This window comes from Phaseolus vulgaris, chromosome 9, assembly GCF_000499845.2.
Source record: "Phaseolus vulgaris cultivar G19833 chromosome 9, P. vulgaris v2.0, whole genome shotgun sequence".
In the NCBI taxonomy this organism is placed as follows: domain Eukaryota; kingdom Viridiplantae; phylum Streptophyta; class Magnoliopsida; order Fabales; family Fabaceae; genus Phaseolus; species Phaseolus vulgaris.
Window position 1 is genome coordinate 35013068 of NC_023751.2, and position 59216 is coordinate 35072283.

Consider the following 59216-nt stretch of genomic DNA (forward strand, 5'->3'; position numbering starts at 1 on the left):
TCCATTCATATTTTTTGCCCAATGTCTAAAGCCAGTCTGTGAGGTTGAAATTGAACCACAAAAAGATTGGTTTCCTCCCCCAGAATGACTCTCCGAGTACTCCAAGGTTTTGTTTTCTCAATTTGTTTCTGCACCATTGTCACTGTGATATATACCAGTGGCTCAAACTTGTTTTTGTTATAGCAATTGCAAATTCATGCATACATTTTGATCACCCATCAAAGCTACAATGCTTCAGGGTTATTTAGTAGCATTTAATTGGTTCAATGTTAAAACCACATTCAGTCACATGGCACAGTAAACAGCTTATCTAATGAGCTTATGATGATAAGTTTCATACCCAAAAGAAAAGAAATTGTTAAAGGGTCATCAACTAGTTTCAAACATTGTAACTACTTCAAACAAGTGTTTGGTAGAACCTCTTAGATGTATCATCTTTCATTTTACCTAGTCTAGAACATGGATCATGAATCATATGATATTTGACAAAGTTTGTGATTGATTGCAACAGAAGCTTCACCCTCTAATAGGACAACACAACACAAATCTGAAGCATTGTTTTACATCCTCGGAGGAATTATTGTGCTGGCCATCGTGTTGATTTTTTTATATGTATTTCGGAAGCGTATAAAACGGCAACCACAGAATATGACAGTTACAACTACAGAGAAGCAAGGTAGTTTGAGAAATGAGAAAAAACATCATAAGTGAAACCACAACACTCAAAATCTTTACGACCTTGTAGTTCGTTTAATATTTGTGCGTGTCATATGAATATATGTTTGTGTTTGTGCTTAATTAGGGATTATGAAACACAATGAATCAGCAGATATGATGAAGATGATATTTTCATCTAATCCACAGTCAGGTAACTCTTAAGAAATAATTGCATGGTCAATCAAATATCTTATACATATTGAAGTTAATTAATTTCAATATGTACACACAGGGTCCATGGAGTTCTTTAGTGGGAACCTTAGAACAATTAACTGCTTTGACTACCAGACACTGAAAAATGCAACCACGAATTTCCATGCTGATAATTTTCTTGGAAGTGGTGGATTTGGACCTGTTTACAAGGTATAATAAACATTATATTTAATAACTAGCTTGGTTTAATAGAGAATATATTTGTTAATAACTTGATCTATGTACTGTGTAAAATCACCCGTTTTTTCAGTCTTATCTTATTATGGAATTGGTCACATAGATCACAGGGTACTATTGGATTTGGTTAAAAATCAAATTTGTAAGATGTCATTAACTAAGCAGTGCCTTTTGATCATAACACCCTATAAAGAAAAACATTTCAAAGTAAGAGCATGTCAAGTGAAATTTTACATTGATTAGTAATAGGAAAGTTGAACAACATTTTAAGTCATAAGAATCTCCATAACTAATATATCGTCCTTGTACTAACATGAACTACTTCAGAAAGTAAATTTTAAGTTTTAACTCATCTCACAATCAACCGATAAAGTGAAGTTTTTACTTACTTATATGTTATAATTAGACCATATTTCTAATTGTGAGATAATCAGCAAATGTTTAGGTTCATTTATATGCAGTTTAATGTCTCCTAACTATAGTTATGTTTTGACAGGGAAAGTTGGTAGATGGAAGGCTAATTGCGGTTAAGAAATTGTCTCTCAACAAATCCCAGCAGGGAGAAAAAGAGTTTCTGGTAGAGGTGAGAACAATCACTAGTATCCAACACAAAAATCTGGTTCGCCTTCTTGGATGCTGCATAGATGGGCCACAAAGGATAATTGTCTATGAATACATGAAAAACAGAAGTTTGGACCTCTTTATACATGGTATCCTTTCTTTTCTAATCCTCTTTGGCCCTTTTTAATTATGAACAATACAAGGACTAAAGTTCCAAAACTTATACAAATTCACCAATGACAATACTATTTATTTGAACTCTTGGCTCTATTAAAAAGAGTTCTAGAATAAATTAGCAGTATTATCAACTTTGCACCAGAGATTCATTACCTAAATTGATGAATAAGCAACCAAAATTTTAATTAAAGTCAAATACTCAAACTCTCATCAAACTAGGGTGTTTTAATCAACATTTAGTTAGAGAAACTTTGGTTTAATCATGATTATCAACTATCACTTTCATTTACTTTAGTCTAGGATCATTCTAGTTATTATAGCACTATTTCTGTAGTGGAATGTTCATATAGTGGACACCTAGGCCACTGTTTGATGAATGTTTGAAGGAGCTTAGGATTGTTTTGATGGAACAACTCTTTCTTTGACTGCTTCTTGAATGCAGAAAACAGTGATCAATTTCTGAAATGGGGAACTAGATTCCAAATTATTCTGGGAGTAGCGCGAGGACTACAATACCTTCACGAGGATTCACACCAAAGAATTGTTCACCGAGACATCAAAGCAAGCAACATTCTTCTTGATGACAAGCTTCAGCCAAGGATTGGGGACTTTGGGCTAGCTAGATTTTTCCCCGAAGACCAAGCTTACCTTAGCACACAGTTCGCTGGAACACTGTACGCCATTTATTGGAACAAATTAAAATGACATTTCTTAGTATTCCCTGAATGAAAATTGCCATATAGCATTATTAGTTCATCATATGGTTCAGAGCAATTTCATCCTCATTATGATTTTAGTGCTGCCAACTACCCAGACTGCAAAAGCAGTGCCCTTCTGCTCAGAACTTTTAATGTTTGCACACATTTCAACACCATCATATCCAGCAGCAGCATATCATTAAAGTCACCATCTTTGATACTATTTTATGTGATTGGGTGAAGTACATGAGTATTAAATCATCTTTCTTATGACATCAATTTTGTTATACTTTATGTGTAAAATGATTTAGTTTATACATGAAATGATCAGTGAAAGAAAATAAGATGTTTGACAATTTATTGTTTCTTAAACCATTTTGTCACTTCTTTATTAAAATGTGAAGCATTTTCAGTTGCCAAACAACTTAACTATCTACAGATAAGAGGTTTCATTTGATAAATGCCATTTTTCTTTTGGTTTTTATTTTTTGGACAGAGGTTATACTGCTCCTGAATATGCCATTAGAGGGGAATTATCAGAAAAGGTAGATATCTATAGTTTTGGAGTACTCTTGCTTGAAATAATCTGTTGCAGGAAAAACACAGACCAAACTTTGCCATCAGAAATGCAGTACCTCCCTGAATATGTAAGTTCTCACATTTCCACATACATAGTTTTTTTCTCAATTATTGCCAGATAAAAGCTAGCACCATGATCTCTTTCTGTCCAGTTTCCTGTACACTATTTTCTATTTCTTCAAATTCATACAGAAATTTTTAGTTTGAGAATAAGACAACATATTTTCTATTCCCATATACACATTTTATGTTTTTTTCTATAAATTGTTGGATTCCAATAAGTAATATACAAACATATTGGTTGAGAAAAAAAATTATTGTAGCTTATATCAGTTGTCCCATTAAGAGAATTTAGATGTGTGATATCATAATCAAATCAAATCATATCATGGTATAGGCATGGAAACTGTACGAGAATGCAAGGATATTGGACATAGTAGATCCTAAGCTGCGACAAGATGGATTCGTAGAAAAGGATGTTATGCAAGCAATCCACGTGGCTTTCTTATGTCTTCAACCTGATCCACAATTGAGGCCTCCCATGTCAGAAATTGTGGCATTGTTGACTTTCAAAATTGAAATGGTGACAACACCAATGAGGCCAGCCTTTCTGGATCGAAGACCAGGAAAGGATGATGAAAACCATTGTTTGAGAGGATTATCTGAGGGTTTAACATCTCCCATATGATCACAAATCTGTGTTCCCTACCCATAAGGCTATAGTCACCAATCTAAACAAAAAAAAAGTTATTGAATTTGTTGGATAATTAGGGGCCATGATCTTAAAGAAAGGAAAGGAGGGAGGAATTTAAACAATACTTCAGAGTGTTTTGTTTTTTCTCAGAGAAGAATAAATAAAATTAGCAAAAACATCTCCACCCTTATACGAATTCAACTCAACAAAATCAATTTACAAAATATATTTAGCTAGTCTGCTGCAGAATTATGCAGGAGAGATTGCACATATTAATTTTGCACTTCAGAGTGTAGATTTCCTTTTCTTCAAGTTTCTATATATATATGGTTTACTACTTTCATTACTGCCATGAATTTGAGTAGTTGAGTTACAAATTATATCTGGCTTAATAATTCGTGCCTTCGGACATGCACTTGTAATCTATAACTATTTAGACTTTTTTTAAGTACTTTAACTTTTTTATAAGTTATTTTAAAATTATTTCAAAATATCCTATAATACTATATCAACAAATTTGAAATCAAGAAATAGTCTCACGTTATTTAAGATTAATATAATTTAAATACACATTTTAGGATAAAGTTTCAAGTTTTAGATAAATGATTAATCTAAGATATTATCTTCTTATCAAAACAATATTTAAATATTTTCATATTATACTATTATTTTCTAAAACATTGTTGTTTTGTTATGAATTACATTAATAATAATAATAATAAAAATATATTTTGGTAACTACCTTAAATAGCATGACCATGATACAAATTTAAATAAAACTAAGTGAAAGATTTTGGCAAATGATTTAATTAGATACCTGATCCAATTATATAAATATTTTTGTCAACTAAGTCAGTTTAACCTATAATTCTCAATTAGTAAAAAAAAACTAAAATCATCTATAAAAACAAAAATATTCATTGAATTTTCGATTCATTATTCTTCGCCCAAAGTTTTAAATGTTTTACATTCAAATAAAAAAAAACAATTTCATATCAATAGCAATTAATCATTTATCTGAAAAACTAATTATTAGAATTTTTTAGACAGAACAAATACTTTTAATGGATAAACTCTGTTATATATCAAGCAGAGGGTTAACTTGATAGCCTTCCTCTTTGTACAACTTGTGAATGGTGACTCATTAACTTTCTTAATTAACTTTCTTAATTGCATAGTAATTACTTGACCTTACCCATTTCTCAGTTTTATAATTAATGACACATGTAATCATAGAGGAGCAATGTTAAAGAGTCAAAGTTTAAATTTTTCAACGTAATTTAAGGAGACTTAATCTACCATCCAATGTCATCAAGTGGTTCGAATAACATGTGATGTTTACATGTAAAGTTAAAGAAAATACTAAAAACTATAAACTAATACTAAAAATACACTTATTTAAAACTTAATTAGTAACTAATCCTAAGTGTTTGAAGAGATTGGAATTAGTGACACTAACTCGTGTGACTCTTTCTTGCATCTAAGTTGAAGTTTATTTATTGAATGAGCCTATGTTTAGATAGTTTCTTTATTAAACATTAATAAGAGAGAAATATATGATAAATAACCAAGACCAATCAGATGAACAATTTGTAATTTGTTCTAAACATCCCTTCTTAAATAAAAAAAAAGATAAAAAATAAATACAAATTTATTATCTAGTTAAAAATAAAAGTTGTGGAACAGATTTTTTTTAAATTTAATAAATCAATTTATTTAAATAACAATAATAATTTTTATCTGTAAAATAAATAAATAAATATAAAAGTGGTTATAGTACTTCCATTCATACACAAAAGTGTTCAAAATTGTGCATACAAAAAATAAAAAGTTCAGTCCATATAATCCATATACAAAACCTTTAAAAATGTGCAAGCCAAAAAATAGAAACTATATGCATAGAGATTCTTTGGCGAACTTCTCATATTTAGATTGGTGTTTGGATCTCATGTGTTGTATAAAGTATTTGAAAAAAATGATGTAGTGTAAAATGTTAATTTCTATATGTTCACGACCGTTGGATTTTGGTGCAGGTTCTTGTAGTAGATAGCTATTGATACTATGAAGTAGGCAAATCTTTATTTTACTGTTGGTGTGGTTATGAAAAGATAATGTGGTTCTCGGTCAGGTTTGTTGGATTTTTATATAGGGTCTTGTGGTGTATAGTTGTTGAAGCTATGAACAAGTATTGTGTCTTTCGGACAGGTTAGTAGGCACGTAAAGTTTTATTAGGTTTTGAAGAAAGAGGGTTCAATTTTGAGTGGTTTTTGTGGGTGAGGGAATTTGATTTGTAGATGTGTTTGTGGGCTTTTGGTTGTATTAGAGGATGTTTTGTGTGTATTGTTTTGACTAAAGATTGGTTATAAGGACCTTGATAGAATAAATGTTGATTTCTTTTGATGTGGCTTACCATTCCTTTCAATTGAGGATTAATTTGGTGGTCTATAGAGTTTGAAGAATGTTTGTAAGTCAGGTGTTGAGCAAGTTGACCTTGATCATTTTCTGTACAAGGATTGGAACACCCCTAAAGTGTCTGTATAAGGGTTGAGACATTCATGAAGTATCTAATTTTATTTTATTTATTCTTTACTTATAAAAAATATAAATAAATATACATAGAGATCATAGTAGGAGTGAGTGTATTCATTTTCCAAATTTGGGTTGGATAGCAGAAGTAGGACCTCCCAAACTACATAATACTCAAACTATAAATCAAGGTCCTAATAGAAAAATTGTTGTTTGCTCTATAAACAAATACCTTCCTTTCTTTTCTCAACAAATTTCTCAGGTATTACTACTGTTCTTACAGGTTGTATTCTAGTATCAAACTATTGTAGACAAGGGACATTTCTGATAAGTAGAAATCTCTATAAAGTGTTGTGTTGGATCTATATAGTTTGAAGATATATTCTAGTTTTCAGTTTTTCCAGATCAGTTGTATACAATTTTCTACAGCTATATGACTCTTACACACATATCCCGGATGACTAGTAGTGGAATCTGCATAACCCTAAATCAGAATCAATTAAATGTATGTATATATATATATGACAGACAGTCTCTGTTTGACCATGTTTTAGCTACCAAATTTAGAATCTAAATAATTGGTAGTTAAAACTTTGATAGCTAATTAGATACCAATTTAAAAACTATTTAACAATAATATAAATTAGTTTAGAAACCAAATTTTTTTTTAGTTTCTAAAATGTTCTCTAATTTAGTCACTAAATCAGAATCAATTAAATGTATGTATATATATGATAGACAGTCTGTGTTTGGCCATGTTTTAGCTACCAAATTTAGAATCTAAATAATTGGTAGTTAAAACTTTGGTAGCTAATTAGATACTAATTTAAAAACTATTTAACAATAATAGAAATTAGTTTAGAAACCAATTTTTTTTTAGTTTCTAAAATGGTCTCTAATTTAGTCATTATAGCAACTAATTATTCCTGGTTTCTAAAATGGTTTTTATTTCATGATTTTCTTGTAGTGATATAACCAGTGACAAATCTTTTGAGGATACCAAATTTTTTTTATAAGTGTACTAAATTTTTGGATAGCTCAATATATAAAATATACTAAAAATTTAAAATAAATTATTTATATATTAATTTTTATATATGTAAAAAAAACTATTCCTTTTCAAATCCAATGACTTTTTAAAAAAAGATTATTTTCCAATAAAACTTTATGTTAGGCATCCTGCCATTACATGAAAAAGTATTATTTAAAAAAAGAAGAAACAAATATGGAAAACTAGCTCCAAACACATGCATAAAAAAGAACTTCAAATCTAAACCAATCAGAATATAGGTTTTTACCACCTTTTAACAAAGAACTCCAAAGAGAAACAATGGAGCAAACAATAGAACCAAAACAAGACCTATAGATAAAGATTCCAGAAAAGCAAAAACTCTCATTTCTTATTAGCAGACATCTTAAAACCTTTTCTAGGACATTTAGGCCTCCTAGTAGATTTAACAACATCATCTCCATTATCACTAAGAGGTTTTCCCATGTCAGTCTCACCCTTCAAATACTTAGTAACAATTTCACATTCTTTCAAGAACAAAGCAGTACCTTTATATTAGGTTCCAGAACAACATTGGCATCAGACAAGTAGTAAAAAAAGTAGACTTTTGAGTGACAGTATCAAACACCAAAGCAACATCTAAAGAAACATTTGTTAGATAATGAGATGCAACATTTTGAATTTTTATTTTAAACCTTATAATATTTTATGAAAAAAATAAAAGTAAGTAATGCAATATGAGAATCTTATTGAAAACAAACTGCAAAGTTAGGTTTTCCTTTATTTTTTTTCACATAAAAATTATATATATTATTTCAATAGTCATTTCAGACGTTGCTTTGAAGATACTAATAAAATATATGGAAGGACAAATATACAATGCTACTTCAGATATTTATAATTCTTTTTCAGAATTTGAGATAATTAAAAAAAATACTTAATTTATCATGTATTTAATTTGGTTTTATCTGATATTGCCTAAATATCTACTTACATTGTTCATATTCATTTTCTAATATATATATATATATATATATATATTCTAAATTCTTTTCACTTTTTTAATTGAGCAGATTTCCCGGGAAAAACATCTAGTCAAAGACTCAATTAAGAACTATAAATTGTGAACTAAATCCTAGTCAAATTTTAATTACTATTGCATTTAAGGAAAGGTCAAAATGAAAAGGCATTGCTTCAGTTCCTCAAGTATAACAGTTAAACAAATTAGAAGCATTTTTTTATCAATTAATGTTCCTTTTCATAACTTCAACTAATATAATGTTATATCTCTTAATGTAATTTCCATTAAAATATTCTTATTATCGTTTTTCTACAAGCCCTATAAAAGATAAGAGTCTCTTATTAGTTACTTGTTCAGTCACTCATTAATATTTAATTAACTTGTTAAACCAACAATAACAAATGAATAATAACATAACAATAACATAGCAATAACATATAATTATTTTCTTTACCTATAAGTTATAGAATCATTAGTGTAATCACTCCATTCAAACCTTATTTTTTTTAATCTCTTACATTAACTAAATAAAAATAAAAAATAAAATATATTTTAAAGAATTATTTTTTGTAAATTATTAATTGTAAAATTTAACATGACTCAATTTTTTTTTTTAAATTCAAAAATGTGGATATAGAGGTGACAAAGTTGTTTTTTTTTTTGACATTTCCTTTTTCATATATATAATGAAAAATAAATAAGAATGTGGAACTTAGAGTAGTTGACTTCTCACAAATATTTATGTTTTATACTATAATATAACACAATCACACTCTATATTAACATATTTGGATTTATTATTTGTCTTACTAAGAATGTGTTTTAAAAAATAGTCTTAATCATATGTAAAGATTAAATGGGAAAGTTCACACTTATTAGTAGTTTCTAGGAAGATGGTGAAGTCTGTGTCTTCTTGGTGTGGCTTATGAAAGACCTTAGCATTTTCCACCAATGGCCATTGAGCTATTGTGATTAATTTGAGACACTTTGTTTTGTGGATTGCTCCATTGACCATAAAATTAATTAAAGCACACCAAGAAAGAGACAAAGATAAATCAAAATTGATGTTGTTGGTTCACACACTAAACTTCCCAAGACAATTGACTAGTTCGAACTAATATTCTAAGATATAGGTTAGGATCATTAGATATTATAATTAACACTCAATCATAATCTATCAAACATTCTTAATTTTTTCTTTTTTTTTAATTCTCATTTTGGTTTACTATAACACGTTTTCTAAACGCCCAAGATTTTTGTTGCTTTTTTTAAAAAAAAAGCATACTAATTACTATAAAAAGAAGTGTGTATCTTAAGTTACGTTAAGTATGTGACATTATGGATTAATAACCCAAGAAGAAAGAAGATTTCCATGCTAAAATATCAATAAAAAGTGATTAAGAAAATAAGTGTTTTTTTCTATTGGTTGAACACGTGCATTGTTCTTTATCAACTTGTTTTCTTGGAGAAGGGTTTAAATTGAAGTTGTTAATGATTCATTCAACGAAAGAATTTGAACGTCCACACCCATCTTTCACGTCATGGAGAAAACAAGTTTAATTTTCTTCTTTGGAAAATCAACTAACTACAAATTAATCATTTTATAAATTTTAATAATTATTATCATCAATCATATCAAAGTATTCTAATTTTAAATTCATGATGGAATTATCGCACTTTAATGGTTATTTTTAAGTTCTTTCAAAATTATTGACAATTTTTTTTCAAAATAAACCATAAAAAATTAAAAAAATACTATACATATATCCTAACTTTTTATTTTTAATTTATTATTAAAGTACTATCTAAAATAATTTTCTGTCTTTACATACAGCACCCTCTAAAAACAAATAAAAATCTTTAAAATCCTAAAACTGAAATTAAAAAAAAAAAACATATTCATTCCTTTGTTTTTGTTTCTTTTTCTAAGTTTAAACACATAATAAGACTTACCAAAGAAACTAAAGAAAAGAATTATCTGGGCAACCATACAAAATATTAACATTTTTTCATATTCACAACATTTTTACATGTTGTTTTAAAGAGATTAAATTCAGGATTACTAGTGATTTGTTACTGCAAAACAATAAGCTTTTGATTAATGAAACCAGTTTATGATTGTGCTTGAAAATAAAAAGAAGTAACAATTCTTCATTTAGAAATGAAGCATTTTGGAATAAAGGAAATAGTTGGTTAATTTTGATGAATTTGAATGACTAGAAAGAGAGGGCAAGTTAACTTAACTGTGGAGCTAGCTGGCCTATACCACAAGCAGTCCTACACGACTATGCATATTATTCGATGTGGGGACTGGGGATGTGTACTTTCCTTTTTTCCTGATTAATCATCAATATTTGACTCTGACATTCCAATTATCTTCCATCAAATTATGAGTTCCTTATTCCCTCTAAATGCCCTTTACACCTACACTGTTCTGCAATTTGTGGCTGCTGTTTCGGACCACATCGGTAATGCCCCCTTTCTTCCCTTCTTTAGGCTTCAACTCTTTCTCACACGATGAACAAATGCTCAGAGTTGTGGCCTTGGAGAGTTGAATGTACAATGGTTTTGGTCCAACCTTTTGTGCACGCAGCTCTTGCAATTCCTTCTTCAGTCTCAGATTCTCATCGGTTAGTTTCTCACAGCATTTCTTCAGGAACTCGCAATCCACCTCTGTTTGCTTCAGCTTGGTCCTGAAAAGTCAATATAACACGGGTTAATGCATAGTCAAGTCAACAGGAAAAGGTTAAAAAAATTGCATCCCTTTGTCCTTGCTAAACATGACAGAGAAGAGAAGATAAGAGAGAAATTTTAAAGGCTACAATGAGATAGAATCATAGAATCATAGAACCAAAACTGAACACCCCCAGAAATTGAAACTCGTTAAAGGATCATAAAGTTTAAGAAACCTTGCTCTTCTGTTCTGAAACCAAACTTCAACCTGTCTATGCTTTAAATTCAATTTCTCAGCAAGTGCCTGCTTCTGTGCCTGCATGTGAAACCAAAACCAACCCTTTGATTATCCACCTCCTGTGAACAAACCCTTGAAAGATTCTAATAAAAAAGCATCATAATTGAACATGCAGTTTAATTAGCTTCTATGAAATTAAAAATCAGAAAGGATAATGAAAGGGAGAGAAATGAATACAGGGTTAAGAGTGGTATGCAGCTTGAAAATATCCTCAAGGGTGGCTGATTGCTCCTTTGTAAGCTTCAGTTTCTTTCTGGTGCCGTTGTTGCTGTTGTTGCTGCTCTCAGGGCTGTTATTTTCATTGGGGTGTTTCAAACATAACAACCCTTTTGCCTTATCATCATGAAGTTGTTGTTGATGATCCACGTGAATCATTTGCTCTCTCCTTGGACAAATATCAAACGTCAGGTCCAAGGAAGGGAGCTTCTGCTTCTGCTTGTCCTTCTTAGGCACATGACCTCCCATTCCTAGTCCAAGGCTTAGAGTGGTGATGCATGGCTCATCATCTTCCATGGCTGAGGAGAAAAGGAGAGAGAGGGTGAGAGAGAAATGGTGAAGTATTGGGAAAGTTAGTAGGGAGATGTGAAAGAGGTGATATTAACAAATTTATTATTGGGGTTTGGTCTTGGTATTGAATTGTGTAGAATGAGTTATTGTTAGCAACACTTTTGTTTTGGAATAAAAGAAAAAAGAAATGGTGCATGGAGAGTAATTTTGGTGGTAGAAAGGAGAGAAGTTGTGCATTAATAGCAATAATAAAATGGGGGCAATAGGAGTAAAAGCATGCGTTAGAATTCTGACTCCTTTGAGGAAACCAAAACTTTCTTAATGACAAAAAATGTTTGACTTTTCCATTTTTTAATTCCAATCCTGTTTGAGTCAGTCACCAGGTCCTATCTTTCCCAACACTTTCCTATCATACTTCTCTCTCTACACAGATCCTATCCTTCCATAAATCTTCAACATAATTTAACAAGATCAAAGTTTATGAATGCTTAATTTACTGCATAATTTTAACTGCATAATTTTTACTGCATAATTATGCAGCAAAGTAAGACAGTGCTTCCTGCTATATGATTTTGTTTATGGGTTTTAAATAATAAGAATATTAAAATTATTTTAGTCAATAAAATGAATATTTAAGAGAAATAAATGTGGTGTAATTCAACATTATAAGCTTTTACTAGTATTTCATTGTTTGTTCAAAAAATTGTATTTTGAGATGTTAAAAATTATAATAATGATGTTTTCAGTTCCAGTGGTTATAGAATGAGCAAAGACTTGAAAAATTATAATAATTAGACATCATTGTTCTTCACAGAAACTTGTCACCAAATGCTAAACCGAAAGTAATAAAGATTAAAAACTTACAGCATTATTACTATTTATAGCTAGGGTTTTCAAAATTTTCATTTCAAGTAATTATAAGAATAAGTCAAAATATATGTAAAGTTAAATAAATGAAACTTTAATCTTTGATAATTATAGTTTGTACATAACTGAAAATGGTCAATTAGATCCGGAAATAACACTGTAACCTTACTAATTAATTATATTATATCTCTTTAACTTAATTATTTAATTATAATATATACCATGCAATATTCTTTTCTTATCATTTAACATTAATAAAATATGACAAGATTATTAATTTTTATCATAATCATTTTAAGCATTGAAAAAAATATCTACAGTAACTTTTATTCGGTTGATGAGATGATATATAAATTTTAAATAATAATTTGCTAACGTAAAAAGCTTAACTAAAATTATATACTATTAAATGCATTTTTTTGATATCTTAAAATGTCTTTTTTTATTAAACTGTTTTATTTGTTATTCTTTTTCATTATAATATTGTTCATTTTGTTGATATGATGACAATGACTCATTCATAAGACATCTTTTGTAATTTGTTTGATCTTACCACATTAATCAAGTTAATGTAATAAATTAACAAAAAGCCAACTAAGTCTATTAAAAAACTTAAAAAGAAAATAAATTGAAACTTTTTAAGGCTTAAGAAACTAGACTTAAACTAAACAATATAAGAGAAACTAAAAGTGCATTTTAGTCTTTGAAAAAGTATTAGTAACACACTGGTAACTTTAACACACATTAAATTGTTAACTAATAATTATCAAAACTTCAAAAGTAGAAAAATAGGTCATTAAGCAAATGAAACTCACAAGAGTTTGTGATTCTAAATAGAAACTCACAAGAATTACAAAGAGTTATGAGGTTGTAATTGCCATTCACATATTTTTCTGAATAACAGACTTTTCCTCTTAAATATTTTTTCTCACCTTTTATAAATGTCATTTTTTTATTAACAAATTTTTATTTTTATCTTTATTTCTTAAATTTTAAGATAATATTTTTTCTTCAAATATATCTTATTTTTTATTTTTTTATTAAAAATTTAAAGTTAAATGAAGAGAATAAATTAAAATAAGTATAATAGATTATTTATTTAAAATTTAATGAAAATATAAGCATTAAATATTGTCTTTATTTTGATAAAAAAATCTTAAACAAATATTATATAAAAACAGACGGACTATTAAAATCTAAGTAAAATAAATAATCAAATTCTTTTAGTCAAAATTCACCGATCAATAGATCAAATTTCATCTAACAATACTCATTTTTTTCCTTCTTCAAATCTGTGCATCCCAAATCTTATAAGTTCTTCTAAATTTTACCAAAACTTTACCAAGAAACTTCAAACTTTTTAACATTTAAAATTATTTTATATTTACAACTAATCATAAAATTGAACAAAAAAGTAATATTTTCAAAAAAAAAATAAACTGAAAAAATTAATAACAAATCTAATTTTTATTTTATTTTTATTTTAAAAAAATCTTAATTCACTCAAACAAACCCTAAAATCTAAAGAAAAAAAAGAAAAAAGAAAACAAAAACTCCACAAATGGTCCCATTCTCAATGATAAAATTCTCAACATGTGATGGAATAGTTTATCTGTGTAATTTGATGGAAAATTGGGGTTATTTTAGTGAAATATAATAAATTGTCATTAATTTTAAGTTATTGGAGTAGCAAACTGATTAGTTGACATAAACCCCATCAATTAATATGATTGTACTTAAGGTAAGCACTGTTTCAGTATTAATGTTCTTTGACTTTAGGGAGTCAATTATTTATTCCCTCTCATGTCCCTCTTATTGCCTTTCAAAAATCACTAATAATTTTTTTCTGATTGGAGTTACATTTTTTAGTATCTTACCTAAATACTTAAACAAATTCACAAGTGTATTCTATTTTTTAATATAATATTTTTTTGTTAAAACTTCCTTTGTCATAATAATTTATGCATCTAATAATTATCTTAAATATATACATATATATATATATGTTTGATTAAAAGATAAATAATATGATATTAATTTATTTTATGGATTGTAAATGAGATTGGACCATACTGTGACTTAGCTTTTGCCTATTGAATTGATGAATAATGAACAACGGCTAAAGAGTGATGATAGGATTACCCAGGGCAAAGGCAACTGCTGTCATTGGAAGATGTGTACTTGTTTTTTGTTCCTTTCTATTTATTAACTTTAAAGAAAGAATTTTTATTTTTCATCTTTTATATCTTTTTAAGTTTAAGATGATAATTAAGGGAAATTTTTTCTAACATCCTTATGCTCTTCTTAAATGATCACTCACTAACACTCCCTTTGGTTTGTAAAGAAACAGTCATTTGTGTTACTCGTCTCTAAAAAAATGAGAAAAACACAAAAACAAAGAAAATAAAATAACATGTACAAATCTCAATAAAAGAAAATACATATTAAAATATTGGCTAGTGATTAATTCATTTGTAAGGAAGATTCTAGACATTTACACTACTTTGGATAAGAAAACACATGTATTTTATTTAAATTTGTAATTAATGTTTAACATTTTAATTGTGTTAATCCAAAAAAAAATCTCAATTTTTTAATACTATTTTATTTCTCTGGTCCCATATCTCTCTCATCATGACAGTTATCTACGTAGTTTTCCATAACATATTCTGCTTGTTATTCAGGTCTGCACAGTGAAAGTGGTAAAAATGATTGAACACAGAGTTATGTGATACATTTAATATTTCTATTAACTTAAAACACCTATTCCAGACAGAATTAGCTACACTGTATCCCAGAAACAGGTGTTGTATAGTTTTAGGTTGCAACTGAGACAGGGAATGATTGAACACAGAGTTATGTGATACATTTAATATTCCTATTCACTTAAAACACTTATTCCAGACAGAATTAGCTACACTATATCCCAAAAACAGGTGTTGTATAGTTTTAGGTTGCAACTGACACAGGGAATGATTGAACACAGAGTTATGTGATACATTTAATATTTCTATTAACTTAAAACACCTATTCCAGACAGAATTAGCTACACTGTATCCCAGAAACAGGTGTTGTATAGTTTTAGGTTGCAACTGACACTGGGAATGATTGAACACAAAGTTATGTGATACATTTAATATTCCTATTCACTTAAAACACTTATTCCAGACAGAATTAGCTACACTATATCCCAGAAACAGGTGTTGTATAGTTTTAGGTTGCAACTGAGACAGGGAATGATTGAACACAGAGTTATGTGATACATTTAATATTCTTATTCACTTAAAACACTTATTCCAGACAGAATTAGCTACACTATATTCCAGAAACAAGTGTTGTATAGTTTTAGGTTGCAACTGGCACAGCGAATGATAAAACACAGAGTTATGTGATACATTTAATATTCCTATCCATTTAAAACATTTATTCCATACATAATTAGCTACACTATATCCCAGAAATAGGTGTTGTATAGTTTTAGGTTGTAGCTGACACATGAGACATAGATTTATATCCAAGATTACACCTCTTTTTTTATAAATTATCATTAGTTTGGATTCTATTCAGACCAACCCTCCATGCAAAGAATTTTGCATTTGGTATAACACTTGTTTTTTAAATTAAATTGAAAAAATCATCATCCTCATCCCTAGAATATTATATGTCGATTTCACATAATATCTTGTCTCTTGTATTTTTGGCTTAACATCTATTATATTCATCAGTAGTGTATGTATTTAGGATTTTTCCCATTCAAACCACTCTCTTCTCCATCTCAGATCTCATTCCCAATTATTATTGTTCCAAAATCGTAATAAGAAAATTAAAATTATCAAATTATATTGTATACAATATTGTACGATATTGTACGCAATTAATTTAATAGCATCGGTAACTTTTTCTTAAATTGACTTTGCTTTTTTCATTGTAGAAATCATGGTTCAAGATGCTCATCTGGCGAAAGAATTGTTAGATGCCTTCAAGGAGAGGGCCGCTCAGCGTAAGGGCTGACCGAGCATTGAATCCCTTGTAGCCGGGAGAGGATCAATCGATGATGGCCCCTCGGGAAAGAGTAAGAAGAGGATGAGGGAGGGGGCAGTAAAGCCATGATGACCCGCTCGTCTGGGGTGATGTCGACACCACCCCTTCCCTGTCTATCGCTAATTGACGTTGACTCGTTGCCGATTGATGACTTTAACCGACCGATCCACCTTCCTGCTCTCAAGCGTTGATGAACATATATTTATTCACACTTAATAACTTTAATTATAGATTATTGGACTATAATAATAAATAAATCTGTTGTTTTAATTAATATTGATATAATTAGGTTTATTTGGACCTCTTAACTATTATTTTTTGTAATTTTGTGTTTTTAGGGTAAATGATCTGAAGTTGTCTACCTTTATGAATGGACCAAATATGCAAAAGTCCAAGTTGCTTCTTTTAATTGAAACAGAAAACAAATCTGAGGAAAAGAAAGAGAAAATAAAAGCTATAAGATCCCAGAAACATAATTGGAAGTAAATCTTCTGCAAAATAAAAATAATTATGGAAAATTGGAAACTGTTTACAAAATTTAAACTACAATATTTTCCCAAATATCATTGGAAAAGAAAAGCCTATAAAAAGACACAAGTCTCAAGGAGAAAAGAGGAGAGCTTTATAGGGTTTTCTTAGTTTCTTTTCTTCTTTGTAATTCTTTTGCCTTCGCATGAAAAACTAAACTTTTTGGTTGATTCCTTTGTGATTCCCCATTGAGTTCTGAGGTTTTGATCAATAAAAGTTTTCATTTTTTAATTCTTTAAAGCAATTGTTTTAATTTTCTAATATCCTAGAAAACTAGTTTTTGTAAGAGTTTGTACTTGAACGCATGATTGAGAGTCTTCCTTATCTTAAACTTTGGTTTCTTAGTTAGTTCGTATTGTTCTAATTAATTTCTTGGGCGCATGATTCAAGAGAGAGGAGATAAGCATTCCCTTGGAGTATACACATGGAACAAAGTGGGTATTGATTAAACCGGTAGACGCATGTTTTACTGGTGAGCTTCAGTTGAATTAGGTTTGGCGCATGTTCAATCTAGTTTAGCTCTGTTGAGGATTGAGAAATGAATAATCTTTAGAGAACCTGTGAGGAATTCATGGGTGGAAGAACTTGGGAGTAAATCTGCATTCTTTACTGATTTAAATCATCATTTATATTTTCCTGCTTAACGATCACAACCCCTTTTACTTTACCATTATTGCTAATTTTCATTGTTTGCAGATAGGTTTTGAATTCTATTCACTGAAATCACTATTGGATTCGTTGGGAAACGACTTTGGGTCATCTGACAACTTTTATACTATAATCTCTCTAGCGTTAGGCAAATCTACGCTAAAATCATCTTAATTTGATAGCAAAATGACAACTATCAAGCGTACCATGAAGGTTCGCATGTCACCTCTATCGATGTTGGGGGTGACTCAAAATTCTCCAGGAGGGTCAAGATTAGCCTTCTGAAGCCAACCCAAGAACTCATCCGGAGGGTTCCCTTGGAGGACCTGCTGTAGAGTAGCATCGAGAGATGATGTGTTGTGCGCTTGCCCTAACTAGCCTGGGTTCTGAAGACCTGGGCCACCATGCTGAGGAAATATCTCGATTGAAGCATGAGCTCTCGAAGGCTTCGGGAAACTTGAACCAGTCTCTCGCGGTTAACAATAAGTACGTGGGGAGGCTTGATCGGACTGACGTCGAGCGAGAGATTGTAGAGGGTCAAGCGACCGAGCTTGAGCGGCTCGCGAAGATGACAACCGAGATGGCCCGCATGAAGAAGGTTGTGGAGGAGGCCGACAACAAGAACTCGGTGTTGTATGTCGAGAATTCAGAGTTGAAGGCCGAGAAGGGAGCGATCGAGGCAAATCTAGACAGGAACATTGATGAGACTTTGGAGCTACTCAACCAAAGTTTCTTCCAGGTCATTCGACAGGCCCACGTCCTCTACAACGGTCCACATCGTCTAGTGAGTTCGACCTTAAAGGTGAAGTGTTTGAGGGTCGAATTTTATCGAGGGTCGAGGTGAGGGCCCTGGAGAGCGCAACTCAACCTGTGGCGACCGAAAGTGCTAAAGGCGAAGATCAATATGTCTTAGGCTTTTAGTATTTTGTTTCCTTCGAGCGGGATGTCGCCTTTTATTGCTTTTCCTCCGAGGTTGGGGTGTGGCCTCCTTCCCTTCTTCATGAATACAACGATCATTTTGTTTGCTTATTGATTAAGTTTGAGTAGTCGTTCGGACAATTTGATTGAAGAAAGAAAATTAAACAAGTTAATAAGCGCTCGAGTATCTTAATTGATTAAAGAAAATTGAACAAGTTAAGTAAGCGGCCGAATTGCACTCGTAGATCGTTTTAATGTTTAGGCTTGGTTCTGACCTAACCAAATCTGCGAGGTGTCGGCTGGGTATGCCAATTAATGCTACGTCCAGACCGAACCGTGTTGTGTGTGTTGTCGGCATGGTATGCCGGTTAAGGCTACGTTCAGATCAAACCGCGTTTGTAAGGTATCAGCAAGGTATGTCGGTTAAGGCTACATCCAGACCGAACCGCATTGTGTGTGGTGTCGGCAGGGTATGTCGGTTAATGTTACATTCAGACCGAACCACATATGTAAGGTATCGACAGGGTATGCCGAATAAGGCTACATCTAGATCGAACTGCGTTATGTATGGTATCGGCAGGGTACGCCGGTTAAGACTACATCCAAACTGAAGGGCATTGTGTGTGGTGTCAGCAGGGTATGTCGGTTAAGGCTACGTTCAGATTGAATCGAGGTTTTGACATGCGAACTTAGATTACCAACAATTTGGAGAGAAACGCCTCGTTAAAATCTTCCCAATCGAAAACTCTCATTAGGGAAAAACAGTTGGATGAAGAAAAAGTGCGTAAATTTTATTAATCAACTGTAATAAAATTTGAGGTACGTGGCATTCACATCCTCGGTACAATTTTGTCCGACAACCACTCTAGGTTATATGTCCCGCAACTGTAATTTCTCGAATTCGAGAGGGTTTTTCCCAATTGGATGTACACTTTCCTTCATTCTTCCTTGCGTCACTCCTCATTGACCAAATCCAGGTTGATTGCGAGACTTTCTTCGTTTAGGGTCAGATTGAACATCTGCCTTCGGACGATAGGCTCACCTACCTTGATCGAGATCATTGCTTCGGTGTCATATGTTAGGTTGTACGGCATCTTTTGGATAGACGACTTGGAGGTGCAACGGTATGCCCGCAGGACCTCTAACAGCTTTTCAGTCCATCAGCCTTTTGCTTTCCCGACTCGCTTCTTTAGGTTGTTTAAGATGACCTTGTTAGCAGCCTCAACTTGCCCATTGGTCTGGGATGCTCAACCGAGACTGTTATGGATTTGATGTCGAGGTCATCATAAAAGGATTGGAGTCCTCGGTCGATGAACTGTCAGTCGTTGTCGGTTATTATCGTATTATGCGCAGTCTCCCTGAATGGTCGACCAGTAATAATCAACCCTGAGAACTTTGGCAGCTATTGTCCGGGTGCTCGAATTACTGCCACATATCCCTTCGTGGATTTCCTTGAGGACGTACTCAGTATAGTTTTTAGTGATGCATTTCGGCAGCGGCGTTGAGTAGCCCCTTCTATACAGGTTTTGGTACATCATGGTGTACTTTGAACATTACTGTTTCATGGTTTTCTTCTCTTTTAGCCTACATGTACCGTGTTCAAGGTATTGGATGATCGAGGTCTTTCAAGTTTTGGTCTCGGCGTTAGTTCCCACTAGGCATTCGACCTTTTCCCACTAGGGGGTCTCAACCAAATCTGCTTGACCGACCTGTGGTGGCTCTTTTTCTTTATTGTTGACAATCGAGAAAATGCATCAGCACGCTTGTTCTCCTGTCGATGAATGTGTTTTAGCGTTGCCCTCTGGAACCGAGCCATACCATTGCGGACCATGTGATAATACCTTTGGAGCAACGACTCTTTAACTTCAAATTCACCCTTGACCTGCCCGATCATGACTTGGGAGTCGCTCTTGCAAATTACCTCGCCGGCCCCTATGTCGTATGCCAGGTTCAGCCCACCAAGGAGAGCTTCGTACTCAGCCTGATTGTTGGTGGCCTTGAACCTAAACTGGAGGGTTTGCTCCAAGAGTAGGTAATTGGGTTCTTCCAAGATGACCCTTGCACCGCATGCGATCCTGTTTGAAGAGTCGTCCACATACAACGTCCAACCAATTGAGAGGTCGAGGAGAGGTGAAAGCTTGGCGGAGAAGTTGACCAGGCATTGAGATTTTATAGCGCCTCTCGGCTCGTACCAGATGTCAAACTCTGAAAGTTTTATCGCCCAACCTATCATTCGTCCTACAAGGTCGGACTTAGATAAAACTTTAAAAATGGGATAGTTGGTTCTTACCATGATGGAGTGGTTTAGGAAGTATGGGCACATCCACCTGGACGAAAGGACTAGGGCGAGGGCCACCTTTTCAATCATCTGGTACCTCATTTTGGCCACCTGGAGTGTCTGGCTGACGAAGTATAGCGGTCGCTCTTCATTCTCCACCACTTGGACAAGCGCTGCACTGATCGTTTCCTCAAAGACCGTTAGGTATACCATAATGGGCTAGTAAGGTCTCGACTTCTAAATGATCGCTGGAGACGACAAGAATTTCGTCAATTGTTGAAAGATCTCTTGCACTTCTCATCCCAACTGAATTTGGATTCCTTACGGAGCAATTGCACCATTGACTTAGTTTTCTTAACCAGTCGAGGGACGAACCTAAATAAGGCAATGAGGTGCCCCATCAGCTGTTAAACCTCTTTTATATTCTGGGGGCTACACATTTCAACGATAATCTGGGACTTGTCTGGATTAACATTAATCCCCTGGTGGGTTAGCATGAAATCCAAGAATTTTCCTCTTTCAACTCCGAACGTGCATTTCTAGGGGTTGAGCCTCATGTTCGTACGCCTGAGAGCTTTGAAGACCTCTTCAAGGTCTTTAATGTGCTGCTTGAAAGAGTCAGACTTCACCACAATATCGTCCACATACACTTCCACGAATCGGCCAATGAGACCTTTGAAGATCTTATCCATGAGTCACTCATAGGTCACCCCAACGTTCTTTAGTCCAAACTGCATTACCTACTGGAGACGACAAAAATTTCTTCAACTGCTGAAAGATCTCTTCGCACTTCTCATCCCAACTGAATTTGGACGCCATACAGAGCAATTGCACCATTGACTTGGTTTTCACAGCCAGCTGAGGGACGAACCTGAATAGGGCGGTGAGGCGCCTCATCAGCTGCTGAACCTCTTTTATGTTCTGGGGGTGACACATTTCGACGATCGTCCGGGACTTGTCTGGGTTGGTTTTAATCCCTCGATGGGTTAGCATTAAACCCTGGAATTTTCCTCCTTCAACCCCAAACGTGCATTTCTAAGGGTTGAGCCTCATGTTCGTACGCTTGAGGGCTTTGAAGACCTTTTTCAAGTCTTTGACGTGCTGCTCGAAAGAGTCGAACTTCACCACGATATTGTCCACGTACACCTCCATGCATCAGCCGATGAGACCTTTGAAGATCTTATCCATGAGCCGCTCATTGGTCGTCTTAGTGTTCTTTAGTCCAAACAACATTACCTGCTGGAGAAGACAAGAATTTATTCAACTACTGAAAAATCTCTTCACATTTCTCATCCCAACTGAATTTGGACGCCTTACGGAGCAATTGCACCATTAACTTGATTTTCTCAGCCAGCCGAGGGACGAACCTGAATAGGGCGGTGAGGCGCCTCATCAGCTGCTGAACCTCTTTTATGTTCTGGGGGTGACACATTTCGACGATCGTTCGGGACTTGTCTGGGTTGGTTTTAATCCCCCAATGGGTTAGCATGAAACCCAAGAATTTTCCTCCTTCAATCCCAAACGTGCATTTCTAAGGGTTGAACCTCATGTTTGTATGTCTGAGGGCTTTGAAGACCTCTTCCAAGTCTTTGATGTCATGCTCAAAAGAGTCGGACTTCACCATGATATTGTCTACGTACACCTCCACGCATCGACCGATGAGACCTTTGAAGATCTTATCCATGAGCCGCTCATAGGTCGCTCCAGCGTTCTTTAGTCCAAACGGCATTACCCTGTAATAGTAATTAGCATTGTTTGTTACAAAGGTCGTTTTCTCCTTGCTCCAAGGGTGAATGCTTATATGGTTGTATCCAAAGTAAGCGTCCAAAAAATTGAGGATTTTGTGGTCGGCCTCCCCATCTACCAATCGATCAATATTCAAGAGTGGATACGAATCTTTAGGATAGACCTTGTTCAAGTTTGTGTAATCAACACACATTCTCCATTTGCCATTTGGTATGGTGACCACCACTTCGTTGACCAACCATGTCGTGTATCAGGCTTCACGAATGAAGTCGGTTGCGAACCTTTACTCGTCACCATGGTTTCTCTTCTCCTGCACAATCGGGGGCGCTTCCTTGAATATCGAAAGCTTGTGGGCCATGATATCTGGACTCACACCTGGCATATCGGATGTCATCCACACGAAAAGGTCTATTTTCTTCTTCAGCGTGACATTCATCAACTCGGTCTCGACAACTGTTATGGTTATGCCGACACAACTACTGTGCTCTTTGTAAAAAAGGGCACTCGACGCAGCTCCTTCCTGACTTCCAGCATGTCTTCAATTGTTCAAGGATCAAGGTCCACCATGGCGACCGTATGCTTCATTGGTGCGGGCTGGTCTTCCATGCGAGGAGATTTTTGTCCTCAAGAGGTTTTGCGCTTGGGGATCGTTCTTTGCGTAAAGGTTCCACTATGAGACTTTTGACATAACATTCTTGAGAAACCTTCTGATCGACATGCACTGTGAGAATGTCTCCTGACACTGAAGTGAATTTCATTGCCAGGTGGGGTGTCGAGATGATCGTCATCAGCCAATTGATGGACGACCGTCCGAACATAATGTTGTACGAGGTGTTAGCGTAAATCACCAAGTATCTAATCCTGATGGTCTTACAGTTCTTCCCCTTCCCAAAGGTGGTATAAAGCTCGATGTAGCCTTTAGTACCGATCTTCTCACCCGTAAAGCCGACAACGTGGACATCGTATGGTACAATCCCCTCCTCAGGTATCCTCATGGCTTTGAAGGTTTTCTAGTAGAGGATGTCTATTGAACTTTCTTGGTCCACTAACGTTTTCATAATAGTGAACTTGTTGATATCGACCGATATTACCATCAGATTGTCCTACCGATAATCAACACCCTTAAAATCATCATCGATGAAGGTGATGGGCAGCATTCTCGATCAGAATGACACCGCATTCACCTGGTGTACGTCTTTGAGTTGCCTCTTCTGGGCACTGTTGGAGTTTCTGCTACCGACGAACCCTCAACGATAGTGTTGATGACCTCCTTGCGGTCTCTTCTTTTGTTTTCTCGAGGAGGGTTGTTCCTCCTTGGCCGACGCTCTAGTCGTTGATTGTCCCTGGCCCTTTGAGGAGAGTAGTTTCTCCGCTTTGTGGGCTCGTCCCGCCTGGGGGACCATCTCGTGCTTCGGACACCTTGGACGAAATGCAAAATATCCAGCGATCAATATTATCCTTGAGTGCTTGACATTCTTTGATGGAATACCCACTGTTTTTGTGGTACCGACATTGTTTCCTACGTTTGGCATTTTTAGGACTTGATATCTTCCTCGGTGGAAGGATTAGCTCGGCGCTGAGAGCCTCAATCCAGAATCCTCACCCTCTCGGTTGTTAAAGGTATATCTTGAGAATCGACAGCCCCGGTTGTCCCTTCTCCTATCTCCCCGGTTGATCAACGATCTTGGTGCTCCTTCTTGTCCTTCCCCTTCTCCCCACTAGCCTCTGTACGGGCCTGGTTGCGGAATTCCCTCAGTTCCTCAAACTGCATGTACGTGGCAACCCTCTTCTAAAGCTCATCCAAGCTTTCGGCCAGTTGCATGCAAAGGCTATCAACAAAAGGCCCCGGACGTAGAGTTGTCAACATATGGTTCATGGCTACATCCGGGATAAGGTTCTGAATGCGCATCGCTACCTTGCTAAATCTGTCAACGAAGGTTCTTAAAGACTCCCCTTCTCCTAGAGAAGATCAAGCAAAGCGATGGAGGTGAGATGATGCGAGCGACTCGTGGCGAATTGCATCTCAAACTTAGACGTCAGTGTCACGAAGTTGTCGACCGAGTTGGGAGGGAGCTTTGTGAACCAGCTTAGAGCCGCTCCCTTCAGTGATGTGGGGGAACTGATGCAAACCAAGCCAACAAAGAGATGACCAAGGATGCACACTATGAGAAGTCATCTCAACAATCAAGTGAAGACCTTGCCATGGATTTAGCATACCTCACAAGAGGAAGAAATTGACACAAACCAGAGCATCTAATGTTCTTCTTACTGGTCTTCTTAAAGAATAAAAGAAGTTGTAAATAATTTGGGCTCACTTTAGGGGTCTAAATAATAAAGATAGGTTAGAATAAGGTGTCTTTGGCATAATAAGGGGTGCATGTATCATTTTAGTTTGTTCCAAACCCTTTAGGAAGACAATTTGACTTAGTTTCTAGAAGGACAAGCCTAGGATGCGAGTTTGACTTAGTCAAATCCTAAGGCTCCTTCACCTATAAATAGGAGGCCTACCCATTGTATTTGATAAGCTAAAATTGAATGAAGTAAAGAAACTTTGTACAAATTGTGTGAGCTCTTAGTGGGGCTTATGTCCTCTTAGATTTGAGGTCTTATCTTGAGTGATTTGGGAAGCTCCCAAGTGGCGGCCAACACACTCATCTTGGAGCACATCACCCACCAAGTGGTGTGACATTTCTCACCCACCATCATAAGTTTTCTTATTCCATTTTTCTTCCATTTCTCCAATCCATTTTATGTGTTTGTCTCTTAGTTTCTCTTCTTTGTTGCTCTTGGGTTTCACTCATAATCATGAGTATGGTGCATCATTTGGGAAGCCATGACCACCATTGATGTTTACCTTGTACCCATTTCAATTTCACAAATTGCATCTCATCCTTACTATATCTTATTTTTCATCTTTGCCTCTGTTAAGTGAACATTCACACTTACTTAACCACTTGGTTAAGTTCGTGTTCAGTAGGAATCTTCCTTAGGTCATCACCTTTAATTGCTAAAATCCCACCTTAAGTAAAAATGTCACCATAAATTAAATCAACTCACATCAGGAACACTCGGCACATGACCGCATCGTCAACGGTGTACAAGCTCATGTGCTTGGTGTACGCATCCATATGCTTGTATGGATCGGTTGTGCCATTATAGCAGTCCATGTTGAAGCCTTTCCACTTGTCTGCAGCGGAACTTCGATGATAGAATCAGTAAACGGGTGTTGGCACACAAAATCCCCTGTACCGGTCGTGCGAACCAACTTGTTAGGACAGAACTCGCCATCCATCTCCTGAGTGGGGCCTTGTCCTTAATCTCTTCAACTGCTTTCGGGTTGGGGGGAAGTGACCGACTTACCGACGAGATTAGTCGGCACGATGGACGGTCCCCCCTCGATCAGCTTCCTCTTCATGTCTTCGTTGTCTCTCCGGAGAGCCTGAATCTCTTTTTCGTTCTTCCTACTCACTTCTTTATTCCTTCTTCTTAGCTTAGCCATCTCTCTTTGCAGAGACAACAACAACGTGGCCTGGTCAGCTTCAGGCATTGATAAGTGTCTAATTTCAGTAATATTTCATATTAAAATATAGGCACTTATGAGGATTTATTGCTAATTTACATATAAAATAATCCCTAATTTATACCTTTTTACATTTTTTATGATCTTTATTTGAATAAGAGTATTTTATTCTCAAATTTGGTGTTAATTGCAGATTTCTAAGGAAGATTGGAGATTTGGATTAAAGATGAATGATTTGAGCTAAAAAGATAAAGATAGAAGGTCCCAGAATGGAAAAAGATGCAAAGAAAGATTGAGCCTTTTTTATGTTTTATCATTTAGCCCATTAGCGCGACATAGGAAACAACCTAACCCTAGAAAACTAGGATAAATAGAGGGCTGGAGGCTCAACCTTAGTGTGCCAGATTGAGAGGAAAACACCATAGAGTGAATTGTAACCAATTGGGAGAATGGAAGGTGCTAGAAGTATGCGTGGCTAATTCTACCCTTTGGGATTATGAGTAATCTGCTCAAACTCTTATGTATTGAGGTGATATTTTATATATTAATATTCAGTTCTTGATTGATTATTGGTATTGTTGTTTTACTTTTAATTTTCCGTGACAAATTGAGAATCTTAAATCTGACCGGGAGGTATTTTTAGGGTTCGGACCTAAACAACAATACTTAACATATTTGAGTGCTAGGAATAGACTTGAAATGTTAATTGCTATTAAACGTCTGAGCTTCGTTCTAAGTTTTTCTTATAATTATGCGAGGGATCGATAGTTAGGGGACATTCTTAAGGATTTTATATGCGAGGAATCGATATAAATGATTTTTATACGGGCATCAATTTCAATCAAAGAACTTAATATTGACATGCTAATCAAAATACTTGAGAGTGAGAGAGATGAAACTAATCCTTATTTTTCCAATTGAAACAACTAATTCTTTGTTTGTTTTCTTATTCATCAGTGCCAACACAATTAATTCAAAACTCGTTATATTTAGCGATTATTGTACTCGATAATTCACTGTTCCTTGTGGGATCGATATCCGTCCTTAGGGACAATTATTACTTTTGACAAACGCGATGCACTTGCCGTAAAAAATCATCAGGCATCCTCTCACTTGTCATGCTTCGAGTTGATACCATCTACTAGCGTCCAAAACTCAATTTTCTCTCGATCCCACGGTGAGCGCCAATTATTCTTGAACGGGGTTGGGGTTTGTAGAACTATAGAGAGGATTCGCCTCATTCCTTCCTATTGGTCGGTTGTACTGCTCTTCAATTCCCTTGGTTGTTCCTTACATGTCCTTCCTAGCCTCGTCTCTCAGTCCTCTAGTGATTCCCGAATGGGGGGTACCTGTAGAAGGCACTCAAACACTCAAGTCAGCAAAATGGTTCGACACTCGATTGTCAGAGTACTGTAAATAATGACGTATCTGTTTCTTGGAATATGTGCTATTTATATTACCTATGATGGATTTTTCTTATTGGGCCAGGTTAAGGGATTGGACCGTGTTTAGGGCTAAATTACCTAGCTCCTAATCGTGAATTAGCTTTGCGAACTTTGATTGAGCATAATTGAAGTTGAGCTATCGGTCAGTCCGAGAGACGCATGTGTTGACTACATTCATCATACTCAGTATGAAGCTTAGAGAATGATTTTAATGATTTGATCAATTTGTTGTCTAAAATCATTTTGATGTAGTATTAAATATTGTTGAATTAATTGAAATAACATTAAAAAAAAGCATTTACATTCTTTTATGTTTTTTCCAAGATATATATATATATATGTCATATTTTATTTCAGTTGATTTTAATAACAAAAGAAAAATTATAATATTATTGATTAAAAAAATATTTACCTATACACAAACTTTCTTTCTATTTCCTTTCACTTTCTATTATTTTTTTCCTATATCCAAACAATCACGATTATTTTTAAAAGGTATGGTGAAAACACAACTTTTAAAAGATGTCAACCTTCAAATCCAAACAAACATCGTTGTTGAAGGTAGGGTGAAAACAAACACTTTTTAGAAACTGAGTATAAATTTCCTCCCATTACCATTCCCAAGTACACCTAAGTACTTGACACCCAAGTCCCATTAATTCTTTGGATGTTTCTTCATATATTCTTACATTTTCTTCCTGCACCCCTATATTTTTTTAAATACTCTAATTACCTTTAATAGTTTAAGAAGTTTCTGAAATGGAGTGTTAAATCGAAAAGTATATTCCAAAAAATTCCAGAAAAATTAATTTGGAATTCAAAAATATATTCCAGAAAATATGTTCCGAAAACATTTCAGAAAAAATAATCCAGAAATCATTTTTAAATGGAATAAAACAGTTTTTTTTCTGAAAAGGATGGGTGCAGAGAGAAATTTGTCAGGGTGCAGTTGCCCATGACTTATCTATAAGACCAATTTAATTTTTCGATCAGTGATGAAGTATACAACAAAAAAAAAAACATCCATCAATGATGAGGACAATGACGAGGATTTAAACTTTGTATACAGATTTTTTTTTTAAGGATTTCATTGTCTTTTTTCATAAACTTCGAGTGTCAAATGTTGATAACTCTTAACTATGTAAAGAACTAACTCCATCTGAATAGTCAACATCTCCAACTAGTTCCTCTTACCGATGATATCATTAATTTTCTCATTTGAAACACGGTCTTAAGATTAGATGGAATCCCCTTAATGGTGCTTAATACAGTGGTATTTATTCAATTTATACCACCTTTTTCAAAACCTTCAAAAACATAATTTTGAAGTCAAATGTCCAAATACCGATGTAACTAAAACTTTTTTTCCACTCAAATCATACTCCTCAGTTTACTCTTTATCGACAAAAATCTTAAAAATTTCAAATCTTGTATTGAGAATTTCAACCAGAAAAGACTTCGTCCCAAGGATCAAGCAGGTAAGTTCGAGGGTTGGGAATGTAACTTTTCTTAAGTTTTTACATATATTATATGTATTGATCATATTTTTGTGGTGTTTTGCAAAAATCATGCATGGGTCAAAACTTTGACAATAAAAGATTGAGGGTCGAGAAGGTTAACCTTGTTCTAATAGATTTATTTATTTTATCAACAAAGAATAAATTAAATTAAAAAGGGACACTTCAGAGGTGTCTCAACCCTTATACAAGTGTCAGAATCCTCATCGCCTATCCGACAAACCAGAAACATTACAAGAAGAAGATCTAGAAAAGCCAACCAAGAAGAAGATGCTCAAGAAGAAATGAAGAAACTCAAAGAGGGTCACTACTGAAAAGCAAAGCTAAGAGAAGCAATTAACAATCCAAGAGCAAGTTCCTCTCACTCTGACCACCAAGGTTCCTCCAAGCACCCGAATTCCACCAACAAAAACATTACCTCTGTGAGCTTTGAAAAAAACAAGGTTATGTATCCTAATCAATCCATAGGGAGACCCCGTTAAATAGAGTTTATCACGTTTCCACAAACTCTCTAGATATATTCTCCTTGCCACATGTGAACACGATTGCAAGAAAGGTTATGTCTACATCGAAATTTCGATTTCGGGTTTTGTTTGATGCAGAACTTTCAAACAATGAGGTCTTTTGGTAACCTTAATTTTATGAAGGCGATTCACGACCATCATTGGAAGTGATGATGACCGAGTCACACAATCAAAGTGTTGGTGGAATTAAAGAAACAAAAACATGTTGAAGAACTCCGACTAAGTGATTATCAACAAGGAATTTCAACAGAGTAATATGATGAAATACTTAAAAATATAAATTTTCACAGCCTAACATCCTTAATCAACGTTACCATGATGAAGAAATTGTTCCAACTAGAACCCGATATGATGTATGCATAAAAGTAGGTTAGATGTGTTGTAGTCAAGTTCAAAAAAGAATCCTATTGTATGAATGAAGGGTTGTTGCATAGGTCATGGACTTAGGTTCCATTTGGATCACACAAATTGGGAAGAACAGAGAAAGAAAACTAAAGGAGAGAAGATGAAGCATTCCAGTGATAACTGAAAAACTATCCATCACATATATAAATGAAAACTTAGCTGTGCCAAAATGTAATATCACTGTGCCTTTATATGCAAAAAAAATTCAATACTATTGCAGCTACGAGACAAAGTTTCACCTAATTAACAACCTGATTCACAGATCATCATGACCCTCTGCCTTAATTCCTAGAAGTTTATGCAAATGTCCACTCTCGTAAGATGCAGCGGTATCTGCAAATTGAACAATCAACAATGAGATTTTGAAGGAACATTTGAGGTAATTTCTAGGAGAATTATATTTTGTGTGAACATGGAAAAGGCTAGTTTTCGTTCTTGCTATGAAAAAACTTACCATCTGAGCCTCCAAGGTGTTGTCCATTAACGAAAACTTGTGGCACAGTACGCTTCCCAACAATATTAACCAATACCTCCTGAATCTTTGAACCATCCTCTGCGAGAAAGAAGTCTCACTATCTCAGTAACAGAAATGAGCCAATGAATCCTTAACATAGTGACACAGAATTAACATTTTATCAAAACAAGTTTCAGTGTAAACTATTTCTTCAGCTTGCTCTCCCTCTCTACACTATGCAATTCCTGAAAGAAGGAAACTGTTTTCGACACAACTTATGCTGCTTTAATTTTTAACCCCTCAGAGCTTTCAGTCCAAGAACTGGGATGCTAACCCATCCCCGATTAACAAAAATTCCAATTATAAAGCTTCCATTTGATTCATTTCATCAGAACTAGAACCATACCAATTCCAGTAAAAATATTAATATATACTAAAAAGACAAAAAGTAAGCAGAAGTTTTCAGAATACCTCTCTCATCAAGCTCAACAACATGTGGAACCTGGTTCAACTCTTTGAACAAAGCTTTTGCTCTTATACAGTACCTAAGCAATTACAAATAAATCAATAAAAACAAGAGGTCAATGAATACCCCAAACTTCCTTTAATAGGCATTTTCTTTTCTTTTTCGATGGTGGAGCAACAAAGTTTTGTGCAATGTCCAGAAACACTGAATAGTAATCCACAAAGTTTATGAGCATACACATTGTACATGGCTCATCAGCTTAAAGCACAGAGGAATGCGGGCGTAAAGAGAACTTTTAGCTATGAAGCACATATACACTTCCTACTTGAGGTCTGAACACATGTCAATCCCAAAACTCATACAGTATCTGATGTAGTAGTGTTTTCACTTTATCTTTTTATTTTATTTTCTTATAAATGTTTATGGAGAAGTTTCCAATTATCATGTGTGCAGTACTCTTGAAAACACAGGCAATACAAAAACAATAAGACACGATCCCATTTTTTAACATATATCCAAACACGGAAGACAGTGAAGCTTACACGATACCACAAACATTTGCACATACTAAGTGCCTAAAAACAACATTGCATACCACAATTCACAGATAATGTTCCAGAAAGCAGCCCCTTTTTCAAATCACATGCCAGCATTGTCACAGCAGTTCAGATCTCGACTTTTCTATCGTTTCTTTGTAAAACAAATCAAATTGAAAATTCTTTTTAACAAATCCAGAACACTCAAAGACAATTCCCACATAATCAGATCCAACACCGCCACCCAGAAAGAAAAGATTTGGAATTGGAAACTCCATTGCGTTCCCATTACATTAAACGGAATAAAATCAACGAATCAAACAAGAACAAAGCGAGAGAGAGGGTGTGTATACGCACGGGCAATATGTCTTGGAGAAAATGACGATCTTGTGGGAATTGATGGTTTCGTCAACGAATTTACCCACAGATGAAGCTGAAGATTGAAGAAAGGTTGGTGCCAAAGCTATCAGCACCAACGCTGCTACCGTAAGTCTTGCATATGATGCAGCCATGATTAGATGGAGTGAGAGAGTGTCGGAGAAGAAGACTTCAGACTTTAACTTTTCAATGTTTTTTGTTTTTGGTTTTGTTTTGAGAATACGAGGAAGCCTCACCATTGATTACACATGTTAGCAGCGACTCTGGACCGTACGATGTTAACATCCAAATCCAAACAAAAACGCAACTTGAAATGGGTTTCTCACTTGGGTTGGGTTTTAAAAAATAATGTTAGAAAAATCATTTAAAAAAAAGAGTGAAAACTTAATTTCGGTAAAGATCAGTATTTTAAAATAAATTTTAAGAATATTAAATGTGATTATATTTTGTAGGTTTTACATTGAAAATCAAGTTTGGTTAATTAAAAGCAAATGTGTTTTATTGTTTAAGAATGACTTTTTTGTTCAGTAAAAAACATTTTTTTTAATTTATAAATTTTCATTTACACAATCGATTGGAAATAGTATTGGAAATAATCTTAATTACACATTTTAAAAATTTAAGCATCTTTTTAATTAATTATATATATCTCCTCATAATACTAAATATTTTCTCTTTAATGGTGTGTTTGGTAGAAGAAAAAAATATAAAGAGATAAAATAATGAGTGAATAAAAAAAAAGTAACAGATAAAAACAAGGTTAAACTTTTTAAGCTGGTATCTATAAATTTTATGAAAATTCACCTGTATATCCACATGTATTCATAATCATTTTTTAAATAATATTTTTTACAAAACAAAACAACACTAAAAATTTAAAATATATATAATTATGCTAAAAATAAATTAGAATAATTTACTTGATGTATAATTAGAAATATTTATGCCGAACATAAAAAATTTATATAAAAAAATTAGAAACACTTACAAATTACAATTATGTAAGATTACTATGTTACTACTCTCATCCCATTAATAAGTAAATAAATAAAACTTATTTATTTTATTCAAAATAATGGTTAAAATATTAATTTCTTATTATAATTATATCCTTTGTTAAAATTATTTTTTTAAGCAAATTTAAAATTGACTCTTTCATCCTATTTTGGACATTTCTATACTTATAATTAAATGTTTTAAACACCATGATGTTTATGTAATGTGAACTATCCACCATTTTTTGCTGATGTTTACTTTTCCTTTTCTTAATATGTGGTGAGGTTTTTTCTTCTAACTATATTTTTTCCAAGAATCAAATTAATAAACTTTGCAAGATTTTTGTTCTCATAACTATATTTTTTTATATTCATGTACTACTAAAACTCAGATAGTATTAGAATGTATGGTATTCGATATCGACCGAACGATATGGGATGAACATATTAATTAAAAACATATATTAACAACAATTAAATTGAAAAATTAGATAATATAAACATTAATTATGAGACACATCTTAATCTAGATCTTATAGTAAGATGGTCCATGAGATACATACTTAAATATCGAAAAACTTTTTACATATACTAAGAGTTGAAGTCCAAACAAGAAAATAAAGAAAAAGAAACGAGTGAAGAAAATTATAACAATTATTTTCTTAAGCTTTCTCACTACATCAAACATTACTATGAGATTACATTTAAAATTTAAATATGTTTTGCAAATATATTTGAGACAAATTATTTTACGTATCCATTGTCATAAAATAAAATAAATATCAAAAACAAAAAATTAGGAAAAGATGTATTATTAAAATATAAAATCATTCAATATTTGCTTTTAAAAGTAATTTAAAATATTCAATATTAAAATATAAAACATTTTCGCCCATTTTTTAATGATAAATATACATTAAAATTTAAAGGCATAAAATTACTTTTTCTACCTCCGTTAATCAATCTAAAATGATTGTTTAATTATATTTTAATTTTTTTGTCAGATGAGCTAACCCTTACAAAAATTGCATATAAAAATATTTATTTCCATAATGTTTAGTTATAATACATGTCATGATTGCTTAAAACAATACTTTTTAATATTAGTCACAATACATTTAATAATTGTACTTTTTACATAACAAACATTATAATTTCTCCTGAAATATTTTTTTATAAACTGTAAATTGAAAAAAAAACGTCATAATGTGTAATTAAAATAATGCAAATACAATAAATAAAAATGCTTATTAAAATTGTTTCTTAACATTTCTAATAGAAAACTGAAAAACTAATTCAAATAAATTTTATTAGTTTTTTTCTTCAAGATATACTGAAATGGAATTCAATTTTTCACCATTTTATTTTATTTTTGTAAGTACTTTATCTGGATGTTTCTTTAAGCATTCCAACCGTTTTCTCCCTACACCCGCATTATTTCTGAAAAAGACTATTTTATCCATTTTAAAATGACTTCTAAATTAGTCTTCAGAACATATTTTATGAATTTCAGATTGATATTGCAGAATAATTTATTTTTCATTCAGATTTCCTATTTCAGAAATAATTTTACTTATGAAACACCTTTATTTCAAAATTATCCAAAACGATCAAGGGTAATTTGGATATTTCAAAAAAATATTAGGGTGTAGAAAGAAAAATATAGACTTGCAGGAAGAAATACCCATTTTATCTAACAGTATTCTAAGGATTTCGGCTTCTTCTTCCTGTACCCTATGTTTTTCTTCTTGCACCCCCACAATTTTGTAAATCCCCCAACTAGTCTTGCCCTTTTATTTGAAAAACGACACCCAGGTGGAGAGTTATTTTAGCTGTGCAGAGCAAGGTGGAGAGTCTTGTTTAACTTTCAGAGGTAAGATTTAAGGTTTTTTTTAAAAGCATTGTGGTTATGGCATTTTTGTGGTTACTGAAAATTGGGATCTGGGGGTGTGCTACGAATTCATCAGTCCAAAATTGAATCATTTTTTCGGATGAGGGAGTGTTCTGGAAGAAATTTTTTGCATAAATTGTTGAATCCAGAAGCCTAATTTCTGTTATGAATTGGTGGATCCAGAATGTTTTTTTTGAATTATGAATTTCTGAATCCATAATGCATATTTATGTTATAGATTGGTGGATCCGAAATGCTTTTTTTAATTATGGATATCTGAATCCATAATGCATATTTCTGTTATGGATTGGTGGATTCAAAAATGTTTTTTTAATTATGAAATTTTGAATTCGAAATGCATATTTGGATTTACGGATTGGTAGATCCAAAATTTTATCGAAGAATCCATTCAAAAATTTTCTGGATTCTATAATCCAAAATGCAAAAAAATAAATATGAATTCTCTATTTCTTTAAACTATCGAATTGTATGGTCCAAAATGATATGTATGAACTACGAAAACGAAAATCAATCCAAAGAAAAAACAGAACTGCAAATCTAAAAAACAAAGAATTTAATTACCTTGAAGAGAAATCACCCTTCTCCCACGGTGCTGCTGAGAAAGAGGATGAACAGCGCTGCTGAGAGGCAAAGGATGAAGAAAAAAATAGTTTGCATTTAAGTGCATTTTAGAATTTTAAAATATAATAGGGACAGTTTTATCTTTTTACAGAATATTGTGGGGGTGGAGGAAGAAACTGCCAAAAGATTTTAGTGTTGATGAAACATATCTGAATCCAATGGATTAATAACATATGGCTAGTTTAAACAAAATATTTTTGTTTAATTTCCTTTAAATGAATTCAATGTGTTCAAAGTATTTAGTCAAAAGGAAACACTTTGCATCAAATGACATCACAGACTAATTTATAGACTAAAAAAGAAAAAAAATTGTGTAATTATGAAAACAAAAATGAGTAATTAAACCTAAATAGTAAGAACCAATTCTTCAGAAAAAGTCAATGCTATTTACATTAACACATTAACTATCATCAAAAAACATTTAAATATTCTATTAGTTTCTATAAAATAGATATATTTAAATTCTAGTCCCTATAATTTTTGTTTATTTTTCATTTTACAAAACTTGAAATAATTATTTGTAGCCCTTTTAAAATATAAATTTGGTTTTAATTATTATAAAATATTTTGTTATCTTTACCAAGTTTGATATCACTAATTTTAATCTTTAAATATCCATTTTAAAATAAATAAATAAATAAAATATATTTTATAAATTTTAAAAATAAATTACAAGTACTAAATTCATATTTAACCAAAAAAAAGAAAAGAAAATACTCTTATAAATAACTAGAGAAATGCTAGGACCAAAGACTGAACAAGGAAACCTATAAACATTAATGCAATAATAGGTAAAGGAGAAAACATATTAAATCCAACACCTAAACTAATACAAATTATAAGAATTAAAATTTTCTTTAAACAGAAAAAAGGAGTTACAATCTCATGCACCCTTTATTTTATTTTTCTTTCAATCATCAAGGGTCTCTGAGATTCATGCTATGTGAAACTGGCACTAGTATATTGATAATGTGAAAAGCTGAATCTGTGCAGAAGAATTGAAAGTACTCCACCATAGCTGAACAAAACACAACCACAATGACAGAGTTTTCCACTTCTGTTGTAAATAGTTTTAAGAAAAATAACTTACCACTGCCATAACAAAAGTTCAATACCACATTCAATTGCTTTCTACAAACTTCAAAGTATCCTAGTCTAATGGTCTCAGACATTCCTATGTCACTTGCACAGCACACAAAATCAAAGCATAATCGCATAGCTGTGATGCACCCACTAAGGTAAGTATCAATTCTGGTACTTTGATATCATCGTCACCCTTTCTATATAGATCAAATAAGCAATAATTGAGATGCTAAAATTCTAAGGTTCTGTCCAAAGGGCAACAGCTATAATGAAATTCAACAGATTGCCTAAACTCCTTTGGTATTTCAAATCCCAAATTTAATACAGAAAGGCTAATCATTTCCTTAGTAATAATACCCTTTAGCTATGAAAAACTAATATGGCTACAACTACAATACAATTATGTATATACAGGGAATTACAAGTCTTGGATTGGATCCTCTTTGTGTTAGTTAGAAAATCAGTTTTCACAGTTCCCATTAAAAAGCATATGTTCTAAATGTAGTTCAAATTGATTCAAGAACACATCTTGATCACATCTCATGATTCAGAATCAATTCTACCAAATTCTAGATCAAAGAGGCACTTAACCATCTGTTTGCTAGTTAGTTCTTTTAGTAGCAGATTTGCCCGGGGCAAATATGACGTACATGACGGAGAGATTGGTGCCACAATAAATCATAAACAAAGGAATGATCCAAGATGGAAAACTCTGAAAAAGGAAAGGATTGTAAATGTTTTTCTCTCAACATCAAGCCAAAAATGCAAATACACCCCAGCCCCCACAATATCTGTTTTTTCATAGCTGATGATGATCTTGTTTAACAATATTCATAAAGAATATGAAAACAACAATGAAGTTAGACTCAATGGCAACTTGAGCTTCATATAAGCACCTAATATCAATCATTGCTATCTGCAATGTAAGTAATTAAATCCAATATTCTGCCAAGGTCTCAAACTAGTTGCCAAGCACAACCTTGTCTGAATTGTAACAGAATCTATCAGTTAGGCCGCTATAAAAGACGTATCAATCATACATTGATGAATGATAAAGAAGCATATGCATTATAGGTTGCCACATCCATTAACTGAACCTCTACCCTAGTATCAAAGGGCAGAAGATGCCTTAAGAACCCATTACAAAGAATACAAAGTAGTAGAAAAGAAAAAGAAGCAGGTGATGATAGGAAATTCCCATAACTCAGTTCACTTCCAGACCAGTTGATGTGGCGGTAACTACCAAGTTAGCGCAGAAAACAGTAAACAAACCCTCAAATCGTGCTTCTACTACTAATTCTAGTAATATAATCATACATAAAATCAGTATACCCGTATTCACCAATGGAAGGCAAAAAGAGATTTAATAGTAGGAAAATTTACACTAAAGAAAACAATTTCAACCATATAAAGTGGCAGTATATGATATAGAGCAACTACAAAAGTACAATCTGAACACTCATCATTTGTCAGCAAAGGAAAAAAAAACACAAGAAAGAAAGATTATAGAGCACAACCAGGGAATATCTGTACATGAGGAGGCTAGTTGAACCTATGAGACATATCTAGCTAGTAGAGCTACACGGGGGGTATGTTAGAGAAAGAGAACCCTTTGTATCCCTTGTAAGCATAATACGCAATCCTCGTGTAGTAGGAACCCGGTATGAACAAGATTACTCCAAGTATTGCAAAGAAGACCCCTATAAAACATTCAAACAAAACCCAAAATCAACAAAAATTAAAAAACAAAAACCATTCCCTTTTCAAAATACTGCCAAAAAGTTTATAACTTTAGCAGATATCTTCAATTTCCCAGCTACCCAGTTGCAATTAGTGATCCCTAATTTCAAAATTGACATTTTTTTTCCCTTAAAATCACTTATTTTTTGTTACCGTGAGCAGTGTCGCCGCCGACATGGTTGTAGGCCATGAGGGAACCGATGATGATGCCGAGGAGGCCACAGACGAGGAGGGAGACGGCAAGGGCGATCTCCTTGATGGGGGGTTTGTTGTTGACGGTGTACGAGGTTCCCATCATGATATCCTCGTCCGAAATCGAGAAAGCGTGATCCACGTACATTGTTACAATCTGTGTTGTTGGATCAGGGAAAGAAGAAGAGGGTTGAGACGGTGGTGGAAGGATGAAAGATTCAGCTTTTGCTTGCACTTGAATTGAAGAGAGTAAAAAAGTTGGGTGTTGTTGTTGAAAGGGAGATTTTAGAATTGACTATGGATTATTCAGAAAGGTCGTTCGTTTGATTACGTCTTCTCTAATCTAATCTAAGCTCAAAACAAGCCAACAGTCCAAGGTTTCTTCTACACCTGATCTTTGATTCTTTATTCATTTTATGTTTATCTTCAATCTTGCAAGTTAATTTATCTCATGTTTTTTACTATTTCATGAAATAAAAATATATTTTAAAAATTACTTTCGATCATATTTATTGGAAATAATGGTCAAATTTAAACATAAATATATTTTAAATTATAATATTAAATAAGATTTGTGTTGGGTTAATTTTTTTATTCATAGAAGTATAATGAAATATTCTACCTAGATGTGAGTTTTTATTGTTAATTTTAAACTTCCAAAAACTAGAGTTGTTATTTTCTTAGTTTCAAGGGCGTAATTTTCTAAGTTAGAATCCTCAACTTTTCTTAGTAAGATATTTTAATATTTGTTTCTTCGGTACGTCACATATGTAAAAAAATTATTATTTTAAATTATCTTTCTATTTACATGTTTGATTTTTATAAACTTTTTTCCATCTTTATTTAAAAGGATTTACATAATAATTTATGTAATTGGAGATTTTCTACGCTCTCTGGATATCACATAACTAGTAATTTAGATGTGGAGCAATCCACATGGTAAATATTTGTTTTAAATAACTAAAATTTATAATAAATCATTTAATGTATAGTATATTTATAGTTAAAAATCTAATAAATTAATATTTCAATATGTAAATTATATTATAAATTTACAATATATAATTTATATTTTGACACAATATTATTTTTAACTATTTTTTTAAATATTAAAACTAAAAAAAATATTATATCTAAAATAATTGGACACTCTTAATTTTGATTTTAAAAAATAAAATATATATTCAAGTAAAACATTATCTTATAAATATATATGTTGCCAATAAATTCAACTGGATTTCAAGAAAAAAAATTAGATTTACCTTTAACTATTTTAATTTTGTACAATATTATAAGGGTCATTATACAAAGAAAGAACATGATATCAACCAAAGAAATGAAAAATTTACTTTTTTTAGAACTCTTCATTGCTTATCTCTATCTATGAGAGTTTGGAGGGTCAATGTTTAATCACTTAAGATAAATGTTTGTCACTTGCATGTGATAATTCAATTCTTCTAACCTTATGTTAAGTACATAATTAGATAAGTAATCAAAAAATTAGAAATTAAAAATTAAGATTATCTTAAATGAATAACAAGGGGTCTATACAAGAGTCCATTAAAGTATTTTGAATAACATTATTCATTTATTACCTATCTCATTTAACCTAAGTATAATTACATATATCTCACTCATTATTCAAGTTCTAGAAAGAGAATTTCTCGACATAAGATAAAAACATCACACTAAAAAAAAAACATATCAACACATAAAATAGTACATTTAGGATTTTGTAAAGTTCATCTTAACTTTCGCAAGAATATATATTATTTAAAGATAATAATTTATAAACTAATTTATAATGAGACAAAAATGGAATAGACAAGTTTGAAAAACTTATTTATTCAAAGAAGACATTCGATATAAATTAGTATATTGTTTATATATATAAATTAGTATGAATGAGTCTATCTCCTTGTATGCAAGTTTTCTAAACAAGGAAGGTAGGAAACAAAAAAGCTAAATAAGTTTGTAGTAGTTATGATTTGATAAACATAAGTGAAATGAAGGAACTCATGCAACTTTATCTTAGGATATTTGAACTGAATTATATGTAGAGAAGATTTGGTAGGTAGATTAATAATATGTATTGGAAGATTCTATTTAAGTTAGAATTGTTGAGTCAAAAGTGATATGATCACTAGTCCCATTATCCAAAATCTAAGGCTTACCAAAGAGAAACAAACGTGTAACATTTGTATAAGAATCTTCTTATGGTATCATTTTATAACATTATATTTAATGCACAAATAATTGAAGTTGTTATTGTACAAGAATGCAAGAAAAACTGAAAAGAGGACAATAAGGTTAGAATTTTTGTGTTATCTTTCTATTGGTTGATAACAATATTACACCATCAAGTAGTGAGACATGATTTATTTTGATATACTTAAAAATATCACATCCTTTAGACATTGTGATAAGAATAATTTATAAATATTTTTTTCAGTTAACCCATCAATACTTCTTTTCAAGACAAATAGTGACAAGAGTGGAAATTAAAAAAAAAACAATACTTTTAATATAATATAGTAATACTCACATTATTTATTTATCTAATTTCTCTAAAATTACATCATACTTTGATTACCAATCTTTCTGTATATATAACCTTAAACTTTTCAGTAAATAAAAAAGTCTAACACCAAGTTATTTATTACTATTATTTTTAGTGATATCTTCTCTTTTAATTACGATTTTTTTATTTATAATATTTTATTAATTAGATTGAGTTTAGTTCAATTTTGAATCAATGATTTGTTGACACACAGAGTGTTCACATGCTGACAAAAAAACAGTGTTCACACCACACACACATATATATATATATATATTAGTTCTATTTCCAATTTATTTCGGGGAAGGTGCATCTACATTTTCTGCACCTTCTTGTTGAAAAATCAAACAACTTTTCAGTCCAAATTGACAACTTATGGCTTCAGCTTAATACTTTAAAGTGGTGATGGATAGAATTGGGAAGGCAAAATTTATTGCATGTTTTGGATGCCAATGGTATAACCCTAATAATGCATAATTTCTGGCCAAATGTTTTGGTCAGTTACTGCAACAAGTCATTGCCAAAGTCAACCCTCTAGTGGTTGCCTTGATTGTTCTCTTCTCTTTGTGAAATATACAGCAGTAGCAGTGTACAAGTTTGAGAGTTAGCAAAAGGGTTTTGATTAATCAGGAAAAGCTTTTTGTTTGGGGAAAGAAGAGCAACCTTGAATGATGGCTCAGGCTATAGTGAACTTCATAGTGCAAAGTCTTGGTGATTTGCTCATTCAAGAAGCAGTGTTCCTTTATGGGGTTGAAGACCAAGTGTTGCTGCTGCAAACTGAATTGAGGCTGATGCGGTCTTACTTGCAAGATGCAGATAGAAGGCAAGATGAAAATGAAAGCCTAAGGAGTTGGATTTCAGAAATCAGAGAAGCTGCTTATGATTCTGATGATGTCATTGAGTCATACGCCTTCAGAGAGGCCTCAAGAAGAAATTTGCCAGGTCTGTCAAATCTCATCACAAGGTATGCTTCAATCATCAACCGATTTATAGAAATCCACATGGTGGGATCTCATGTTAAAAATGTCATAGCTAGGATTTCTAGTCTCACAAGGAGTCTTAAAACCTATGGCATACAACAAGGAGAGGCCTCAAATTCTATGTATGAGAGACAAACTTTGAGGAGGTCTTATTCACATGTCATTGAAGAGGACATCATTGGTGTTGACGATGATGTCAAGATTTTGGAGTCATGTTTGGTCGACCCCAGCAAAAGGTATAGAGTAATAGCCATTTGTGGGATGGGGGGATTGGGGAAGACAACATTGGCAAAGAAGGTTTACCATAGTGTTGATGTGAGGAACAAGTTTGATAGCTTGGCTTGGGCTTACATATCACAGCATTGCCAAGCAAGGGATGTTTGGATAGGAATTTTGTTTAGGCTGATCTCTCCTTCCCAAGAGCAAAGACAGGAAATTGAGAATATGAGAGACGAGGAGCTTGCAAGGATGCTTTACCAAGTTCAAGTGGAGAAATGTTGCTTAGTGGTCCTTGATGATATTTGGAATGCAGACACATGGAACAAACTGAAGCCGGCTTTCCCTCAAGGACTATCAGAAGTTGGTAGCAAAATATTGCTAACTTCTCGAAACATTGATGTTGCATTCCAGATGGATCCTAGTTGTTATCTTCACACACCAAAATGTTTGAATGAAGTTGATAGCTGGGAGTTGTTCCAAAAGAAGGCATTTCCAAAAATTGTTGATCCAGGTATGTAGATTTGTGTTATCCTCTTCCTATAATGCACTCCCAATTATCAACATTATTCACAATGCAGTTGTTTACCACATTGATTAACTTGCCAGTCTAAATCTTTTAGAGCTTAGAACTTGACATTCTTTCTGGTAATTGATGAGGATGCAGAGTGAAAATTTAATTCTATCCATAGTGTTAGTTCATAAAAGCCCTCAAAACAAAAGATATGAAAAGAGAATTGAGAGATTTTTATTGTGCATAATTTCAATTTTTTAACTAGGAAAAATTAGTTATCCAACCCTGTTTATGACCTCTAGAAATTTTCTTTCCATGCTGCAGAAAGGGGGAAGTCATAAGTTGAAATTCATAAAGCAAAATTTCACTAGTCATCATTGAATTTTAGAATATGGTTAACTTTCTGCCATATAAACTTTAGAATTTCAATTGTTTTCTAGTTGTATCTGCCTTGACTATTATCTGTTCTTCACTTCCCCTAAATGAATAGATTTTTCAGTTTCTGTGTATTGCTACAAGTTCAACAAACTTATATGCTCTTTTTTTCTCTGGCTGAAAGTTCAACCATGTCATTTACTTCACATGTTTGTTAGCTAACATACATGAGATGACTAGAGTACTTGATCATTGCAATTATTTTTGTGACCTTCGATTATCTACCAAAGAACAAAATATAGGATTTTCACATGGAAATGAAATACAAACCCTTGTATAATTCATGTAAGAGGTTTAACAATTCCTCCAAGTTGGAACTATTCAATTCATGTTACAATTTTCTGTTCTTTTTTGGCACAGACTACAGAGAGAAGGAGAAGTTGGGAAGGGAAATGGTTGGAAGATGTGGAGGTTTACCATTGGCCATCATTGTTCTTGGAGGACTGCTAGCATCAAAGCCTACATTCTATGAATGGGACATTGTGTACAAGAACATCAACACATATTTGAGGAAAGCAAACGGCCAAGAACAACGCTTAGGAGAGGTGTTGGCATTGAGCTATTACGAATTACCATACCAGCTGAAGCCATGCTTCCTACACTTGGCTCATTTCCCTGAAAACTTAGAGATACCAACAAAGAAACTAATTAGAATATGGGTGGCAGAGGGTATTATATCTTTGGCTCACAATGAAGGAGAAGGTGAAGAAGCTCTTGAGGATGTGGCACAACGTTACTTGACTGAGCTAGTGGAGAGGTGCATGATTCAGGTAGTTGAAAAGAGTTCATCAGGGAGAATTAGAACTTGCCAAATGCACAACCTCATGAGGGAACTTTGTGTAGAGAAGGCATATCAGGAAAACTTTCTTTTGGAGATCAATTCCCGGAATGTAGATGAAACTAGAGGGACATCAAGAGCAAGGTCAGTGGGAAAAGTTCGCAGGATTGCCTTGTGTTTGGATCAAGATGTTGATAGGTTCTTCCCTTCACACCTGAAAAGCCACCACCATTTAAGGTCTCTTCTTTGCTTCCATGAAAAGACAGCTAGGCTAAAAGAATGGGGATTGATGAAGTCATTTTTCAAAAAATGTAGGTTACTCAGAGTCTTGAACTTGGAAGGCATACAGGGTCTGGGAGGGAAGTTGCCAAAAGAAATTGGCTACTTGATCCATCTAAGGTTTCTCAGTCTAAGAAATACAAAAATTGATGAGTTGCCCACATCAATAGGTAATTTAAAATGCTTGATGACCCTGGATCTTCTAACAGGGAATTCAACTGTGCAAATACCAAATGTCATAGGTAACATGCAAAAAATGAGACATTTATATCTACCAGAGTGTTGTGGTTATAGCATTGAAAGGTGGCAACTGGGCAACCTCAAAAACTTGCAGACCCTGATTAACTTCCCTGCAGAAAAGTGTCATGTAAAAGATCTCATGAAATTAACCAATTTGAGAAAATTAGTGATAGATGATCCTAACTTTGGAGGTATCTTTAGGTATCCTAATGTGCAATTCAGTCACCTAGAGTCATTGTTTTTTGTTAGTTATGAAGATACATCAATTGTCCATGTTGCATTAGGATGTCCCAATCTTTACAAACTGCACATAGAAGGGCCTATAAAGAATTTTCCTGAACCCCACCAACTTTCTTCCAAGCTTCAGAAGCTAAAGTTGATGGGTTCTGGACTTGTTGTAGATCCAATGCCAACATTAGAAAAGCTTCCCAATTTAAGGTTGCTTGAGCTGCAACCAGATTCATTCATAGGAAAGCAACTACATTGTTCCAGCCTAGGCTTTGCTCAGCTCAAGTCTCTGGTTATCCATGATTTGTCCAATCTTGAGGAGTGGAAGTTGGATAAAGGAGCCATGCCTTGTCTCAGAGAACTCAAGATTGAAAATTGCACCAAGCTTGAGGAGGTTCCAGATGGGCTCAGATTTCTTACCACTCTTCAGCATTTGGAGATCAAATCAATGTTTGCAGCATTCAGAACCAAACTTGAAAAAGGAGGAGAGGATCATTACAAAATCCAACATGTGCCAACTGTGGTTTTTTGTTATTGTGACTATTAGGTTGGCATTGATTATGTTAATCATTCCATTATAATCTTTGTCTAAACATACTTATGCAAGAACAAATATAGGGTACAAATATAATGGCTAAAGTATCACACTGATTTTAAATTTTTAGTAAACCAAAGATATAATTTTATGACCAATACAATATGAGGTATATCTCACATACTACCTAACACTTTTTTAAATAAATACTAGGTTTTTAACCTGTGCATAGGGAAGGAAAAGATATATTATTAATATATTAATAAATAAATAAATAAATTATAAAGTAAATATTAATGTATAAGAAATAAAATCAGTATATACAAATAAATAAAAAATTAAATATATTAAAATTAATTAAAATTAATATAAACAATGCATGAACATAAATACTTCACCGTAATAAATTGTTCAAGTTGTTAATATATTTAATTTTCTATTTTAAATTATTGGGCTTTGTTTGTTTGGCCAAATTTTCTTTTTCTGTTTCAGCTAGGTCTTAATCTTTTTCTTATATATACACCATGTATTTTACTCTCTAATATACAAGTGAATAAAAAAAAAATTTATATTTATTTTTCTCTACAATTAGGGTTCATCAAAACCTCTCTTTCTTCATTACGATTACGTGCGATTACGTACGCTACATTAAAACATCACATCAGACAAGGAATATTCATCTCCATAATATGGTATCAGAGCTCTTCGAATGAAGAATTCTGCTGCGCTTCTCTCTGATTTTTATTTCCCTCTTTGCTGTTCTTGGTTATTTTTTTTCTGTTCTCTTTCAAAATCTTGATTGGTTTTAAAAATCTTTTAGGCAATGTTTAATGAAAACCCTAGTCTTCATAGTCTTAATAGTAGTCACACTATTACATGCAAATTTTTGTGGTAAATATGGTCATACTGAGACTGTTTGTTTTTGCAAAGTGGGTTTTCCTTCTAGCAATGTTAAAACCTCAGTTTTCTTTTACTAGAAAAGTCTGCACTTTTTGTAATCTTCTTGGCCACACTGTCGACACCTGTTATAAAAAGCATGGGTTCCCTCCTGGCTACAAATTCACCAATTTGACATCCCAAGCCAATAATAGGATTACTACTGACACTTTTTCTGAGCTTTTTTCTAAAGAACAGGATGTAAAGGGGATTCAACTTACATCAAAACAGTGACAATTCCTTACCAACATTTTGCGTAAGCAAAACCTTGAGGATCCTGCCCCTCACACTCAAATTAATCAAGTCGGCACCATCTCTACGGATGAAATCCCCAATACTGAGCATTCTTCAACAGGTAAGTTTCTCTCTTCACTATCTTCTATAAAAGAATCTTGGATTATTGATTCTGGTGCCACTGATCATGTTTGTCACAATTTGAACGTTTTTACTACTTATACTAAAATTAAACATGTCTTAATTAGTCTTCCAAATGGCCAAACTGTTTATGCCACATATTCTGGTTTAGTACGTTTTTCTGATAAGTTTTATTTGTCTGATGTGTTATACGTGCCTCATTTTCAATTAAATTTAATATCTGTTTCTAAACTCACACACCAACTTAAATGCACTTTAACTTTCACTTCAACCCACTGCATTATACAAGACAATCTCACCCAAGAGAGGATTGATACAGTTAAAGCCACTGCTGGCTTGTACCTTGTCACTACCTTGCCTGCTTCTAGTCATTCTAAACCGCATTGTTTTGCTCCTTTTATTAATTATAATATCATAGACAAAACACTATGGCATTATAGACTAGGACACCCTTCACATGAAAGATTACATGTCTTAAGCAAACAATACTCTTTTATTACTGTTGATACTCATCATGTATGTGACACTTGTAGTCGTGCAAAACAGAGAAAACTTCCTTTCACTTTAAGTAATATTGTTACCTCTGCTATTTTTGATCTTGTACACTTTGATATTTGGAGACCATGTTCCATAATTTCTATGCAAGGTTTTCGTTATTTCTTGACTATTGTTGATGATTACTCGCGTTATACTTGGGTTATTTTGCTGCATAACAAATCTGAAGTGCGTCAGCACATCATTAACTTCACTGTTTTCGTTCAAAATCATTTCAAAACTAATATCAAAATGATTCGTACTGACAATGGTGTTGAGTTTGCTATGTCAAATTTTTATGCTTCAAAGGGAATTATACATCAAAAATCTTGTGTTGAAACACCACAACAAAAATGGCATTGTAGAACCTAAACATTAACACATACTAAATGTAACCCGGACTTTACTTTTTCAAGCAAATTTTCCTCCTATTTTTTGGGAATTTGCTGTAAATCATGTTGTTTTCTTAATAAATGCTATTCCTACTCCATTACTTAATAACATCACTCCTCATGAAAAGTTGTTTGGAAAACCATATGACATTTCCTTTCTAAAAGAGTTTGGTTGTCTATGTTATTCTAGTACCATTATTGCACATAGGAAAAAATTAGATGATAGATCTATCAAAGGTATTTTTCTTGGCTTCCCGCAAAATACAGAAGGTTATATTATCTTAAATTTAAAGTTTCATAGCATAGAGATATCAAGACATGTAATCTTTCATGAAAACCACTTTCCATATAAATTGGACAGTGGCTTGCCTAAGGACCCTAACACTTTATCTCTCCCTATTTCTAATGCATATAATTCTGCTTTTGATTTTTTTTATGATACTGCACCTCCTGTCGAGCCATGTGCCTCTACTTCTGCACCCAATATTGTCCCTCCACCAGCCTCATTATCCTATGATCTTCCAACAAATAGTGCCTCTGCTCCTACATCCAACATTGCACCTCCATCAGAATTATCACCGCCTGCATCTCCAGGAAGCATCTCACCCCAATTTCCAAGAAGATAAGCTCGTCCTCACTGACAACCTGCCTATCTTGCAGATTTCCACACTACAACCAATACTGTAAGTAGTAGATATCCTATTCATAATTACTTGTCTTACAATTCCTTATCTTCCAATTTTAGAAATGTTATTTCCTCTATCAATTCTCATCCTGAACCTCAGACATATAACGAAGCCTCCAAACATGCTTCTTGGCAATCTGCCATGCAAGATGAGCTTCAAGCTCTTCTGCTAACAATACTTGGCAACTTAACCCTCTCCCTTCAGGAAAGAAAACTATTGGTTGTAAATGGGTATATAAAATCAAATACCATTCTGATGGCACTGTTGAGCGCCACAAAGCTAGAGTTGTTGCCAAAGGGTTCACCCAACTTGAAGGACTTGATTTCTTATACACTTTTGCACCTGTTGCTAAACTCACTACCCTCCGCCTTCTCCTTGCTATTGCCACTACCAAAAATTGGATTTTAAAACAACTTGATGTCAATAATGCATTTCTTCATGGTGATCTCCATGAAGAGGTATACATGACCCCCCCACCTGGCCTCTCTCTTCCTTCTCCCCAGCATGTTTGCAAGCTTCAACGGTCTTTGTATGGCCTTCGTCAAGCTGGTCGCCAATGGTACGCCAAACTTTCTACTTTTCTTTTATCAAATAATTACTCTATTTCTGTTGTTGATCACTCTCTTTTTCTTAAATATAATAATGATAAACTCACTGTTATTCTTGTTTATGTTGATGACTTGGTCTTAACTGGTGATGACACGGAGAAAATCAATACAATTACTGCATCCCTTCACCATCACTTCAAGATAAAAAATTTAGGTAATCTCACTTACTTTTTGGGACTGGAAATTGATCGCAACAATACTGGTCTTCATTTAAGTCAACGCAAGTATACTCTTGATCTCCTTCAAGAAACTGGCATGCTTGACTCTGCACCTGTGGCCACTCCTATGACTCACACCTCTCGTCTCTCTCCCGACCAAGGCTCACCTCTCGATGTTGATGCCACTTCCCAATACAGAAGACTCCTTGGACGTCTAATTTACTTAACCAACACGCGACCAGACATCGCCTTCGCTGTCCACAATTTAAGCCAATTCATATCTGCACCCACAATTCATCATCAACAAGCTGTCTCACGTCTTTTGCGTTACCTCAAGGGCCCCCCTGGTGAAGGACTATATTTTCTCACACTAGTTCACTTCACCTCTGTGGTTTTAGTGACTCTGACTGGCAACATGTTCTACCACATGCAAATCTGTCACTGGATATTCCATCTACTTAGGAGACTCCCTAATATCATGGAAATCAAAGAAGCAGCTCCTCTGAAGCCGAGTATAGAGCCCTTGCCACCACCACATGTGAGTTACAATGGTTGTCTTACCTCCTTCAGGATTTACATCTTCCTCTGTCCCAGCCTGCAACCCTGTAATGTGACAACAAATCTGCCTTTCAAATAGCTTCCAATCAAGTTTTTCATGAACGAACCAAGCACATCGAAATTGATTGCCACCTAGTTCGTGAAAAACTTAACTCTGGTCTCCTCAAACTACTGCCCATTACTTCTGCAATGCAAGTTGCTGACATATTCAGCAAGCCCCTTGCTTTCGCACAATTCTCTACTATCAAATTCAAGTTGAGCCTGACAAATATCTACTCCCCAGCTTGAAGGGGGTGTTAATATATTTAATTTTCTATTTTAAATTATTGGGCTTTGTTTGTTTGACCTAACTTTCCTTTTCTGTTTTAGCTAGGTCTTAATCTTTTTCTTATATATACACCATGTATTTTACTCTCTAATATACAAGTGAATAAAAGTTTCTTTTATATTTATTTTTCTCTACAATTAGGGTTCATCAAAACCTCTCTTTCTTCATTACGATTATGTGCGATTACGTACGCTACATTAAAGCATCACATCAGACAAGTAATATTCATCTCCATTTACTGTAATACAAGTATCAACAAACTGATACAAATTTTGAGGAAAATAACTAACAATAAACAATTATGTAAAAGAAAATTATCCTAAAAGACGAATAACTCAAATTTCATTATTTGGTAGGTTAACTTCTACTTAAAAAAAAATTATTAGCTTCTTTGAAATCATTTAACATACAAAAATTCTTTCATCCCGTTCCAAGTTTTGTTGATTTATTTGACACATTTTCTTTCAATATTTTCTATAAAAATATAATTTACATAATTAAATATATAAACGTGTAAATGTAAATAATAAATTAAATAAAAAATACAAAAAAATATTAATATATAAGATATAAACATTAGATATGCTAATAAATAAATAAAAACTAAACATACTAAAATTAATATAAATAATACATGAACACAAATAATATACATAAATAAATAAATAAATTGTTCAGGTATCAACAAACTAAAACAAATTTTGAGATAAGTAAGTAACAATAAATAGTTATGTAAAAAAGAACTCATCCTAAAAGCCGAATAACTCAAATTTCATTTGTTTGGTATGTTAATTTCTGCTTCAAAAACAATTTTACTGTCTTCTTTGAAGTCATTTAACCTTCAGAAATTCTTCCATCCCGCACCAATTTTTATTTATTTATTTGAGACGTTTTCTTCACTATTTTTGTATAAAAATATTTTATATAGTTATATATATATATAAATGTACATGTAAATGAGAAAATAAATAAAAAAATTACACAACAATATTAATATATAAGAAATAAACATCAATAAATGTGAATAAATAAAAAACCAAATATACTAAAATCAATATAAAATATCAAGTGATGAGAAGTTGAAAGAATTTTTTTGTATAATTGTTATGTATGTTTGATTGTAGAATTAGTTAAGCAATGGACCTAACTTTACTTATTTGATGTTCAAGTGTAAATAAAAAGTGCTTATAATAAATAAGATGAAAGTCTTTGATAAGTCATATTTTATACAAATTTCCCCAAAACATATTTTTTTTTATGTTATTTTAATTTCATTGGAGTTAAGGTTTTAGACCAATAGTTTTTTTTAAATGTATGAGATAGGTTTTGTTTGATTTTATTGTCTTAAATTTAAATGAGTTCATGGGATTAGAGTCTTGTCATACATAAATAGGGAGCATATGAGGTAGGACCTAATCGTATTACAATTAAATAAGTTATGTATATGCATAATCCCAAAAAACCATAATACCATCAAAATATGGCCTATCAACCATCACACAACCCCTCTATTCATCACCCCCCTCCACCCCAACTTTACAATTATAGATTGTCATGACCACAATTGTCAAGATTACACAAAATCGAACCAGAAAACTTTACACAAATATAGCCCAAACGACTTCAGTTCAAGCTATCAATATCCAACAAAAAAACCTTCTCTTTGCCCAATAGCTAAATAACAACTGTTTTAACCCTAAAAAATAATATATCGCTAAGTTGTGTATTGTTGTTGATAGTGAGCAAAATTGTGCAATGTTTACTTTGTCCCTGCATAACCTCTATTTGGTCCTTTCCCAACCATCAACACACAAAATAAAGCTCATGTAGTACAAGTCAAAGACATGGCATAGCATATCAACAAACACACATTCAAACATTTTGTCCCAATTAACTTGGACCATCAAAACCAATTTAAATTACCTAAAGGTTGACATAGATGTGTAAGGATTTAACACTCAATCATAATATAAAAAAAATTAAAAAGACATATTTTAGAGCACAACCAAGTCCATGTCTTTAGCTGGGCCAAGTAAAAAACTTCTTCTACATTCACCTTCCCTTATTTAAGAAAGACTCTATTTTTATGATCCCAGATACCCCAAATTACTCCAATGCATAACCCTTTCCATACCAGGTTCTACTTATAGTTAATATGAAAGAGATGAAATTATTCAAAATGACACCTGAGATCAACATATTTTACAAATCTTACACTTAATAGTTCCAACATTTACTCTAGACACTTCCTACAACGTTACATAAAAAAAAAATACTAAATAGATTTCTCATGATGTTCTTACTTTTCAATTAACCACTCCTTCTTTTCTATGTGCCTTTAAATTAAGTATTCATTATGTTTAAAGCAAAGTAATATATTGAAAGAATGAGCCTATTTAGTAAAACAATTTTAAAAATAAATATTTATTATATTTTCACTACAAGAAAATCATGAAATAAAAACCAATTTTAGAGACCAAAAGTAATTAGTTGTTATAGTGACTAAATTAGAAATCATTGTAAAAACTACAAAAAAAACTTTTGGTTTCTAAATTAGTTTATATTATTCTTAAATGGTTTTTAAATTGGTATCTAATTAGCTACCAAGATTTTTGCTACCAAATTTAGAATCTAATAATTGGTAGTTAAAACATTGGTATCTAATTAAATATCAATTTAGAAACTATTTAACAATAATAAAAACTAAGTTTAATCTCTAAAATAGTCTATAATTTACTCTAACAAGTAAATCATATATGTATTAAAAACATACGGGTAGTATATAAAAATAGATAATAACTCTTTTTAACCAAGATTTTTGCTACCAAATTTAGAATCTAAATAATTGGTAGTTGAAATTTTGGTAGCTAATTAGATATCAATTTAAAAACTAATTTAGAAGCCAATAATTTTTTTAGTCTTTAAAATGTTCTCTAATTTAGTCACTATAGTAACTAATTACTTTTTGTCTATAAAATTGATTTATATTTAATGACTTTCTTGTCCTATAAATAAATATATCTCTTTGTTTTTATTTTAAAATTATTCAATAACTTTAGTCATCTTTATAAAAATTATTTTAATTATATACTTCCTATATTTCTATTTTGAAGACTCAATTATCTAATTCATTATAATTAAAAAATATTAATATACTTAATAACAATAAATATACCAGAAATTTATATCTTTTCCTAAGACTCTTTTAGCAAATTTTTCAATTCAACATATTAATGTAAAAATATTATAAAGTGTTTTACAAAAATAATAAATATTATTTTTAATTTAGGTCTTGTGTATAAAAATAAAAAGAGTATTAATTTTTAATTTCTTGCCTGATGAGATATTCCAGAATTGAGAATCCCAATGTAGCAGGCTTCTGACATTTGTGAGTCTGCAAAATAAGAAGGAATGTATCACATCATTCTGCAAAAGTGCAAACTGACAGAAAAAATAAATTGATTCATTCAAAACTAATCAATTCTAATTTATGTGTTTTTTTTTAATTATTTTATTAAAAAAATGATATGGGTCGAACTTCTTTAAAGTTGGTAATATTCTCAGAAAGAAACTTTTTAAATATATTATCTGATATAAACATAAATTCTTTTTAATATTGAAAACCGTTATTATGATTTCAATTCACATGAAAGTATTGTATGAGTAAAAACCCTTGAATAGTTCATGTGTTTGTTGTTTCTTTAATACCATAATTTTAAAACCATTTTCAAATAGAATTTGAAAAGCTTTAGAACTGATAAAAAAAAATGTCATATTGAAACGAGAGAACAAAATCACAAGCGTCTAAAAAGAACTTTATGTAAGTTTTTTTTGGTCGTGTAACGCATCATAACATTCTTGGTTTTCCGAACCACTCAAACAACAAAAACAGCATATTCCTTTGGGTTTATGCCATGTTCCTTCCACAGAATTTCTTAGAACCATCTTTAGTTCTCATTTCACAAAAAATATTATTTGAATCTTGATTTTGTAAAATGTAGTTTATTTGTATTATTAAAAATTACAAAATTAATTCGTAACATAATATTTACACATATATAAATCATGAAATATCCATATCTTTATTCAATTTTCTTTTAAATTTAACACAATTTCATAAAATCAGACAAATGTTACATTTACTTATATATTATTATTACTATTATGGAATTAGTCGGATCTAGAACCTATGAAAAAACCTATAACGTGAAGCACCATATTTTGGAGTTACTATTGTGGGGGCAGTTTTCTTAACCATAAAGGAGTTTCTCAAATATACCAAAACTAACCATGGAAGCATTGGCAACACAGGACAATGGACCATGCCAAAAGTAGCAAAATCTGTTCAAATTTAGCAAACTGAATCCCAATATAATAACCCCAGATCCATTAGTGTCCAAAAATTGAACTCCTCTTAGGAGCTAGAGATAGATCTATCACAAACAATGATGTGTTTCATTACTGCTAAATGAATACAGTTAGATAGATGAGAAAGAAACATTGAACTCTTAGTCAAATTACAGAGCGACAAATGGAGTGTTGTAGGAAGAACTAGAAAATGAAAGAGGAAGAAACAATTGATATATATATGTACGAGGTGATAATTGAAGATGTAATTGAATGTATATGGGAAGGTGGCTAGCAAAGAGGTTGGTTGGGTGTGCGTAGGACGAAGATAGAAGCCAGATCGTGGGACACTGAGAAGAAGCCCTCTGATGGTGGGTCTAAATTGCGTCTTGGGGGCACTCGTGGTTTCTTTGGAGCTGGAGGGCACACCAATGGGGTCCTTAGTTTTTGGGACGGTGATGTGGGTGTGTGACACTCTTCTACAACATCCTCGTTTACCACCTCCTTTGTTGTTCCAAGATCGTGTTTCAAGGTCCTGTTTGTTGGAACCACGGTTCTTATGGGCGTAATTGGCCGAAATTCTTCTAGGATTTGAAGGCCCATTTGCTTCTCCTATGCAAATACAAAGGAAATGTATTCACTTTGGCTAAAATTGAAAAAAAAGAAAAGAAAATTTTGATCTAGAGGGGTGTGTGGAGGGAGAGGATGAAAGGGTGATGGTGATGATGATGATGATGAGAGGTGGTGAAAGAGAGATAGATATATGAGAGAGAGAAAGAGAAAGAAAGGACTATGGAGATGTTGTGTGGGGATACACATGCAATGATAAAGAGGAAAAAAAGGAGAATTGGAAAAAAGAAGTGAAAATTGAGAAAGGGAACAAAAGTGACAAAACTGAAAAAAGGAAAAAAAAAGTATATGTTATTCCCTCTTCTAACTTTCTATCCTTCTCCATCACCTCTTATTAATCAAACCAAAACAATTCAAAGTCGAGATCAAAATTAAAAGGCTAAAATTGATGTAACTATAGTCGTTACTACAAGACTACGACCTGCATAACACATAACACTTCTTCTTGTTGCATTTTTTTGTTTTTCCGGTCTTTAGGTTAGGTTTCTTTTGGCTGAATCTCCTTGAATCTGGACACAATAGGGGGAGTACCTGCGAAGACACTCCGACGATCAAGTTAGTCCGAGAGCTAGGTATTAGAAGAATAGGGAGTGAATAGTTACCTTGGGTGTTGTGCCCCTTCTGCTATTTATACTACTCTAGATAGGTTCTGGTTGTTATGGGTCTGCTTTGGGGTCCAAACAAAAGCTCAATTGTGTCTTAACCGTGTTTATTACCTAAATTGGTTTATTTATGTCTAATTACGTATTTAACTTTACATCTTGTTTTCTAGTCAGTTTTATCATCTGGTCGACATTTCGACCACCGATATTACAATAATAAACATTTAAAAGAAAATGTAAGATTCACACTAACAAATATTTTTTTTTATAAACTGCCTTAAAAATGAATATATATGATAAAAAAAAACATAATTATCACTTAATTAGAGTTATCAAAAGTATTAAACAGATAAAGCATCTATAATGCTTGAGCTGGCTCTGTCAGGTCCATCATATCAGCCATAATTGGTTCAATTCTTTTTAGGCCTCATGTTTTAAAATCAAGTTTGACAGATCCAGTGCCACACAATGCTAATTATTTTGATTATCATGTTCTTAGTGTCATCGTTTTTAAAGTGAAATGTTTGTGTAGATTATAATAACTAGAAAAATGTTACTTTTTTTTATAGGAAATGTGATATAATAATTTAATTTTTAAATGTAAAATTAGTTTTCTTTCAATTATAATTTAGTGAATAGTCTAATTAGGATTATTATATAAAAAAGCTAAAACATGGAAAAAAAACTTGATTGATGAGTTAATCTGACATAGTCACATGATTGCTTAGCTGCTGTTCATGTGGTGGCCTCCCCAACACTCGAGTCTTTGTCTTTCTTCATCACCCAAACTCTCCTTTTCTCTATGCTTCGCTGTTCCTGCTTCAATCAACCACCTTTTTTTCTCCCTAATTTCAAGTCAACTTACTATTGCTTTTCACCTTCTTCTCTCTTCAATTCCTTTTCACTTCTCCATTGCATGGATCTCAACTACTATCAAATACAATTACTAAACTTAATTATCATATTTTACTTACTTAATTATAGTTTTATTATCAAAAGACATCTTATTTGGATTAAGAGAAAAAATAGTATATAAATCACTTCTATTTCACATTATATTTCACCCAAAAAAAAATATTAATTTGTGTATTAAAAAGATAACTTTTTTCATATATTTTTAAATTATCAAGTTCTTTACACATTGTGTAACAAAGACACTTTTTTCATCAAAACAGCTAAGTTTATAACTTCCCTTTAAAAAAAGTATAAAAGAATTAAAAAATGTTGTGTTTAGTCTAAGTATTAATTTTGTTTGTCGGTGAAACACAACAAAAAGTAATTAACTTTAACTTATAAGACAATAAAGTGTAATATTTATCCTTTAAAAATGGTATAGTTTATTTAAAATATACGTTTTTTATCTATGCATTAATTTTTTTATTGGGTAACACAATGTGAAGCAATGAAGTAACTTTAAGTTTTAAAGTGATGTAAAGCTAATGAATAAATGGAATAATTTGTTTTTTATTGGTTCATTTAAAATTAGAACATAGTACATGTGTATCTAATCGGGATAAGCTGCATCACTTAAATTCTTAAATATTAAGATTTTGTGTTCAACTAGTCTTTATTATATAAGATTGGTTTATTAGTTATTTTTTAACTCTTAGTATGTTGTTTGATTCAAGCGTCATGCAACTTGGAATAAGTTTTTTTTTCACATGAAAAAGATGGATACATTAAAAAATAAAACAAGTAATACAGGTAGAGAAATAAAAAATTATAAAAAATAATAATAATAAGCCTGTGCAAGTCAACCAAAACTTCATAGCAAATCCCAAAGATAATCATAGACATGTTTTTTAAGCATTTGTTTAAGGTAATATTAGGATAATCATAAATGCATCGAATCAATCAGATATTATTAACTACGTACATTTACTACATAAGTGGTAATTCACTAATTTGTTAAAATTGTAGCAGCAGATCAACCTTGGTAACAACGTTTCTTGTTGTTTCTTTCCTCTTCTCTTTTTTTTTTTTTTTTTAATTTTCTGCTAACATATTGTTTTCTGTTTATCCTCCAATATTTCAGAAGTAGAACTTATTTATTTTAATAATGTTTTCTAAAACCGAAAGCTCATCAAAATAATGTCATGCATATGAATAAACATTCATGGTACTTTTAAATAAATTAAATATTCATAGAAAGATATTTTATTCTTTCTTAAATATTTTAAGATACTCACTTGGCATTGTAGACTTTACATATATTTAGGTAATATAATATATATTTGAATGGATGTATAAAATATGTATCTAGGTAGGTATCTTTGCATTATATTCCTTGCAGCCAGATAGTAGTGTTGACTACCCAATATATATAATTGAAAATATAAGCTTACTTTAGATCCAAACCAAATAATCATATGCTAATAAACAAAAGCTGCTTAACTCACATCAATTTGTTTCTTAAAGCATAGTTTATATGTAGGGGTGACAGAAACTGTCACCATATTAATATAATATACTTGTCTTTAGATGTGAAGACATATGAAAGGCTATACTTCTTATGGAGAAAGCATATAGTAGTACGGCTTGTTCAATCTCAAGTTTTTGAATGAAGATAGAACAAAGGTTTGTCACTGAAAGAAACTTAAAGAAGAAAGTTATCAATTTATACACCGCAAAAGAAATTTGATAATTTTTTTTTAGCACAAATCAAATTAAAAGATTAAAATGATATTTATGATTCTGGCAAAAAGGCTACCGAGTTTTCTCCATAAAATTATAGATAGTAAGTAATATGCTTTCTATTAAGGTATTGATCAATGAAATTATGATTTAAGAAAAAAAAGTATATTATAATGATGGTAGATTTTGAGAAAGCGTATGATTTTTTAGATTGAAATTTTTTGTGTTATATGATGGAAGGTTATGTTTTAGTATTAAGTGGATCAAATGGATTAGGGAATGTCTTGAATCCTCATCTGTATATGTTTAGTAAACGAGAGACATATAGATGGATTCAAATTAAAAAAGTGTAAGGTGATCATCTCACACCTTTTTCTTTTCCTAATTGTTGTTGAAGGTTTAGGTGAAGTTGAGGCAAACAGAGGGTAAAGAGATTTGCAGGGTGTTCAAATAGGTAAGAAGAATATCATCAAGATTAGTATGTTGTAGTCTGCAGATGACATCTTATTCATTTGTAAGGCACATACGGAAAACATTTTCGTTATTAAAAATATCCTTAGATGTTTCAAACTAGTCTTAGGATTAAAGGTGAATTTTCACAAAACAAAATTAGAAGGTTTGGGTGTACATCAGTCCAAGTTGTGTAGGTTCTTTGCGATTTTAAATTGTCATATCATGGTCCTCCATTTAAATACCTATGCATTTTGGTTGGAGGAAATCATAGAAGAAAATCTTTTTGGCAAGATTTGATGGCTAAGATTAAAAAGAGATTAGTTAAATGGAAATGAAAACATATATCCTTTACAGATAGAGTGACCTTAATAAAATCAGTATTATCTGTGGTGCGTTTATATTATTTATCCTTGTTTTAAATGCCAAGAAACTTTTTAAGGGTTGGGGACACCAAGATAGGAAAATAGAATGGGTAAGTTGGAAGTTATATGCAAACCTAAACATATAGGTGATTTAGGTATTAAAGACCTTATAAATTTTAATTAA

At 32.6% G+C, this 59216-nt stretch overlaps 5 protein-coding genes across 5 annotated transcripts; 2 read left to right on the forward strand and 3 right to left on the reverse strand.

Annotated features, from left to right (window-relative positions):
- Nucleotides 1-1149: 1149 nt before the first annotated feature.
- On the forward strand, nt 1150-3810 carry LOC137822441 (cysteine-rich receptor-like protein kinase 44). Its single transcript, XM_068627328.1, has 5 exons — nt 1150-1218; nt 1604-1690; nt 2615-2697; nt 3040-3190; nt 3520-3810. Exons 1-5 carry the CDS (start codon nt 1150-1152, stop codon nt 3808-3810), a joined length of 681 nt encoding a protein of 226 aa, XP_068483429.1.
- A 6825-nt stretch (nt 3811-10635) lies between these two features.
- LOC137821128 (homeobox-leucine zipper protein HAT22-like) lies at nt 10636-11981 on the reverse strand. The gene is made up of 3 exons (XM_068625572.1): nt 11521-11981; nt 11282-11361; nt 10636-11065 (listed from the first exon to the last, which is right to left on the reverse strand). Exons 1-3 carry the CDS (start codon nt 11854-11856, stop codon nt 10780-10782), a joined length of 702 nt encoding a protein of 233 aa, XP_068481673.1. The 5' UTR covers nt 11857-11981; the 3' UTR covers nt 10636-10779.
- Nucleotides 11982-30404: 18423 nt separating this feature from the next.
- On the reverse strand, nt 30405-32337 carry LOC137821913 (glutaredoxin-C4). The gene is made up of 4 exons (XM_068626714.1): nt 32101-32337; nt 31213-31286; nt 30742-30840; nt 30405-30620 (listed from the first exon to the last, which is right to left on the reverse strand). The coding sequence occupies exons 1-4, from the start codon at nt 32253-32255 to the stop codon at nt 30544-30546; spliced, it is 405 nt and encodes a 134-aa protein (XP_068482815.1). The 5' UTR covers nt 32256-32337; the 3' UTR covers nt 30405-30543.
- Nucleotides 32338-38094: 5757 nt separating this feature from the next.
- On the reverse strand, nt 38095-38997 carry LOC137821617 (uncharacterized). Its single transcript, XM_068626298.1, has 2 exons — nt 38626-38997; nt 38095-38432 (listed from the first exon to the last, which is right to left on the reverse strand). Exons 1-2 carry the CDS (start codon nt 38810-38812, stop codon nt 38311-38313), a joined length of 309 nt encoding a protein of 102 aa, XP_068482399.1. The 5' UTR covers nt 38813-38997; the 3' UTR covers nt 38095-38310.
- A 2522-nt stretch (nt 38998-41519) lies between these two features.
- On the forward strand, nt 41520-45592 carry LOC137821851 (putative disease resistance protein At1g50180). Its single transcript, XM_068626628.1, has 2 exons — nt 41520-42934; nt 43730-45592. The coding sequence occupies exons 1-2, from the start codon at nt 41893-41895 to the stop codon at nt 45439-45441; spliced, it is 2754 nt and encodes a 917-aa protein (XP_068482729.1). The 5' UTR covers nt 41520-41892; the 3' UTR covers nt 45442-45592.
- Nucleotides 45593-59216: the final 13624 nt, after the last annotated feature.

What these genes read in the sequence shown, in the direction of transcription:
- LOC137821913 (XM_068626714.1), bottom strand. Translation starts at nt 32,255, where the DNA reads ATGGCTGCATCATATGCAAGACTTACGGTAGCAGCGTTGGTGCTGATA. An exon ending in TTCTCCAAGACATATTGCCC is followed by an intron (nt 31,287 to 32,100) that starts GTGCGTATACAC and finishes GTAATTGCTTAG; the next exon opens with GTACTGTATAAGAGCAAAAG. An exon ending in ACACCTTGGAGGCTCAGATG is followed by an intron (nt 30,621 to 30,741) that starts GTAAGTTTTTTC and finishes TTCAATTTGCAG; the next exon opens with ATACCGCTGCATCTTACGAG.
- LOC137821851 (XM_068626628.1), top strand. Translation starts at nt 41,893, where the DNA reads ATGATGGCTCAGGCTATAGTGAACTTCATAGTGCAAAGTCTTGGTGAT. An exon ending in TCCAAAAATTGTTGATCCAG is followed by an intron (nt 42,935 to 43,729) that starts GTATGTAGATTT and finishes TTTTTGGCACAG; the next exon opens with ACTACAGAGAGAAGGAGAAG.
- LOC137821128 (XM_068625572.1), bottom strand. Translation starts at nt 11,856, where the DNA reads ATGGAAGATGATGAGCCATGCATCACCACTCTAAGCCTTGGACTAGGA. An exon ending in TGCATACCACTCTTAACCCT is followed by an intron (nt 11,362 to 11,520) that starts GTATTCATTTCT and finishes TTTCACATGCAG; the next exon opens with GCACAGAAGCAGGCACTTGC. An exon ending in TTTCAGAACAGAAGAGCAAG is followed by an intron (nt 11,066 to 11,281) that starts GTTTCTTAAACT and finishes TTGACTTTTCAG; the next exon opens with GACCAAGCTGAAGCAAACAG.
- LOC137821617 (XM_068626298.1), bottom strand. Translation starts at nt 38,812, where the DNA reads ATGTACGTGGATCACGCTTTCTCGATTTCGGACGAGGATATCATGATG. An exon ending in CGGCGGCGACACTGCTCACG is followed by an intron (nt 38,433 to 38,625) that starts GTAACAAAAAAT and finishes AATGTTTTATAG; the next exon opens with GGGTCTTCTTTGCAATACTT.
- LOC137822441 (XM_068627328.1), top strand. Translation starts at nt 1,150, where the DNA reads ATGTACTGTGTAAAATCACCCGTTTTTTCAGTCTTATCTTATTATGGA. An exon ending in TTGGTCACATAGATCACAGG is followed by an intron (nt 1,219 to 1,603) that starts GTACTATTGGAT and finishes ATGTTTTGACAG; the next exon opens with GGAAAGTTGGTAGATGGAAG. An exon ending in AAAAAGAGTTTCTGGTAGAG is followed by an intron (nt 1,691 to 2,614) that starts GTGAGAACAATC and finishes CATATGGTTCAG; the next exon opens with AGCAATTTCATCCTCATTAT.